This window comes from Meles meles, chromosome 2 (assembly GCF_922984935.1).
Source record: "Meles meles chromosome 2, mMelMel3.1 paternal haplotype, whole genome shotgun sequence".
Lineage (NCBI taxonomy): Eukaryota > Metazoa > Chordata > Mammalia > Carnivora > Mustelidae > Meles > Meles meles.
The window spans coordinates 98,954,535-99,026,623 of NC_060067.1; the positions used below are offsets into that span (position 1 = coordinate 98,954,535).

A 72,089-nucleotide genomic window follows, 5' to 3' on the forward strand; every position below is an offset into this window, starting at 1 on the left:
AGGCGATTGTGATGATAGGGTAGCTGGGCAAGGAGCTCTCAAGAAATGTTTCTTACAACTTGAAAAAGGGAGAAATGCCTGGGGAGACCTGTATTTGGCCAGCATCAGCTCTATCTGAGCATCTTATTAAAATATCCGAAAGCATAAATTGACAGGTAAGGAAAATGTGGGAGAACCAGTTTTGAAATGCAGTAAGAGATGGCACTAAAGATATGCCACAGCTTATTATAAAACATTCATGTCTGTAAACATCTGATTTGAGGAACTTCCACTTTTCAGGTAGGGAGGATTGTTGGAAAGAAAAGGAAATAAGATAGAGGAATGGAGGATAGAACAATGTAAATGAAGACTTGTTAAAACAAAGTTTACTTAAGCTCATACTATGCTTTTAGCATGTTTTCACAGACTAAAAAGATAAGACTTTATGAACATATTAATATTCCTATAAGCATTACATGTTAATAGTATTCTAGCTCATTCTATATAGCTGTACACAGAATGTATCCATGTGTATTAGTAGGTACAGGATTTTTTTGTTAGAGTATTAATATATAATTATATTTATCTCAGTGAAACATTTCTAGTGTGTATTGATAAATACCATAATGTAACAGACCAACAAATTAGTCTCAAATTTTGCTTTGAAATCAAAGCAAGATAATATTTGTGATTCTATAAACATAGCTTAATATTCTTGGCCTAATGCAATTGGAGTAAAACAGAAAAGTATTTTTGGAATTGATTTCATTTTGTGACTTGTTCACATGCACAGCCGAATTGCCCATGCATTGGTGAGTGTAATTGTGCACCTAGGTTTATTAAGGCAAAGGAGCAATGGAAAATGCATGGCATTGTAGTAAGTAGATGTTTAAAGAAAACAACAGTATTTCATTAAAGAAGGTGTGGTTGCATAGAGCACATTTATTTCATTTCTCTTCATCAACTCTTTTAGGTTCTTCATTCCTTCTTTTTATGATCATTTTGATTCATGAAGCACTAATAGTTGACAATAATAAGAGAACTCAGAAAGATTTCAGTCATGAGGAATTGGGATCACAGCGTAGAATTTGCTTTATTTATCAGTCTTTTGCCAACAATAAAAACGATCAGGGGGGCACCTCGGTGACTCAGTGGGTTAAAGCCTCTGCCTTTCATTCAGGTCATGATCCCAGGGTCCTGGAACCGAGCCCCACATCGGGCTCTCTGCTTGGCAGGGAGCCTGCTTCCTCCTCTCTCTCTCTCTGCCTGTCTCTCGCCCTAAAAAAAAAAAAAAAAAAAAAAAAAAAAAAAAAAAAAAAAATTCAGGACTTTTATGGCTTTCAATGTACAAGCTTTCCATGGATAGTGAAAAATGTCCTCTCTTGCATGTGGCTATTTGTATTTAATAATAACGACCAGTATTTATTGAAAGCTTGCTATGTGTAAGGCACAAAAAAAGATATGCAATAATTTTTTTAAAAAGATTATTTAATTATTTATTTATTTATTTGACAGAGATCACAAGTAGGCAGAGAGGCAGGCAGAGAGAAAGGGAAGCAGGCTCCCTGCTGAGCAGAGAGCCTGATGTGGGGCTCGATCCCAGGACCCTGAGATCATGACCTGAGCTGAAGGCAGAGGCTTTAACCCACTGAGCCACCCAGGTGCCCCGATATGCAATAATTTAACTAATCATAACAGTCCCCCCATTTTAGAGATGAGGATCTTGGAGTTTAAAGAGATGTGGGTAAGACTTATACAAACTGTACACTTAGTCAATAGCAGCACCAAGTCTTAAATTCGGGTCTGACATAAAGAGATCTTTTTATCTGAAAGTTGATTTGCTTATTGCTCTAATATTTTCCTATAACCAAAGGGGGGAATATGCCTAAACACTGCTATGGTTTTAATATATACTTGGCTTACAGCCACTGTCTTGCTTGATCTTGCCACCTCCTAAGATTCCAGGGATAAAAATAGCAGCTAAAATTATACTTAGGGGCCCCCAAAATATTCTGGACCAAGACTGAAGAAAGCTCTTTTTAAGTGCCTATCAATTACCAATTCCAGTTGCTGAAAAGTTTTGTGCTAAAATTAAATAGGAAAGTCATGATTAGGACCAAATCTCCAAGTCATAAATCAGTTGCGATTGTGTGTTGGGGTTGGGGAAGATACAGTTTCTTTACAAATGAGTTCTGCTCCGCCTTTAAAAATTTTATTTTAAACATGCCCCCAAAGTTTGAGAAGTAAAACTGCTTTGGAACTTGGGAAAGAGGCCAGAAAGCACAAAGCAGACTTACGTATGTCCAGGCTTGAACATACCCAACCTAAGGATGGTTTGTCCTGATGTCTTGCGTGACCCTATCTCAGGGATTTATTAGCTTATAGTTGATCTAAGCAGGTTACATATACAAAAATCTCGTGGATTTCCTACTCCTAGTTTTAAGTAATGGGCTGTTCTGTCAATCATTTTTTTCACCTGTTCCTAGTAGCTTCAAGCCTTTGCTGAATCCTGGATATAATGTTTAGGCAACTAAAACATTATCAAAGCCGAAGACCTGAATCTCACAGTAGCAGCAGGCAATATAGAAGACTAAAGGCTCTACCACTACTTTTAAAAAAAATCCATCTTGACCAAACCAATGAGTTTATGATTTAAATTAGTCATCCTCATATTGTATTCTAAAGAGTGGGGGCTTTTGGAAGTGACTCAGGTATCATGGAGGGCAAGGTGAGAACAAGAGTCCATAGTGGATGCTGTGTTGGGCGGCTCAGCTCCTCTCCTCAGAGCCAAAGAATTTACTCTGTTAACTGCTGGGAGTGCTGCCAGATGACAAGCCCCAGCTGTCAGCTCTCTCTGGGAATTGCTTTTGGCTGAAGAGCTCCCCTGTCCCAACACAGGTCAATGCTTAAGGGCTGTCTCTGTTTGAGGGCACCCCATAGAGTTGCTGAGGCCTTGCTGTGACTGTATTGCATGCCTCCCTTTGTCTAATCCTGTTTCTTTTACTTCCTTCACAGTTGCTGATCCCAGAGCACTCCCTAATAAACTTCCTGCATCGTAATTTCTTCTGTTTCCCAGGGAACTGGACCTACTGCAAAATCAATTATAGCAGCTCTGCTTTTATTGCTGAAAAATATTGGCTATTCATGTAAGATTTCACTTAGGGCAAACCAAACTAAAAATCTTTGAAAGCCACGGATCTAATTTTAAACAAATGCTTCACCTTATATGAAAAATCATCCTTATAGTTTTGTGCAAGGCCAATTTATTTAAGTTAATCCTTCCAAACCAACAATAAGAGTGTGTTTTGCTTTTATGATTGTTTCTTCTTAGCCTTTATTTGTATGCTGCATTTACATAAATACTCCTGTGCCTATTAAAGCTGAAAATACACCAAATAATGGAATCATAAATATTTTTGATATTACATATATAAAACCAAGAAACTATACAACAGAAGCAATTTTAGCAGACCAGAGAAGGGCATTCAGTAAGTGGCTTATATACTCAAATATCGATAGGATTTTTTACATATCTCATCCCTTCCCCTCAAGGAATAACTCTTAAGATTTTGTCTTAAAACAGCTGTGGTATAAATAAGGATATTGTAATTAGAATTTTCATTCTTCTGTTAAAAAACTCACATTAAAAAATATACTGTCAACTAGCTTCTTATAATAAAGGAGTAAACCAATTAAAAAGAAGCAGGGCCTTATGATAAAATTCATTGTGTTCTGTGGTGGACTGGAAAGTTATCAAGGAGATTTCCAACTAATTAAGTTGTTGGAAGGCTAAATGATAAAATGTTAACTGCTGAACAGATAACTCAAATTTAATAAGCATATGTACGATTAAGTTCTGGATCTTAGCAGGTCCCTGCAGAGCTCATTCAATAATTCTAACTTACACAATAGTCAAGACAACAAAGGAGAAATACAATTTGGATGCAGAGGTTGATTTTGAGCTAGGTTTTCCTACTACTCTCTGGCCTGGGAAGCCATATACACATCAGGCCTTAGCTTTCTGCTGCAGCATTAGGGATGGTTGTCTTTCAGGTGTGTTGTTGCTTTGGCAATTTCTAAACTTGGTGTGGCAGCAATTAACTGATATATGGCACATGATATAGAGAGTAAGAAAAGAAACTAAAGATGCAGGGTTGTGAAAGAGTATTATTTATTGGAAAAAATAACAAAGTACTTTATATACATGTTATTTAACATATATGATCTGGGTGACTCGAACATTCTAGTAGTGGATTTATTCTGTAGCCTGAAATACCCAAGCTTAGATACTTGAGAATCCCAGATCGCAACTTCTGAGTTTTTTTTTTTTTAATCAAAATTTAGTAGATAAAAGTCTATTGAAAAATACTGGAAAAATATGAAATTTAGGTAGCATCAATGGCCACATGTATTCTAAAATATTGTTTCTGAAGAAACAGTGATTTCATCAAGTACAACACTGAAAATACATAGTCTCCTAAAAATATGCAAGTGTATGATAGTAATCCTGCATATGCAAATAGTAGCAATATTCTTCCATCAAAAGTGAATATACTTTATAAATATAATGTATACATTAATTCGCTTTCTTTATGCATTGTAAGCATACTTTTGGAGTGAAAGAACTCTAAAATACAACCAGTGCTAAATCTTTGTTAATGCATTATAGGGAGTACATGAGTAAATGAAGTTGATTTATTAATTTGCCAAATATTTTGAGCATTTATTATGTGCCAGGCACTGTGTTAGACAATGCAATTTGTGAACCAGATAGACATGCTCTCTGCCTGTGAAGTTTATTGTCTAAAGGAAGAAGGGTCAAGGCTACCTGCATGGCTTTGGTAGGTTGGGTGGTAGACCCTTGGTTTCGGCTAACACAGTGATCTTGGGTTGGAAGGATCCAGCCCTGCCTCTGGCTTGTGCTCAACATGGAGGATGCTTGGGGTTCTTTCTTTCCCTCTCCCTTTGCCCCTCCCCACTTGAGTGGGTGCATGTGCATATGTGTGCTCTCTCTCAAATAAATGAATAAATCTTTTTTAAGAAAAGGAAGGAGCTGACAAACTATTACAATATAGCACGACAAGTACTGATAGGGTAAGTGCAGGGTTCTCTGAAAGCACATGAAATAGCCCAAGTGGACTTAACAGAGAAATTTTCCTGGGGGAACTTATGTCTAAAGGTCTTAAAGCTGCGGATGTGTTGGTCAGTTTGCTGGGGGAGGGCCTAAAGAGAGAAGCTAAAGCATGTGCAGAGTTCTGGAAGTGAGTAGGCATGTCTCTCACAAGGAACTGAAAAAAGAAATTCAGTAAAGCTGAGTGTTGAAAAGGGACAGGTATAGTGCAGAGAGATTAAGTACACAAGAACCAGCTCTTGAGGGGCCTTGTAAAACATAGTAAGGAGCAAGCACTTTTTCATAATGGCAACAGGAAGCCACTGAAAAGATTTAGGTGCAGGAGATCAGAGTTATGATTTAGGAAGAGTATTCTGATTGTAGAGGGAAGAATGAAAGCAGGGGAGACCAAGTAGGATTCCGTGATAGCTATTTAGGGAGATGATAGGGTATGAACTAAGTTAGTGATACTGGGAATCAAAAGAAGTATAAAGATTAAAGATTTTTTAGGAAGCAAGATAGACAGGACACGGTGATTGGTTATAAGTGGACAGTGTAGGAAGACAACTGTCATTTGCTGAGATTGGAAACATAGGAAGAAAAAAAAACAGTTTGGGAGAAGGATGCTGAGTTCCTTTCGATTTGGATATACTGAACCTGAGGTACTAAGGCATAAGCAAGTACATATGTTGGGCAAGCAATTGAATGTATGGACTTTATATTCTGTACAGTGCTCTGAACTGGAGATACTGACTGCAGTTGTTAGTATGAAATGATAACTGAAACGTGGAGAGGACACATTGTCTGAGGCAATGTGTAGGGTAGGGAGAGAGTAGGTTGTGTCATTTTTACATTATCCTTGGTCAAGTCTATTACTAGAAGCATTAACAGGTATGAAAGTCTTATTGTTTTTCTCTTCTTTGACCTGTTGAAACCATATATTGACAAGAAAAACATTTAAAATAACCTGAAGTCAGTAAACATTAGTAAAATAACTGTTAAGTATAATCTACAAACCATACAAACAGCCCTTAATTGCTCAATATCTGGCTTTGACCATCTGAGCCTTCTTACAACAAGTCTTTACATAGGCTGGAATTTGCCTTCCATCAGTTCTGTAACTGTTTATTTCCTGATAATCTGGATCAATGGATATGCAGCTCAGTGACAGCCCAGGGAGATTTTGTCTGATCAAAACATGAGATTACGTAGGGACCTGTTGGTCAGAAGACAACCATAATTCATCATTCCCACATGGAAAAGATCCAAATACAATTTTGGATGGGTTGATGGGGATTTGCTTCAATATGCTTCCTTTTCGATCCACAGAAGTCGAAATGGGGCTGTGACCTGTAGGGTGGCTAATAGGTGGCATGCTGCTAATGTTTTAACAACTGGCGTGGCAGGTGAACAGAGCCCTGATTTGTTGTGTTTGCCAATGTTGATAGTTTGAATAGTCCCCTCATAGACAATCTCAGGCTACCAACTGATGCCACTGAAGGTGGGCTGGGGGGAAAAAGGTATACAATTAGTTTTTGCAGGTCAGTGCAAGCTGGCCCTGGCACAATACTGGACCAAGTATGATGTGACTGGTGGCCCGGAATGGGAAAATACCTTGCATATCACAGCTTAAGATATAAGAGGACTGAACTCTACAAGACACTGAGTTTCCACTTTAAGGAAAATTGACTTATTCATCTCTGGCCAGTTTATTTGTATATTTTAACATTTTCCATTTGAATTGAGAGCTGTGGTATAAATGATGTATATATTAATAATCTAATAACTTTAGTATTATAACTTCCATGTCTTTATCCATAATCACTAATGGTGTCTAAAATTGGCTTGTATCTGAAATTAAAATAATTGAGAACCATTTTCCATTTAATTCCTTATACCGTGAACCAAAGAAATGGCCAGTTTCTTTTCATTTCAGGGTACAAGTATAATCTACAGTCTAATATATTTCACAAAAGAAAATATATTATTTCCATCAAAGAATCAAAGATTGTTTTTTCCCTATCAAAGCAAACAATTTGATGGTATGTTGCTCTAACCAATTAAAAAATTCAGTAAGAATAGCAGCAAAATATCTCTTTATGTGATTTAATATATGTCCTACCAACAGCAGTGTGCAGATACATAGAATTGACGTGTGTTTTAAATAATTACTATTCAAACTTACTTTACAATTTTTTTTCAATATTAGCACTGGTGGAATTAGAGCTATTATTGTGCATACTGTATCTTTTTTATATTCCAAAGGAAAATTAAATTTCTTGGTAGCATTAGAAAAGAATGCCCTTTTTAATATTTAATGCAGATATACAAAAATCTCAAGACTTCTATTAAAAACCTCACAATTCTACTGTGCACAAATGAAGACACATTTTCAAATAACTTGCCCTAATGCCAAATTCATAAAGGTTTCTATAAAAATATTTCAAACCCAATAAAAACACAATAATATAATACAAAGTCTTTTCTTTGTCAAACTTTAAAAGGTCTGTATTTATATAAATCCACAGTACTTTTTAGTGCCCTCTGACTGGTATTTTTTTTTCAGGATTATCTGATTTTAGAAATCAAAGTTGAACACTTTTCATCAGTTTTCTGCTTCAGCATGGAAGACATTGAAAACTTACAGAATAATTTTTTTAAACAGGATTGGGTAAAAACTTTACAAAGCAGAATATTAAACACTTTATACACTTTAGTTACTGCCCTGCCAAAGATAAAAATACCCCATTGTCCCATTTCCCTCTTATTTAACTTGAATTTCTAGATAATTATTTTTAGTGCTCCTTCTTTGTCTGTATAGAGGGTCTCTGAGGTGCAAGTGTACAAATTTTAGGTTCTTTAACAAAATCCAAAATATCACTAAGCCATTTTGTTTTTAAAGTGTATTTAAAGAAATGTTTGTTTAAATATAAAACCCCAAAGTGCTGAATTAAAACACATTAATATCATGACCAGCCAGTTACTGATGTGGCTTTAGCCTCCGAGGAATATTATTAAAATTGGCTGTTAAATGTCAAATTTAAGCATTTGGTTTTATACTGTAATATTGTATTTTCCAATACAGATATCAAAGAGACCAAGCTGATTTTTTTTTTCCTTAAAGATATAGTAAAATATTTTAGCCATAATACAAATCAATTTTGGGGGGGTATTCCATGCCAAGATAGGAAATAGATTTTTTTAAGTCTTAGAATAATTGTTATAAAAGAACTATAAAATGTAAATTTCTGGAAAAAAATACATGGAAAATGTCTCTCTAGAAAAAAAATACACAACTTGTTAGATACAAGAAAATATAACATTACCATGGGGTACAGCCAGCAATGGACATGGCTTAAGAGTCTTAAAAAATTCACAAAAGGTAATTAGCACCAAAATTGTCTAAAATTTCAAATGATATACTGAAGTGATTCCAGACCCAAATGTTATACGATAAAAAAGTTACATTTAACTTTCATCAGTCATAATAAATATATCCTTTTCAATCTTTAGAAAATGTGCTAGCTTTACTGATTTTCATCACAATATTAAGGTAGTGTATAGTAATTACATTTATATTGGTTTGGGCTGAGCAGGAACATAGATACCCAAATTATTTCCCAAATAGTAAGGGGTTATTTGGTGGGTATGGGTGGGGACAATTCTCCCATTAAAACTTTGTTTTAGCTCCTTGTTCCATCCTTTTTCTTCTAAAATGTTTTATTGGAATTCCTTACAAGATCTATATTGCCTGGTTTGAATTCCATATCCTGTTATTTTCCCTGCTCACTTTTTGGTGTGTTAAGATTGACAATGGGAATAAGGTGGGGTTTTTAAGAGTGGGCACAGATCACAGTAATAAAACAAGACTTTTGAATAAGCTACCAAATGTATATCCAACCCTGTGATAATCAAGAGTTGAGTTTAGTTTTAAACAACGTCCACTTATAAATTTAATTACAAAACAGCACATAATTTGAAACAAGGCAAACTTTTTTCAGCTTTCATGTAGTGAAATATATAACTTCACCAATACATATACGGCTACCAAATGTGAAACAACAGCTTATTTGGCCATATTTTACTGTTGCACATAAATAATGACAAGGCAAACAACAGCAACTAGTCCAAGGGCTTGTAAGCCAAGGAACCACAGCATTATCCAAAAGAACATGACTATTACTGGTTCCACAATTCGTTCTCCAAAATACATCCTTGTGAAGCCCATCTTGATGAGGCTTTTGTTCAATTCACCAAAAAGTGTTCCCATCTTTTTGTAGTCATCTCCAACAGGTTCGCCAGTGAGATTTTGTGATTCTTCAATATCCTTGAAAACAAAAACAAAAACAAAAAACCAGAAAACAAAACATAAACATAAAATGAGAAATAGGTGAATGTCCGTAGAATAATGAATATCTCACTGTTCTCCCAAAATACTGGGCGTAATTCTGATAATCATACAGTAAATATTTGGGATTGTTCCTTTTGATTAACATATAGAATGACTATGTCTGTGCCCACCTTTCAAGAATTTGGAAAGCACTGATTTATTGATTTCTGTAGAAACAACAATGGACCCTCAACACTGATTTATAAGATTAAGGAAGGAGCTGATTCATTTCCATTCATTTTCTAGTTTCCTGGGATTATAAAAACAGCTGCTTAAAATGAGGAGTCATGTTTGTATTACCCTTCCTCTTTACCATTATTTCAAAAAACTTCTCTATCAACCTCCTGTTTTGAGGCGGGGACCCAGAGACTTTAATGTACCTAGCCTGAGCTGACTTGTCTTGTTGCTACTATTGAGCGTTTCTCAGCCATCACTGCTGTGATCTTTCAGTTTTAGCCCTGGCTAAGGAGACCTCAGTGTAGGTCCTTGCATAGTTTCTTGTCCAGATCCCAGAAATGTCCTAAGTGTGTCTTATTAATCTCATCAGAAGAGACAAATAGTTTACAAATAGAAATAATTTTGTACAGTAAGTCCAAAAGTCCACCTAGAAGTCAGCGCCTAAGAAAATGTCCATGTGTACCCAATATGCATACCAAATAATATTTCCAAAAAAAAGTTTACTATTTCTATTACCTCCCAGTCTTATTACAAGTAAGGCCTTTATGCCAGTTATTGAGCTACTACTGTCTCTCAGCTTGAAATCAATCCTTGGAATTCTAGAAACATTTTGGCTTGTTAGTTTTTGCCAATATAGGGACTAATGAAACATCGCACAGCTGGAGAAGGAAAGCAATTTGCTCTCGTTTGTTTCTGAAGGGTTTGTTGGTGCTGTCAGTTTTGCTCTAGCAACACTTCTTCAATCTGGTAGTAGTAATTTCTTCTAGTAGCGCCCACTGGTTTCAACTTGGGGATTTCCCAACACTTGAAGAACCAATCTCAATGTGCCTTCTTTTTTTTTTTTTTTTTTTAAAGATTTTTTTTTTTTTTTAATTTATTTGACAGAGATCACAAGTAGGCAGGGAGGCAGGTAGAGAGAGAGAGAGAGAGTGAGAGAGAGAAGGAAGCAGGCTCCCTGCTGAGCAGAGAGCCTGATGTGGGGCTCGATCCCAGGACTCTGGGATTGTGACCTGAGCTGAAGGTAGAGGCTTTAACCCACTGAGCCACTCAGGCGCCCCTCAGTGTGCCTTCTTTTTTTTTTTTTAATATTTTATTTATTTGACAGAGAAATTACAACTAGGCAGAGAGGCAGGAAGAGAGAGAGGAGGAAGCAGGCTCCCTGCGGAGCAGAGAGCCCGATGCGGGGCTCGATCCCAGGACCCTGAGATCATGACCTGAGCTGAAGGCAGAGGCTTTAACCCACTGAGCCACCCAGGTGCCCCTCAATGTGCCTTCTTAAGACTAGATCCAACCTGTGGGTGCCTATTCCTCAGCTATCTTGTTCTAGGTTCTATGGGATCCCCCTTCTGAGTGAAGAGACATCAGTACTGGGAGAGCAACGATGGGTTCTTGAAAGTCTGAGTTTCAGCTCCACAGGGCCTTTCCCCAATCTTCTCAGTTTTAGTAAGTCTACCCTTTTCTTGGCTGCCCCAGGCCAGGCCTAGGAGTAGGGGCTGCTTCCAGGTATTGTTACCTACATGAGTCTTAAATTTTAGCATACTGTGTAATCTCCCGGAGGGTTTATTACAGCACAGACTGTTGTGCCTATTACCAAGGTTTCTAATTCATAAACTGGGGCTAGGGCTTGGAGTCAGAATTTGCATTTCTAACAAGTTTCCAGTTGAAGATTATGATGCCTCTCTGGTGACCATTGTTTGAGAAATCACTGCCTTAGTGTTCTCTTTCTGCCTTTTCCGTACTTCAATGCCTAATTAACAATTTTTTAAATTAAATCATATTTGTTGGAATCATTGATATAATTTCTCCTCACTAGACCCTAATATAGCCACAAAAGAAAAACTATGTCATATAGGTGACATAGTTATCTGATCGTAATTTATTAAACCTAATTCCATTTAGGAGTCATGATTCAAATCAGTAATTATTTACCGAATACCTACTAGCAGCTTATGCAGAACACAGAGTATCATTGATGAAGTAGTAGAAAAATTAAACTTACTGGGGCATCATTGTTAAGTCTATATTTTAAGTTTAAGCCAGAAATTTTTTTTTAAAAGATTTTATTTATTTGACAGAAAGAGATCACAATTAGGCAGAGAGGCAGGCAGAGAGAGAGAGAGAGAGGAGGAGGAAGCAGGCTCCCTGCCTAGCAGAGAGCCCGATGCGGGACTTCATCCCAGGACCCTGAGATCATGACCTGAGCTGAAGGCAGAGGCTTAACCCACTGAGCCACCCAGGTGCCCCAAGCCAGAAATATTTTTGAATTATTATTTTTAAGCCAGAATTATATTTACATACAATTTAAAAATTAGTTTTGGACTTGCATTTCTATCAAAAAGAGTGGAAAAAACAAAATGCTATAGAGGGAGTTGAAATCCAGGCTCCAACACTTAAACTGAGTGACCTTGACCAAATCACTTTTATGAGCTTCAGTTTTCTTTTTTTTTTTTTTTTGAGCTTCAGTTTTCTAATCCACAAAATGGATTTACATGATTCCTTTTGATGATGATAATTTTCTCTTGAATTATAATTTACTTGTTAACCTTTCCTTAATTTTTGTGTTTCATTTCTTTTCTTTTTTTTTTTTAAGATTTTATTTATTTATTTGACAGAGAGAGATCACAAGCAGGCAGAGAGAGAGGAGGAAGCAGGCTCCCTGCCGAGCAGAGAGCCCGATGTGGGACTCGATCCCAGGACCCTGAGATCATGACCTGAGCCGAAGGCAGTGGCTTAACCCACTGAGCCACCCAGGCGCCCTCTTTTTTTTTTTTTTTTTAAGATATTACTTATTTATTTGACAGAGAGAGAGAGAGAGATCACAAGCAGGCAGAGAGGCAGGCGGGGGGTGGGGAAGAAGGCTCCCTGCTGAGCAGAGAGCCCAATATGGAGCTAGATCCCAGGACCCTGAGATCATGACCTGAGCCGAAGGCAGAGGCTCAACCCACTGAGCCACCCAGATGCCCCGTGTTTCATTTCTAAACTAGTTTATTTCTCACTGATGTGCTATGATTGGGTGAATTTTATGTTTCTCTGCTTCTCATACTTTTATGTGTTCCATGATGATATTCTACATTATAAAAGAAAAAAAAAATCTTGTTCTTGCCTGAGATCAAGCCCATTCTTCTCTTTAGGACAGAACTTGAAGACTACTTGATTTAGTTTGTAATTCTTCTGGTACCTCACTTCTCTCTATTCCACCAGTGTCTTATATTGTTGATAATCATTTCTAGCCTCCTTTTTTTTACTTTTTATTAAAGTTTTTTGTTTTCTTTTTTACTTTTTCCAGTTTCTTTTAATCTACATACTCATTGTACTTTGGGGTTTTCTGTTGTTACCGAAGATTTTTAAACTATTTTTTTCAACATTTTTGTGGTTGTAGTACAAAGAAAGTACCCTAATCTGATATGGTTCCTTCTGAAGATTCGCTTTAAATTTTTCTACAGAATGCTTGTGGGTTTTTCAGGGAAGAAGTCGGTGTTGCAAGGAAATCAAAACAATCAAAACAAGGAATTAGCTAACTCCTAGAGGCCAAGCAAGCAGGCCGCAATGGATCACATCATCTCAAATCCTGAGAATACCTGCTGGGATTGAGACCGTAAGTAGAAGACCAAGTAAGGACCGGTCTTGGCTAGATGTGGGTGCTACAGCCTGTTTTGTTTTTTAATATGAAAAATTTCAAGCAAACACGAAATTAGAGAAAAACAGTACAGTGGTCCCCTGTACACCTATAATCAGATTCAACAATTACTAGAAGTTTGCCACTTTACAGCAGCACTTCTTAATCTGGACTATCTAAAGGAGAGGAAAAAGTAGAAATCATTAGGAGAATGCTTCAAAGTGGCATATCTTCACAAATGAAGTCCTATGGAAACATCCAAAATATCCAGCAAAGAATGAGATAGGTTTCAAACAATCCTAAAGGAAAGATATTTAAGAACATGGAAAAGAAAATAGGCAGCATTTTTAAATCAGTGAGATTATAGTTAGTTTCATTACAGTATTTTCTATACCCAGAATATCCACCACAAATACATTATTCTAAAAGGTACAAACATTGGTGCACTGCTAAATGTTTAGCAGTAGGCTTTGTCTAGGGTGGGAGTTGGGTGGATCTCTGACTGGAATTGTTTGCCAGTTGCTTAGTTTTTTGCAGTTTCTGTAGCTGGTCCTCCCGCTGTGGTCAATTTCAAGCTTCTGACACCTAGCTTGCAAGTTTCCTGAAAATTTAACAATTGGCTCTTGAGGTCTGGTAGGAGCTGCCATCAGTACTCCACTGTAAGTACAGTAGTTGAGATAAAGACCCACATGGTTATAATTGATTAGTTTGATTGCTCCCTTCTTTCCATCAATTAGTGCATTTAATGCAAATTTAAGTTTACAAAGTTGCTAGGCTAGGATAGTTAAATAGAATTACTGCAATACAACGTATTGAAATTAGGAAAATTGTATTAAATGTATTATGATTTGAGTAGTAGATAGGGTAGATAAAATGAAATACATGTAATGCTACAAAACTACCACAATTAACAGAATTTTGCTTTTTCTGGTCTGTGTCATACTGATATCAAGAGTTCATTCAATTCAATACTTTTTATAAACTCTTATTTACAATAAAATTTAAAAAGCCTGGATGGTTTGTGAGGAAGTAGTGCTCCTTCAGTGCTCTCTGGCTGCATGAATGACACCTCCATCCATATGCCAGATCCAAGGGTCTTCATGACTCCTCCTACTTCCCTCCCCTTTACATGAAGCTCATCAACATATCCTCTTTGTTTTACTTTCTAGATATTTCCTTATTGTGTATACTGCTGTTCCATCTGCTGCTGTAATCTCAAAATAATCGGTGAACATCTCTTGTCTTGACTATTCCAGTAGTTTCCTAGCTGCTTTTGCATATATTCCTTGGCTCCCCTATAAGCTATTTACCACACTGCAGCCAAAGTGATCCTTTTAAATGCAGATCCAATCACTCCCCCCTGCTTTTAGGATAAACGCCCAAATTTTAATGTGATCTATGAGGCCCTGCTTAGTCTGGTTTCTCTCTGGGTCTCTGGCCTCATCCTGTCATGAGCCTCCCTCTGTCTTTTCCTGTTTCAGCCACACGGGGCTTTAACTTCTTGAACAGGCCATGCTTTTGCGTGCTGTTTGCACCTGCTGTTTTCTCTGCCTACCATGCTCTCCTCCTTCCCTTGCTCAGTTAATGCCTGCTCCTCATTTAGCCTCAGCCTAAGTAAGCCTCGACTCAACCTCATAGCACCTTATAATGCTCCTTCAGTGTATTCTAAATCAGTGTAGATGTATGTATGATTATTTGATGAATGTCTCTATCACTGTACATGAGGATATGGACAGTATATATTTTTGCTGACCATTTATCCTCTAATATCAGTGTATAGCAGGAGCTGTGTTGGGAATAGCAGCACATAGAAGGACCTCAATAAATATTTGTTGAATAAATGGAGAAAATTTATCATGTGTCTGGCAAGCATTAGAGCAATATCTTGATAGATTTTCCATTGCTCACTTCTTGCCAAACAAAAGATTTTTTTTTCCCGAAGTATTTTTATTATAGTAGTTTCAAAGCAAATATTTCTGTTTGGAAAATTATTAAGCATCCATTCCCTCTTTCCTTTTAGAACCTATTCCAGCCCACATTCCTCAGGTGAGGCAGACCCTACCTACAGGTCCAGAGAGGACAAGTCTTAAGAGTAATAAACTTCTCTTTACTGGAAGTCGGCTTTGGAAAGTGCATGTGATCCACTTTGGAACAATGACTTTTGTGGGTCTTCTTGGAAAAGTCTTCCTAACCCTTCTGACACAACTTTGGAAAGTGATCCTTATCTTCTTCTATTTCTCCACATATAAATAATCCTTTAAGTAAAGACAATTTATTGTATTTTTATCAGTTTTCTATTCCTGCTATAAGAAATTACTATAAATGTAGTGGCTAAAAACAACAAGAGTTATCACCTTATTGTTCTTTAGGTTAAAAGTCATGTCAGCAGGATTGCAGAGAATCTGCCTACCTTTACTAGTTCCTACTGGCTATCTATATTCCTTGGCTCCTGGCCCCCTTCCTCCATCTTCAAAGCCAGCAATGTTGCAGCTCTTCTCACCATTCTTCTGTAGTTAACTTTTCTCTCTGACCACAGCAGGCAAAGGTTCTCTGGTGTTAAGGACCTACGTGATTAGGTGTAGCCTAATGGGATAATCCAGGATAATCCCCCATCTCAAAGTCCTTAAATTTAATCCCATCTGCAAAATCTCTTTGGCCATGTAAGGTATCACATTCACAAATTCTAAGGATTAAAATATGGACATCTCTGGGGAGGCATTATTCTGTTTACCGCATTATTTTATTATAAAAATTATTTCTTTATATATCTATTTCCTGTCACTAGCTTTGATAGGAAGGGTAAGGCCATTAAGGGCAAGAAACATGTCTTATAAATTTTAACATTCGTACTTAGTATATTGCACTGTGCCTGGCCTATTGTAGGCTCATTATAAGTATTTGTTGAATGAACAGTAGTACTTTACAATAACAACATGTTAGGCAATGAAACAAAAAAAAGCCCACAAAAAATAAAAAAAAGTTACATGTAACATCAAATATTTTATTCCTCTATGAGTACAGATGTGAATTTGTTCAAATATTTATAAATAAATTCTATTAGATTACAAGTTATGGTAGCTGCTAGCTAAAATTTACATGCTTGGGGGCACCTGGGTGGCTCAGTTTGTTAAGAATCTGACTCTTAGTTTTGGCTCAGGTCAAGATCTCAGGGTTGTGAGATCAAGCCTGTCCCTCACATCCATGCTGGGCATGGAGCCTTCTTGGATTGTCTCTTCCTCTCCTTTTGCCCCTTTCCCCACCATCCACCCATATGCTCTCTCTCTAAAAAAAAAAAAAAAAAAAAAAAAAATTTAAAAAAGATTTACACGCTCAGCTCAATTTTTAAACCATTGTATTTGAACAGTGGAGAATAATATAAACAGAGGAGTTCATGAGTCCTTGACTCCTTCACATGTTTGTAATTTTCAGAGTAATAGTAATAAGTGGTGGTATTATTGATGATACAGTAGAAAAGCTAACACTGAGTGCCTACTATGTGCCAGGCACTGGCTTTACATGCTTTATCTTGTTTGCTCTTTCCACAAGCTGTGGAGGAATTATTATTTTCCCTCATTTGCAGATAAGGAAACTAAATTTCACAGGTATTAAATGTCTGGCCATTGACTTATTCTTAGCAAATGGAGTAGCTCTTACTCCAGAGACCACTCCATTAATCCCTATACTATACTCCCTCCAGTTATTATTATATAAATAATGAGCCTCTGTCTAATGCTGTTTAGTTTTCAGAGTAAATTTTACATATTTGAACTCTGCAAAAAGAAAAGCTATATAAACACATTTCCATTTGTCACAGAATGAATACATTTAACAAAGTGAAATGAACATCAGCATCTTTTTTTGTTTTATTTTATTTTTATTTTTTTTAAAGATTTTATTTATTTATTTGACAGAGAGATTTACAGCATATCAAAAGTAAGTTTACCAAGCCAAAAATTACTCAAATTTTTATTTTATTTTTAAAGATTTTATTTATTTATTTGACAGACAGAGATCACAAGTAGGCAGATAGGCAGGCAGAGAGAGAGGAGGAAGCAGGCTCCCTGCTGAGCAGAGAGCCCGATGTGGGGCTCAATCCCAGGACCCTGAGATCATGACCTGAGCCGAAGGCAGAGGCTTAAACCACTGAGCCACCCAGGCGCCCCTCAAATTTTTATTTTTATCATATATAAAAATGTAGACAAGGCAAAGCTATTTGCAACAATTTAGTGGATTTTTCATAGCCCTTTCAGTATTGACTAGAGTTTAGATTCAAGTAGGGAAGAAAAGATTACAAACAAAAATGCAAGGATATACTTGGCAGAATTGCAGTAAGGCCACAACAACAAAAACCAAAAAACCAACCATACAGAACATTTCATACATAAAGTGGCACAGCAGTGCAGAAATTCAGATGGTGCTTTTTCCTCTGTTCTAACATTAATCACTTTGTGTATTTGCCAAAGTATTTGAGGTCCTGGTGAAAGAACATTTGTCAAAAGCACAGTTTCCTTCATGATCATACAATAATGCTATGACATGTGCACTGAAGTATTCTTACCAAGATAGTGACATTATTATTTTTTCATCCATGATTAAAGACATACATAAAAACAAAGAGGTGTTAGATTGATTCAAAATCTTCTTTAAAAATACACAAAATTAGTGATGAGAAACTGAAGGTGAACGCTTACATAATCATAGGACTTTTTTAAGAGCAAAGTATCCTTAAAGATAATTAAAACAAAATCTCCTACTTTAAGAAACAAGGAATGAGAGGTTAAGTCACTCAGCCTATTAATGACAGCACAGGTTTTAGAAGCAACTAGGACAGATTCAAATGTTGCTCGGCACGCCTACAGGGCAAATTACGTAATCAATGAACCTCCATTTCCCCATGTGTTAAAGGAAAATAATAATACCTAACTCATAGAGTTGTGATACTAAAATGAAGACATGGATAAAAAGCTCTTAGAATACATACACTAATCATTCAATATATGGTAACTATTACTATTACTATATTTTTGGTAGATTTATATCTTGTGATTTTTACTTCTCTTTCTATTGTGCCATGTTGCTTGAGATAATTAATACCTTAGGGATCATCTTTGTCATAATAATTATTTTCAGTTGTATTTTTCTTCAAGTGTTATGACAATTTAATTATACAGAAGTTGAGGTGGGATATTTTCTATGGAACAGGTAAGGATAACTCCCATTAATTATTGTGGCTATATACTGCATATTGCGTTAATTATTGTGTTTTCTGTGGAATTAGGTATGGACCTATGGCACAATCCGTGCGCATTAGTATGGCAAGGGTTCTGTTTATTCACTTTATGAAGAGTGTAGGCTACATTCTATAAACAGGCTTTTGCTGAGTGGGTGACAATTTAAAATGTACTTTCAACTGTTTTCCCGTTTGCGGTACTACATTTGTATTACTGCACAGCATTACATATGCAGTACTGGAAATCTGTTTTTGCCTGTCTGATATTTATTCCACCTTTTTCTGCTAGAAGCACGCACCTTGATTTAACTTTGGAGAAACTATCCACTCCATCTTACTCCCCGTGTTTTGATTGAAGACGTTCCCATCCCCCAGTTCGAAGCCTGACCAATCAGAACATTCCATTTCCTTGGACATATGATTAGTTAAGGAATGAGCATGTAACCTAAGATAGGCCAACGAAACACCTCTACCTAAGACTTTCACTACAATTATTAAAAAAGAGACATTTTTCTTTCACTGCTATTGGTTAGCTGGTAAGATGCAGGTCATATTATTATCATGAGGGGAAAGATTGACCTAAATGAAGCCAACATAAAGTAAAGCCAAGAAATGATATAGCTGATTAGTTTCAATACCTAAAACCAGCTAGTGCTTCAACCTCTGGTCTTTTTAATTACATGAGCCAATAAATTCCTATTTTGCAAAATCTAGGGGGGGTTGAATTTTTGTCACTTGGAACCAAGAGTTCTGACTATAGATGATGATGATGATGACGATTATAAAAATAATAGCTGTTATTAACTTAATGTGTACTAATTACTGGATATTGTGTTAAGTACTTTACATTCTTTAATGGCATTTAATCTCCATTTTTTACAGTAAGTATTGTTAATTCCAAAGCCTGTGTTTTTCACTATAGTGCTCAACTACTTTCTCATTAATTGGGATTTATTGTTACTAGCAATAACTAATATGACAAATATATTCATAATATTAAAAACAACAATTAATGGGGGTTCCAATAATAATAATCCAAGTGGACATTTTTAGATATAACTTCCTAAAAGTTGTTTTAAAAAACTATGTAAGAACATGTAGATAAATTATTATTGTACCTATTCAGACAACAAAAGAAAATATAGGATAAAAACTAAAATGCTGATTTCTCCTTGCTACTTTCGGTTGTCCTTCCCTAGCTATTAAGGAGAGCCAGCCACAATAAAGCAAACCTAAGGAAATCATAACTGGGTAGATAAATTTATACATCTCAAGTATACATCTCAAGATGCATACCAAGCAAAAGGAAAATAATCTTTAAATAGCACATATTAGTCTGTGAATTGAGGTTTTTATTGAATGAATGATAGAACTAATGAATGAATGAACTCCTAAATCTTCTCACTGCAACCTTTTCTCCTTTTATCTTGTTTATTCAACTACTCCCACTGACTGTTTTTCATTCTCATTGGGCTTGTAGTCCACTGATCTCTAACTTCTCTCAATCCACTAGCTCAGTCCATTCCTTTCTTCTCTATCCTTGTTCTGCTTGAGTTCTATGGCCCAGAATTTCAATAAAGTTTTAAACTCCATTGTCTTATTGGGCAAAACCTTAATTTTAGAGGAACTTAACTATTTTTTCTGCCCACACCTGAATGGTGCTCGAGAAAGCCATAACATTGGGTGTTTTGACCATTAACCCCCACCAGATCTTCAAATATTCTGCATTCCTACTTCATTTCTCTGCTCAGCTCATTTTTTCTGCTCTCTCCAGTCTATTTCAAATCTCTTCTCTCTTTCTCTATCCCTCATCCTCCAGCAGATTACCTGAGCTTCTACTTCTCAGGGAAAAGAGAAGCAGTCAGAAAAGAGCTTCCTTAATTTTGTGATACTAAAGGTAACAACTACTTCATTTTATATCTCTCTTCCCTACCTTCTTTTTTGTTACACATAAAGAAATAAGGAAGTGTTGCCCTTCTTTGTCCCAATTCCTCTTACTTGTATGCAGAATCTTTTCCTACCTTAGATTATCCCTCTACCATTATCTTCTGTCTCATGTATATTGAATCTCTCCCTCTCAACTGGCCCCTCGTCAATATTTCTACATGCTTACATCTTCACTCTTAAATACAAGCTCCCTCCTTGCCACATCCTCTATTAGTACTGCCTTGCCTTTTCTTCTCTTTCATAGCCCAGCTGTTTGAAACATTTCACTTGGTTTGTTTCCATTTTTTTAATTTCATGGTTACCAAGAACTGTAAGAGACTGACATTTTATCCTACCTGTAAGTGAACAAATTAGCCTATCACAGTTTCATGGATGCTGGCAGAAGACATAAAGATTTTTGGGTTAGAGGCAAAAGACTATTACTTGGGCCACATAAAGCAGCATGAGTTTCATGTTGATGTTGGTTGTCCTTTCCACCTAAGTCCCATCAGATGACACAGAGTGGCACAGGTAGATGCTGCAGGCAATGGGTTTATATCACAGCTGAGGAACTCGGAACTTCGAGAACTCTAATCTTTTAATATGGGCTACATGGAAACCTTCCTGACCTTTGTCCCAGAGGGAGACATTATCTTTATTATACTGGACCACAAATAAATTTCCTCTCTGTTCCAGGACACGGTGTCTCTACCTACCAAGTCTTTTCACTTAACAACAAATACCCTTGAAAAAACAGTCTTGAACAAAAGCTCTTAGTGCAAGAGATCCATGCAGAATTACTCCATCCAATCATATCTCATCTTGTTCCAGTCTGGCTCTGTCCCCATCACACCACCAAAAAGCTCTTGAAAAGGTTGCCAGTACACTGTATATCAATAAATTAAATAGACATTTTTCAGTTCTCATTTATTCTACTCCTAAGTACATTCATGATGACCATTTTTCTCTTCTTTTGCATTTTATGATATCGCCTTTTCCTGGTTCTATTTAACCCATCTGGTTATGCCTTCTCAGTCTCCTTTGTGGCTTTATCACCCTCAACCACCATTAAATATTGGCCCTCAACCTCTGGTTCTCAGCCCTCATCTTTCATTCCACATTTTTTTCCCTTGAAAATTAGGTATATTTACTACCAATAAATCAATTATTTAAATATTATGTCCAGCTCAGGCCTCTCTTTTGCACATTAGACCCATACATTCAACCACTTTTTTGACATTTACACTTGCATATCTTGAATATACTTCAATATGCAACACATCCAAGGCCAAACCCATGATTTCCCTCCTCAAAACCAGCCTTCATTCAATGAACTGATTATCAGAAATGAAATCCATCCTTAATTTCTACAAGCCGGAACCCTGGCTTGTAGTTTGTTCATTGACAGGTTTTTACTTCCAGCACTTTGAATGTGTTGCCATATTGCTTCTGCTCTCCAATATTTCTGATGAGAAGTCAACTACTAATCTTACTGGGGTTCCCTTGTATGTGATAAGTTGTTTTCCTGTACTTCTTTCAAGATTTTCTTCTTCCCTGTCTTTCAACATTTTGACTATGATGCGTCTGGTAGTGGACTGCTTTTTGTTTAATCTATTTGGACTTCACTGAATTTCTTAGATGTGTGACTTAATGCTTTTCGTTAAATTTGAAAAAAATTCAGCCATTAGATATTAGAATACTTTTTCTCTCTCCTCTCTTTGTTATTCCCATTATTTGTACATTGGTGTGCTTAATCGTGTCCCACAATTCTCTGAAGTTTTACTCATTTTTTTCCCGTTCTTTGGATTGTATAATCTCTATTAATCTAGCTTCAAGTTTACTGATTTTTTAAAAAGATTTTATTATTTATTTATTTATTTGACAGAAAGAGAGAGAGAAAGAGAGAGCGCACAAGCAGGCAGAGCAGCAGGCAGAGAGAGAGAGGGGGAAGCAGGCTCCCTGCTGAGCAGAGAGCCTGATGCGGGGCTTGATCCCAGGACCCTGAGATCATGACCTGAGCTGAAGGCAGAGGCTTTAACCAACTGAGCCACCCAGGTGCCCCAAATTTACCGATTTTTAACTTTTGCCAGCTCAACTAATTTTTACTTGGTTTATTATAGTTTTCAACTCCACAATTTCCATTTAATTAAAAAATTTCAATGTTATGACTATTTGATGAGACACCATCATTATACTTTCCTTCATTCTTTAGGTTGGTTTCTTTTAGTTCTTTGAATGTATTTATATTAGTGTTTTAAAGCCTTTGTCCATGAAGTACCTCATCTGGGACCCATCAAAGGCATTTTCTATTTCCTTTTCTGCCCCTGTTCCTGGGTCATATTTTCCAATTTCTTTCCATGACTCGTAATTTTGTGTTGGTAATTGGGCATTGTAGATAATATATTTTAGCAACGCTAGATACTGATCCCCTACCCCTATCCTAGAGGTGGCTGCTGTTGTTTCCTTGATTGTTTATTTGCTTAGTGACTTGCTTGAACTAATTCTGCAAAGTCTTTTTCCCTGTAGCGTGCAGCCTCTGATGTTTCTACTCATATATTCTACCACTATTTTGATCTTTTAGGCTCATTATTTAGGGGTTGCTCCTCAGCACAAGCCATTGGTTAAAGATTGTGCTTATGCCTCCTTTGCCAGTCAATTTTACTCTCCATTATTGGCTGTATCTGTAGGTTAGACACTGCTATCCTAGTTCGAGGATTCTACTTGTTTATCCCACATTCAGCAGGGACTAGCAGCTTGGAGGTTCCCACTCTGACTGTTCCTGAGGGCACAGCCTTGGACATGTGCAGTTTTTCAGACTTCCAGGAGTGATCATATTATTTGTGGGAGTTACCCCTGGGTCAGAGTAACTTACTATATATAGCTAAGTGTTTGATCACAGGTTGTGTTGAAGCCCCTTGTTCCTGTGAGGCTTCTGCCCTGTGTTGATGGGTCTGTATGTAGGTTGGGGAATGCTTTCAAGTCTGCCCCACATCCTGCTCTGATTGCTCCTGAGTGGGTGCAGCCTTGCACATGCATATTACCTTCCTGATCATCACAGTTGATTATGATGCCAGGAGGGCTATTCTTGGCTAACTCTTTCCCTGGTCCTTTAAAACTTTTGGCTGCTCTGTTGGTTTGATGCATTACGGAGCTACCAGCCTCCTCTTAAAATTTTGTTTTGTTTTGTACACCCTTAGGCATGGAATTCTACCCTCCTTACAAATAAAGTTAGTCCTCTCAGATTTGTAGAGATCTTTACCCATATAAGCTGCCTTTACCTCTGGGTGGAACATCTGCACCAATGTACTGGAGTTTGGGGACAGAGACCCTTTTTTTTCCAATGACAACCCTGCTCTACAAGTATACACTGAAAGTGGGGGAGCAGCTCTGGTCTTGGCTTGCCTCTCTTCACGTGGAACCTCTACCCTATGGCGAGTTAGGACAGGGTAATTGGGCCACAGTGTTCTCAGCTTGCTCTGCTGAGAGTAGGGGCTGGTTGAAGAGAGAGTTTGTCCTCTCAATCATGTCTATGTGGAATAGAATTTCTGTAACATGGAGTTGATTTGGGGTGCAGGGTGATGAGAAACACTAGATGCCCACTCCTCTATGGTCAACCTGTAGCTCTAGATGGCCGGGGTTAGGGAGAGAGGAAACCTCATCTTCTTGGCTAATATGCTGGGGTTGAAACACTGTGAAGGGGGCGTTATGAGGGACAAGTAACGGGTTGTGTCTCAAATGCCATAAAAACTCACTGTTCTGACATATAGTAGATTTTCTTTAAGGAGTGTTTCTTGGGGAGCCTGTGTGGCTAGTCGGTTGAGCAGCTGCCTTCACTCAACTCAGGCCATGATCCCAGAGTGCTGGGATTGAGCCCTGCATCAGGCTCCCTGCACAGCAGAAGGCCTGCTTCTCCCTCTCTCTCTGCCTACCACTCTGCCTACTTGTGATTTCTCTCTCTCTCTCTCTGTCAAATAAATAAATAAAATCTTAAAAAAAAGAATGTTTCTTGATTTGCTGTATGCCCTTAGAATAATTCCCCCAAAGACTGAATAATTGTTGTTTTTGAATAATTTCCACCAGTTAAATTGTTATTTTGCTGGGGGGAAAGCCCACTGAGTTCCTTACTTCATTGTTCTAGAAGTCCTACCTTGGTTGTTTCTGGACGTTCATTGTTTTGGATGTTGAACTGATGAATTGAGGTACAGTTCCTGTAAGAGTGAATTGGATGATACTGGATGGTGGATGGCTGGGCTTTTTTGTTTGTTTGTTTTTATAAAGAGAGAGTGAAAAAAAAACCCCGAAAAAAAAAAAGCGAAAAAAAAAATAGAGAGCGAGACAGCAGGGTGGACGAGGTGAAGGAGAGGTTGGGGAGAGAAAGAGAACTATAAGCAGTCTTCATGCCCAGTATAATGCCTGACATAGGGCTTTATCTCATAATCCTAAGATCATGACCTGATGGCCCGTTTTTTTGATTCAATCCTCAGATCTTAAGCCTTTGAAGAGTATTTATTATTTTTCATATGTCCTATAATGGTCAAGTTCTGAGTATAAAAGCTCAACTTCTGAGGATTTATTTAATCAAATGGTTCTTCTACTAACACTTAAAAAAAGTCTTTATTTACTTATATTTAAAGTTTAAACAAATAAAAATCACTGGGTTTCTTTTCTTCCTTTCTCAGTTCCTCTCACACCCAACATTAAAGAAGCAATTTTCCTACTTTTCTCGGCAGAGTCTAGCAAGTACTTTAGATGATTTAACTCATTTTTTAAAGTATGCCTAAGGTAAATCAACCACAAATTAAAAGCTCAGAATAGTCCTGTTTTTTCCTTAGTTTCTATCAATACATTAAATTTCACACCCAAATCTGTTTTTAAAAACAATTTTAGCATAATTAAAATACTTTTTTCTTCAAAGATTTTATTTATTTATTTGACAGACAGAGATCACAAGTAGGCAGAGAGGCAGGCAGAGAGGGGGAAGCAGGCTCCCTGCTGAGCAGAGAGCCCAGTGCAGGGCTCGATCCCAGAACCCTGAGATCATGACCTGAGCTGAAGGCAGAGGCTTTAACCCACTGAGCCAGCCAGGTGCCCCTAAAATACTTTTTTATTAGTACTTATAACACCCAGAAAAATTTTTAAAAGATGCAGAAATGTCAGAAGTAAATCAAGAATTCTCTGAGCATCGGGGTGCTTGGGTGGCTCAGTCAAGTTAAATGTCTGACTCTTGACTTTAGCTAAGGTCATGATCTCAGGGTTGTGAGATCAGGCCCATGTCCCCACATCAGATTCCCCACTAAGCATGGAGACTGCTTAAGATACTCTCTTTCCTGGGGCGCCTGGGTGGCTCAGTGGATTAAGCCGCTGCCTTCGGCTCAGGTCATGATCTCAGGGTCTTGGGATCGAGCCCCGCATCGGGCTCTCTGCTCTGCGGGGAGCCTGCGTCCTCCTCTCTCTCTGCCTGCCTCTCTGCCTACTTGTGATCTCTCTCTCTGTCAAATAAATAAATAAAATCTTTAAAAAAAAAAAAAAAAAAAGATACTCTCTTTCCTTCTGCCTCTCCCACCGCCTCTCTCCCTAAGGGAAAAAAAAAATGCTCTGAGCATTAAAATCACTGCCTTCTTCCTACTCTCCACATTAAATCCCTGGCAGTCCAGAAAGGAAAATAATGAGTAAAGAAGAAAATATCCCCAATACATATAAGAATAAAACTACCTTAAGTTATGCATATCCAATATAACATTTATAATCATTTCACTGTAAAAACACTTTTATTTGTATAACCAATTCAATTCGACAAACATTTTTCTGGGGATGTCTGGGTGGCTCAGTTGGTTGAACATCTGACTTTTGGTTTTGGCTCAGGTCATGACCTTAGGGATTGAGTCCTGAATCAGGTTCTGCCCTCAGCAAGGAGTCTGCTTGATATTCTCTCCCTCTCCTTTTCTCCCTTCCCGCCACTTGCACGCATATGCTTTCTCTCTCAAATAAATAAATAAATCTTAAAAAAAAATCCAAAAAACAAAAAACAAACATTTTTCTGGTGCCTATATTAGATAAATGAGACTACATCCTTAACTTTAAGAAAATAAGAAATTTGGTAAGGAATTTACATACTTATTTATGTAAAAATAAGTATATTTTAAGGTTAAATATGTGTTTAAGCATTGTAAAATGCTTGGCCTTTAGTTCAAAAAAGGTTAAATTAAATTAAATCAGGAGAGTTGGCCAAAAAACTACCACCACCCAAAACAATCACTAACATAATGCTTTCAAATATTTAGTTAAATGATGTTTTAAAACAATGATATGGTGTGTTTAACTGCTTTTGTCTAGTTATATAACAGAACAGTTGTTATAGCTGATGTACTATAAACTGATTCTGTAGTTATCAAAAATATCTTCACTTCAGCATTTAATCATCGGCAAAGACTCATTTTTGCTTTTTATTCCTCTTCATTTTTAAGGCTGGTCCTATGTAGAGATGTCCTATGTAGAGGTATATAAGCCTTATAAACAACTAAATAATGTTTAAGTGAAGTTTTTAATGAATTTTGCAACATATTTATTAATTTAAAAAATCTTAATATTTACTGAATATTATATGCTGGGCAGTGTTTTAAGTACTTTGGTCTTCAGAACCTAACAGAGGGTGCCTGGATGCCTCCGTGGGTTAAGTCTCTGCCTTCAGCTCAGGTCATGATCTCAGGGTCCTGGGATCGAGCCCCGCATAGGACTCTCTGCTCAGCAGGAAGACTCCTTCCTCCTTTCTCTCTGCCTCCCTCTGTGCCTACTTGTGATCAATCTCTCTGTCAAATAAATAAATAAATAAAATCTTAAAAAAAAAAACCAAACAAACAAAACCTAATGGAAACCTAGGAAGAGAGATTGTATAATTTTGTCAAGGTCACCTAGTAACTGGTGAAGTGAAGACATATATTCAGGCATTCTGCTCTAAAGACCATGTTCTAAAGCCCTACACTATCTGCTTTCTTATAAAAAAAAAAACCAATCTGGTAATTATTCACATTCTATTTGTTTTAATATATCAGTTTTTAACAGCAGTTCAAACAGTTACACTTGTCTGGATTCATTTATATTTAGCAAAAATATTAAATTATTTATAAATGGTTTTGTGGCGTTTACCTTTGGTTCACTCTACAGTATAACCTGTGGTCTTGAATGTGATACTATTTGACCAGGATTTAAAATTTGTCTTTGTGAAAAATAAATGCCAAACCAATCTCTAATTCTTAATACCACCACTGCCTCCCCCCCAAAAGAAAAGCAACATCAACTGGCATAAAGACTAAGCATATAGAATACTTCAGAGGCAGATTTTTTGGTTTTCATTTTTCTAGCTATATTCAGTTAAAAAAGAAAAATGTATCTTATTTGGACAGAAAATAACCACCTTTTATTTCCCCCTGAAACTTGCTTGCCTTAGTAGTATGAACGATAGTACCAACATAGTAGAATGTGATCCAATTATCATAGGAAGTCTGCCTTTATAAATAACGTAACTTTGAATGAATACAATTATAATTCCCCATAAAAATGAAGGAAGAACAATGATAGAAATAAATTGGGAGTCAGTTTCACAGGCATTTTAGACTGAAAAGTCTTCCCTCACTTCCAAACACTGGAATTCTTTTTCACTCAATCCACTCCACTATCCCACCCAGCCTCTCAAATGAGGACATTTTTTTTTTAAAGATTTCATTTATTTATTTGACAGACAGAGATCACAAGTAGACAGAGAGGCAGGCAGAGAGAGAGGAGGAAGCAGGCTCCCTGCTGAGAAGAGAGCCCGATATGGGGCTGGATCCCAGCACGCTGGGATCATGACCTGAGCCAGAGGCAGAGGCTTAACCCACTGAGCCACCCAGGTGCCCCACGACATTTTTTTTTTTTTTAAAGATCTTGTTACTTTCTTTCAAAAGGACAGGAGTCTCACATTCCCAAAACACCAACAAGAGATAGTATCATATGGTGATAAACAAATACATGAAAACAAATATTAAGAAAGTAGTAATTGGAAATGGTTAAAAAAAAAAAAAAGCCCCCCTCCCAAACCAGAAAAACTTCTGGGTTAGTTACAGATTTAGCTCTTTTGGCTTTAACTTTCTCCTTGCAGTTTAGAACTCACTGCCTACTATTTTAACTATGAATTCATAGTCCCATGTTCTCTCCCACTCCCTGACTTTCAGTAGACTCCAATTTCCCTGCTCCTTTTTCTAGGCTGCTAAGTCTTAAGGTAAAAATTGTGCTCAGATGCCTTGTTATAAAACCATGTTTGTTCAGTGTCCTAGTACTCTTCCATACTCTCAACTCCTTTCAGTTACTTCTTGCTAACTGTTAATCCAATTTTTCATATTTATTGTTCCAAATCTTTCCTACTCTCCTATCTTCTCCTTCCTTAGAGGTATTGCTTTTCTTTTTAAGGTTGACCTATATTCATAATTCCAAATGCTTTCACCCATACATCTAAGTACAGAAATGAATTTTTATACTGTAACGCTTATTTTTACTCCTAAAACAAAAGAAACAACATAGAGATCCTGATTGGAATTATACCACGTACGTATTAGGCAAGCCACACTTTAAAAAAACAAAACCAAGGAGGTTGGGGGAACAGGTGGTGGGTGATGGGGAGGGCACGTTTTGCATGGAGCACTGGGTGTTGTGCAAAAAGAATGAATACTGTTACGCTGAAAAAATTAATAAAAGGGGGAAAAAAAAAAAAAAAAAAAAAAAAAAAAAAAACAAAACCAAGAAAAGCAAAGATATTACAAAATTAGGGCGCTGCTCAGTATCTAAACACCAACTAGATGAAGATGGATTATTAAAAGTACCAGGTCTATTACTGAAGGTCACTGTTCTAGTTTCTTGATTCTGTTGAGAGAATCATCAACATTTCTGACTTCGTGAACACCTCTTTTAAATTAGATTTTGAAAGAATGAAATCTTGCTATTTGCTATAATGTGGATGGAGCTAGAGGGTATTATGTTAATTAAAGTAAGTCAGTCAAGGCAGAATAAATTCCACATGATTTCACTCATATGTGGAATTTAAGGAAGAAAACAGATGAACACAGGAAAAGAAAAAAAAGGGAGAGAGGGAGGCAAACTATAAGAGATTTAAAAAAATATATTTATTTGTTTGAGAGAGCGAGTGAGCATGTGCACATTGTGGGGAGAGGCAGAGGGAGAGAGAATCTCCAGCCAACTCAGCCCTGAGCACAGAGCCCCATGTGGGGCAATCCCACAACCCTGAGATCATGACCTGAGCAGAAATCAGTAATTGAGGGCACTTGTGATGAGCACTAGATGTTACATGTAAGTGATGAATCACTAATATTCCTGAAACGAATTTTACACTATATGTTAACTAACTAGAATTTAAATAACTTGAAATGTTAGGAAAAAAATCAGAGTTTAGGACAAGAGTTTTAAGTTTGTACCTAGGCCACAAAAGTATAGCTTTATGAAAATCTGAAAATTCCACTTGTTTATGCTGTATCTTCTCCATATTATATTTGAAGAGTAAAAGGTAAACATGACTGTTATGTCTAACAGAACTATGCAAATAAATGAACCATCCCCGTTGGAATTAAGTTGCCTTTAAAGTTAACTCTTTATCATTACTTTCTAAGGTCTATAATGAGATTTTGTCTCATAGCAAAGTTAACAGTACTTATGAATATGACAATTTTTCAAAAAGCTATGAAAATGCCACATATAACAATGCTTGGGAGTTGTTTATTTTGTTTTGTACAATAATAGCTCCTTGTTTTATACAGCGCACTTTTTGTCAAATCCAGTGACTTGGGTGATACTTTTCTTTGCAGTTCTGATTTAACCATAATGGTGCAATTCTTTTGAAATGAAATGCCTACTAAATTATTAATCAACCATTCAGATGAAGTGGGGGAAAAGTTTGCTTTTTATATTCATGGTACTAAAGAATCTGTAGGAATCTGGTTTTATAAATAAGGAAAAGTATGTGGGCTTATTACATTTCTTCTGGAAAAAATACTTCAATAACAGTATCTGTACATAAAGCCACCTTATCTTACAATGAAGTATAATATTGTTTTAAAGTTATGTAAATGGTGATATAGTGAAAATGACTAGAAGTTTTCTGCCTACTGTAACAAAGTCTGTATTTACTCTAAAAAGTTAGGATCCTCTCCTCTCATCATGTTTTGCACCTGCATTTTATGCAAGATGTGTTGTGCCCTATTTGTGGCAAATCTGCACAGACCTGACTGATTTGCCAGACCGACAGCAGCTTACTTTCAGGAAACCACACTCCAGTTCTCGGTGTGTGTCATGTCCTCTCTGAGTACCACTAACCTCTGATTACTTAACTCCAACTCCCATATTTCACAATCCTTGACTTGCAGAACAGCCTGGCCTTGCAAAATAATTGCTTTAGTCAATTTCGTTAAATTCAGTAAATAATAATTGAATGCCTACTATGAGCAAGTGCTATGGAATACACAAAAGAAATTATCCATATTCTGTCTCATTAAGCTGTTTAATATATAAGGAAGGATATGTACTGAAATCACCATATTTTTTTTAAAGATTTTATTTTTTTATTTGACAGAGAGAGCTCACAAGTAGACAGAGAGGCAGGCAGAGAGAGAGAGGAGGGAGGCAGGCTCCCTGCTGAGCAGAGAGCCCGATGTGGGACTCGATCCCAGGACCCTGGGATCATGACCTGAGCTGAAAGCAGAGGCTTTAACCCACTGAGCCACCCAGGTGCCCCTCAAATGACCATATTAAATCACTGCTGTACTCTCTCTTGCTAATTAAAATGACCTGCACTTTTATAAAATGTTCATATATATATTTTTATTTTTCTGAGCATTACTTCTCAGCTCAGGCAACTCTTCAGATTTCTAGACTTGTATGCTCAACTCCATATTCAACATTTCCATGGAGATTTCTTATAGGAACCTCAAACTCAACATGCTCTGTACCAAATTCATAATCGTCTGTCCTAAAATTGGTCTTCCTCCAGGGTCTCCTATCTCCTTTCAGAGAACGGCACAACCAGAAGTGTAATCAAGAAGCCTGTTAGTTGGGCGCCTGGGTGGCTCAGTGGATTAAGCCACTGCCTTCGGGCGCAGGTCATGATCTCAGGGTCCTGGGATCAAGCCCCACGTCGGGCTCTCTGCTCTGCAGGGAGCCTGCTTCCTCCTCTCTCTCTGCCTAGTTGTGATTTCTCTCTGTTAAATAAATAAAATATTAAAAAAAAAAAAAGAAGCCTGTTAGTCACTGTAGATGTCTTCACCTCCTTTGTTCTTTCTGGTTTACTTTTATTGGCTCATTTCCCTCTGAGTTTATGTTAGAACTCCCCAGGAACTTATCTGTAGGCCATCTTCTCTTCTTACTCTATAGTCTTTCCTGTTGAAGATTTCATGCACTCTAATGATTTTATTACTGCTTACATAGCTTATATGCTAAAGACTCTCACTTTAATTACACCCTTACCAAGAGAAAACAATTAGCAAAGTATTTTTTAATCTTTTCAGGAAAAAAAAATCCCTGTAGTTTTAATTTTATTTGTCCCCAATTTTTAAATGTAATCCTCTCCCATTTTTATTTGCTTACTAGCCATTTGTTCAATAAACTTATTAAACACACACATTCCAAGCCTATAGTACTGCAAAAACATCATTAAGTGTGTTGTTAAACTTTAGAGGTCAAGTGACTTCCCCAGAATCAGACAACTAGCCAGGATTTAAAGGTAGACTTCTGAATATAAATCTGAGCACTTTCTAATAAACTGTGATGTAAACCTTTATGCAAAAGATCTGAACCAGACACTGAAAAAAAAATTTAAACAAATTCATTATAAGGTGCGATTATATGATACTCCTTAAGAAATGTATTTTTTAAGAAACAAAATTTGTAAGTCCGTAATTAATTTATTTTTCCCTCTCTTCTTCCACAAAGAGTTTGAATTTACTTACAGTAAGAACAAATGAAAAAAACAAAACAAAACAGAGTACTGGAAGGTGGGATGGGTGGGAAAGAATTGAGAATTTAGATTGGGGAAAGATAAGTTACCACAATTACTAAAACCAAACCTCAAATTTGGTTCTACCCTCCTAGGAAGTCAAAGCAAAAGAAGGGGCACAGCCAAGTAATTCTCACTTCCTTTAGTTCTCTGCTCAAATGTCACCTTAGTGAGGCCTTCCATGATCACCTCATTTAAAACAGCAACCTTACGCCATGACCACACTCCCTACCAACTCTCCTCCTTTTATTTTTTCCATAACACTTATAACCCAGTTACTTGTTAATTTATTCATTGTATCTCCCCCTACTACAATGCAAGTTTAATGAGGAAAACAATTTGGGCTTGTTTCTTTGTATCCTAGATACAAAGATACCTAGAACAGTGCCTGGAAAATAGGAGCTCAATAAAGTTTTTGAGTAAATGAATGAATAAAAAGCTATCGAGAAAGTATATGCTAAACAGAAAAATAAGGAATAGACAAATAATAGACAAATAATAATATTGTCAATAATACAATAACTATAATCAGTTGTTAAAACAATTGATGTTTAATATTAAACAAATGGATAAAGAAAATACCTTCAGGATACGGCTAGGCTGTTAAAGCAACTGAAGTCTTAATACAGTAGTTAAGTATAAAGTGTCCAAAGACAGATTTCCAAATAGTTAATCATTTAAACTCCAGGGAAAATATTATTATCCAGAAATAGCAGAGTCATTATATTCCTTTTTTTTTTTAATTTTATTTATTTGTTTGACAGATCACAAGTAGGCATAAAGGCAGGCAGAGAGAGAGAGGAGGAAGCAGGCTCCCCGCTGAGCAGGGAGCCTGATGTGGGGCTCGATCCCAGGACCCTGAGATCATGACCTGAGCCGAATGCAGAGGCTTTAACCCACTGAGCCACCCAGGCGCCCCTCATTATATTCCTTTAATTATATTACTGTTAAATAGACTATGTATACATACTGAATAATGAAGTTTGGTATTTAATTTTTTCTTCATATATTTATTCTCCAGTGTTTTATACTGGATAATTTTATTGAATCCATGGATGGTCATACTAAGTGGTTAACTCTCTATAAGAAATCACTTTGTTCTTACCCTTATTTAAATTTAAAAATGAAAACTTTTTTTTAGTATATGTGCTGCCGAAGCGAGCACTAAAAATGCAAACTAATGTACTTCTATGCTCCTGTGAAACTCTTGAGTTGAATTGTCTTTGAAACCAATAACCACTCAACACATGCTAGGATAGGAACAAGAAGTTGGAATTTGTGTGCTGAATAAAAACTCATCATAGATATGAAAGCAGCAATGTTGTTCTCATCAAAATTTTTCAGTAGTTATCTTAGTATCAGGTGAAGTCTAGCTATATAACTCAACAGAAAGAACTTCAAATATAAATCAATCCTTGCTTTCCACATACATATAAGTCATGTATTTTCATATGCATATTGAATGTGTGTGTATGTATATATATATATAAAATATTGTCAAGGGAAAAGATGAGAATAGAATTAATATTTTCTAGCAGCACGAGGCATTCTAAGAGGAGAGATCAAGTACCCTCACTATCCAACAATTAATCTATCCATGTAGCAAATTTTAGAAATTACTTTGTTTCTTTATTACTATAAAGAAATTAAGAATAAGTAAAAAAATTGTGGAAATTCTGCATTGTTTAGAATATTGCTTAGCCTTCATAGCTTTTAAGGTATTTTACATCTATAATTAGATAACCAATAGGACTGAAAAACAATTCTTATCTATAGACACACAAAAAAATTCTGTTTTAGTGGAGTTCAATTGTCTTCCCTCCCCTGCCTATGGGAAAAAGCCAGTTTTAACTCCACTTGTAAGTTTATTTCAACATTTCTTTTCCCCATATACATTTTTGACTTCTTTATTTCACCTGTGAATCAGCTGTAACATTTGCTTGGTTCCCTCATTAAGGTCGAGTTAAGTAAAATCCTTAATGTGTGATCATTTTATATTTAGTGAGCACTATACTTTTACCTCTTCTTGAAAATTATCCTTTAACAGTGCTATTATTAAAATGACTGATCTGATTTTTAATTTATGTTAGTTCTGGGTTTTATCTACTATCTTTCCTATGTCGAGCTCAAGAAAAATTAAAAATAAATTTGCAAATTTTGACCAATTACATAAGTTAATATCAGTTAGTATTTCAAAATCCTATGCTCATTACCCTTTCACCTTCTCAGTAATGGGTGGTTTTAAAATACAGCATATCAAGGAAGATAATCCTTGCCTAAATTCTTACAAGTATCTTACCAGGATCCTTAGCTCAATGCACAACTAACACTACTGGTTTCTTTTCTGTTGATTTTGACAATAGAGAATGTTCCTGTTATACACAAAGTCCTCTCTCTCTCTCTCTTTTTTTTTGATGAAGATTTTATTTATTTATTTGACAAAGATAGACACAGAAAGAGGGAACACAAGCAGGGAGAGTGGGAGAGGGAGAAGCTTCCCATTGAGCAGGGAGCCCGATGTAGGCCTTTATCCTAGGACCTTGGGATCATGACCTGAGCCAAAGGCAGCTGCCTAATGACTGAGCCACCCTGACGCTCCAAAGTCCTCTCTCTTTTGAAATTAATTTTTGTCATAATTGCTATTGGGAAGCCACATTACTTCAGCCAAAGCATCAATTGATTTTTACCAGCAGTGTTGTTTTGGATAGAAGGTTTTACAGACTATGCTACACCCCAGAGATGCTAAAATAATTGAAGCATTTCCCACAAAATATGATCTCTGCTCTCATGTTCTTCTGAGTGTGCGAGGCGGGGAGTGGAGAGTGGCAGAGAATAAATATTTTAACAAACAAATTATTAAGATAATCTCAAATAGTGAGAAAAGCTATGAAGAAACTATAACATAATAGGGGAACAGAAGAAGTTGGGTGGGTTGGAGATTCTATGTGGTAAGCAGAGCTGGGATCTGAGAGGTAACAGCTAGGTTGACGATACAAGTTCTGTCAAGGGAAGAGCTGGGGAAAAGAGTCTAGGCAAAAACCTTGAGACAGTAAGGAGCTAGTTATGATCTTGATCTTGACTTGGGATCTTGACTATGATTTACATGAAAAATATGTTTTATACTTTGAACTGGTACATATAAACTAAAGATCTAAAAAATGACACTCATACCATGTGTGATAGATTCTAAAAAATTTATCTATCCTATCCTGTTCACAATCCACTAAACTGGTTTCATGGCCCAACACTATCTTGGTGGTTAAAAACTCAGGCTTTAAGCATGGGTTTGAATCTCAATTCCACAACTTACTAGCTGTGACACTTTCAATAAATTACTTAAGCTCCCTGTACTACATTTTTTTACATCTTTAAAGTAGGGGCGAGGGGCGCCTGGGTGGCTCAGTGGGTTAAGCCGCTGCCTTCGGCTCAGGTCATGATCTCAGGGTCCTGGGATCGAGTCCCGCATCGGGCTCTCTGCTCAGCGGAGAGCCTGCTTCCCTTCCTCTCTCTCTGCCTGCCTCTCTTGTGATTTCTCTCTGTCAAATAAATAAATAAATAAGAATATATTAAAAAAAAAAAAAAAGTTAAAGTAGGGGCGATAATAGTATGTACTCATGAGGTTTGATACCAGATTTCTGAAACACTGAACCAGTTTATATTTTTAACTGGAGTATATTCTTATGTTATATAATTTCTTTAAACACATAACCACTTATCTTTTTAATCTTTAACAACTGGATGGGTGAAAAATAATTCCTAAGTTTTAATTTGCATTTCTTTTATTTCTAGTGAGGTTGTACACTTTTCCTGCTCCTTGGATATTAAATATAATCACAATTTTCGTTTCCTACAAAATGTACAAAATAATGTCAAACATAAAAAATTTACCAACCATATAAAGCTTCACCTAACTGTGGTATCATATATTATAACTTATAACATGTTTATTATTAGATTTATACTTGTTTGCCATTTCTCCATTTTTTAAAAAGATTCATTTATTTATTTTAGAGGTGGAGGAGTGGCAGAGGGAGAGGGAGAGAAGCAGACTCTCCACTGAGTGCAGAGCTCAATGTGGGGCTCAATCTCATGACCCTGAGATTATGACCTTAGCTGAAATCAAGAGCAGAAATTAAGAGCCACCCAGGTGCTCTTAGTTTGCCATTTCTAACTAAATGCAAAGTTATAGCATTTATTATTTATTTTCACTTATCTCCTGAAATTATGTAGATCCAATAAAGGAGAAAAAAACTTTTTGAGGAGAAAATCAATGAGACTATCAGCTAGTTCTTTTTTGTTTGTTTTATTTTAAGTTGGTTTGGTTTATTAAGGTATAATTTAAATACCGTTCAAGTAACCCTTTTAATATATAGTACTGTAAGTTGTTTTTTAAAAAATATTCAAGTATAAATGACACACACATTAGTTTCAGGTGTACCACGGGCTAGTTATTGAATTGGTCTGTTAAATCATTATAAACTGAAAAATACTAAAATTTGTATTCATTTCCATTTTAACCAATAGGATCCAATATTTTATTAAGTTTTAAAACTTTAAGTCCAATGTAGTTAACATACAGTGTTATATAGTGATTTAACATTTCTATTTTTTTTTAAAGGTTTTATTTATTTATTTGAAAGACAGAGATCACAAGTAGGCAGAGAGGCAGGCAGAGGGAGAGGAAGGAAAGCAGGCTCCCTGCTGAGCAGAGAGCCCAGTGCAGGGCTCGATCCCAGAACCCTGAGATCATGACCTGAGCTGAAGGCAGAGGCTTTAACCCACTGAGCCCCCCAGGTGCCCCAGTGATTTAACATTTCTATACGTTACTCACCCGTCATCATGAAAAGTGTACTCTTTAATTCCCATCACCTACCTATTCTATCCATCTCTCCCCCCACCTCCCCTCTGGTAACCATCAGTTTGTTCTCTATAGTTAAGAGTTAGGATCCAATGTGTTATATCACATTTGCAAACATACCCTATTGAAATCATCAAGTATTCAAAAAAGTAACACACAATTTTAGCCAAAGTTATTAAACATATTTAGAAAGTTGCCTATGAGGTACCTGGCTGATCAGTCAGTACAGCATGTGACTCTTGATCTCAGGATTATGAATTAAAACCCTTCCTTGAGGGTAGAGATCACTTTAAAAAAGTTACCTATTGTAGAGGAAGAGAATTGCTACATAATGAAAAAATAATTAAATAAGAAAAAAAGGGCTATGCATGAACTAATGAGAGATAGTATTAGGCCATGAAATGAAGAATATGATTAATTCAAGCTGTAGGTTAAAAATTTCCACAATTTGTACTTTTCCTAATATCTACATATTTTTAAAAACATGAATATCTTATATGTGCACTAGATGTTACTACAAGATGGGATAGCTTGTCTACTGATAGTAGTCAAAATCAAACATGTTTCCTTAAAATTGACTCCCCCCACTTTTTAAAAAGATTCATTTATTTATTTAAGAGAAAGAGAGAGAGTGTGTGTGTGCGTGTGTACACATGAGCCGTAGGAGGGGCAGAGGGAGAGAATCCCAAAGCAGACTCCTTGCTAAGCACAGAGACTGATGAAGGACTTGACGCCACAACCCATGAGATCATCCCCTGAGCTAAAACCAAGAGTCAGACGCTTAACCAACTGAGCCACCCAGGTGCCCTGACACTCTTTTTAAACTCTCAACTTAGGGAAGTGACAATAGCTTCTGTTATATGTCACTAGAAGACTTCTGAGCACCATAAATAAGGTATTCTGAATTCAATCAGATTGATGGAATTTGCCAGTTATGAGAAATCATATGTATGTTCCCTGACTCTGTAGATGGTCTACATATGTTCAAGTAAGATTTTTATCAGGAAGATTAAAAAAAAATCAGTTTTTTCAGATTAATTGAAAAAGAGAATTAAAAACTCTCAGAGATGTTAGAAAATATATCAAAGAGAATATAGTAAAAACCATAAATAGAAATTTAATTTTCATAACACTGTGTATAGATATTAAGTATTAATAATAATTTTAACCTATTTTCCCATAAAGTTCAAAACACTTACACTTTGCTTTTTCTTTGATCAGAATACCAATAAGCTATAGTTGATGCTGTAAGAAAACAGTAACAACAAATAAAGCCAATCATTTCCTCTTCCTTTGCCAAGAAAAGGTGTAGTAGCCAATGAGGTTAAATGGAAAACAACAACAACAACAACAAACAAACCCACTGCATATGAGGGAAAAATAGATCAGAAGACAGAAAATATCTTTTGCATCAAGTTAACTAGAAATTCAGTTTCTCTGCTGAAATGAAACTACTCTTTTGCTTGTCTTAATATTTTCCCTTAAATATACCCACACACACACCTCACACAAACATACAACACACTTAATGAACCAAAACATGACTAGTAAGGACTCCTAATGTTTTTGAAGCTGCTACAGCAAGATAAGATTACAACTCCAGAGAAGGCAGAAAATGAATAGTGTCCTAAGGCTTAAAGAAGGTGGGAATAAAGATAAAGAGTTTTTACTTAGGCCTCTCAGGACAAGCTAACGTCATGGTGCTTTTATTTTTTCCCTTTAACCTTGCTTTACTTCTTCTGTTGAATAGGAAATTGAGAATAACTTGTACAGAGGAAGGTTTATATTCTTTTTCCTAGGAAGGTTAAGTGACGCACAGTTGAAAAAAAAAATCCACTCAAGATCTCCACAAAACGCAACATATTTTAGGTTGGTGAGTTAATTTTTTTTAGAGAAATATTAAACAGTTAATTTTTAGATTAGTAAATCTTAATACTTTATTCAATACATAAGTAATATTTACTCTATAAACCTAAGTATTGCATATACTAAAAATACAGTTTTATGATGTGGTTAGTTGAGAGGAAAAAAAAAAAGAAGGGAACCAGAGGGAAAAATGAGAGGAAAGGTGAGGACAAAATAAGGAGCTAATATTCATTGAAGGTCTATTATATGCTAGGTATTCTGTATACATAATGTCACCAAATCCTCATAAGAACTTTAAGAAGTGGGTAGCAAAATACCAGTTACAATGAGGAAATTGAGTCTCTGAGGGATTAAGTGATTAGTAAAACAGTAAAGCCAGAATTCAAACTTAGAATTGTCATACTCCAAAACCCTTTTCATCGTTCCATAAGGCTTAGCTTTTACAGAGGAGAGGAGGTAGTAGAGAGCTGTATGGAGAAAAAGAGAAAGTAGCTGAGAGGTCAGGGAAGAATAAAAGACAGTGGGAGAATGAGACCCTCAATGGGAAGAGTGAGAAAGGAGGTGGTAGTAGGAAAGTGGGGCGGAAAAAGGATGTGAGAGAGAGAACAAAATAGAGAATGTTAAGAGAAGTTGTTACAAGATGAGATAAGAGAAATGATCAGTTGAGGGACTACCTGTTTGGCACATAGGCTTCAGAAAATAATTTTTACTATCCATTGAAATCTCAATTAACAGAGTAATTATTCTTGACAAGTCAAACTGCTGGAACCTTAATACATTCTGAGATGGGTTTCTCAAATTTGGACTTTTGACATTTGGGCCAAGTAATGCTTTATTGTAAAGGACTGTTCTGTGCATTATAGGACGTTTAGCAGTATCCCTGGGCTCCTTTTCTTAGATGCCAGTGGTATCCTGCTAGTCTTCAAAATGAAAAACGTCAGGGTGCCTGGGTGGCTCAGTGGGTTAAGCCTCTGCCTCCGGCTCAGGTCATGATCCCAGGGTGCTGAGATCGAGCCCCGCATCGGGCTCTCTGCTCCGCAGGGAGCCCGCTTCCTCCTCTCTCTCTCTCTGCCTGCCTCTCTGCCTACTTGTGATTTCTCTCTGTCAAATAAATAAAATTAAAAAAAAAAGCAAAAACAAAAAAAAAGTATGAAAGAGAAAAAAAAAGTATGAAAGAGAGATCTTGCTACTCAAAGTGCAGTCCCTTCACCAGTGGCATCAGCATCATCTGAGGGCTTGTGAGGAATGAAACACCTCTGATCTACTGAATCAGAACTTGTATTTTAACAAGAGGCACAATCATGCCCTTGGCTTTTTTTTTTTTTTCCTTTTAATGACAAGTCCTGACTCATGGCCCTGGAAATCTTGGGAAAACATCATCCATTTTCTTCAGTCCAGACCTTGGGGCTTCCTTTTCCCCAGCATCACCCGTACCCAGTTGACTGAACCACTCTCTAGAACATACCATTCAGCAAGACACCGTGGTGAGCCTTGGCTTTAAATCTTCATGACTGTGGGACTCCTGCTCAACACAAAGTTAGGGTGCACCATGGGATTCTTGGAAGATTGGAGGATGGAAGGGCAGCAGCCACTCTGTAGCTCATGTGTTGTTGCTGATTGTTGTCTCACCTGGTCAGTGCAACACAGCTTTTGGGCCTGTGACTGCTTCCCCTTTCCCCAGATCCTCCTCTAGCTTCTCCAACTCCTCATATAGATGTATGGGTTTAGCTACTTGAGAAAAGGCCCTGGCTGTAGCAGGTCATCCACACTGGCAAGCTGGGAAGCCGTGAAAGTCAAGGATCCAGTTAAGTTTTCATAGTTATGGGTTAGCACATGCTTATGAGATCTAGGCTGCTCCTGATTTAACCCATTATTTATATCCATCTTTCCTTCCTAACTGCCTGCCCAGTGAACCTCAAGCTCCAGCATCAGGCATGATTCAAGGGATTTACAGACTGCTTAACTAGTTTCCACAGTTCCTTAAGACCACATTCTTCTATTAGATAAATAATACACATATAAAAAAAATACAATGTGAAAAGAAGTAGGTATAAACAGATATCTAGTTTTGAACTACACAGTCTAAGGGAGACCAGCAGTTTTGTCAGGACTATTCTCCCATTATGTGGGAGGGCTCTTTGAGTAAATGAAAAAACACTGGCTTTAGAATTTGGAGACCTGGGATCTGGTCTTTTCCAGGACTAGTTAGTTGTAGGACCTAGAACAAATCACTGGTTTGAGGAATTACTGTTGTCTTCTTGTACCTCACCAAGAGTTCAAATATATCTTTCTAGGGAAGAGTTAAATGACTTCCTTACCTGTATTTACTATGTTGAAAGGCAAGTATGGTGAATATTATGGACTGACTTGCTTATCCTCTCTATTCCCTTGCCACTCAAAATGCAGTACATGGACATAGCAGCAGCATTGTAAGGACCTATTTAGCCAGAGCGGCCCCACCTCAGTTGAACAGCCATTTTGTTGTTTATGCAGTAAAACTTAAACTGACCCTGCTCCCCCAGGGGAACTTACTTAAAAGCAAATCGGGGAAACAAGTCCCAGGTAACAAAGCCCAAATACAAGGTTGGGTCAGGTCAGGTGGAGATAACAGCCCGAATGCAGGGATGAGTCGGGTCAGGTGGAGACATCCAATCAGTAAAGCGCTCATACTGTCTCTCTAGCTACCAAGGAGTGTTGGCCCCGCCTTTTGGGTGCCAATTCTGACCAAGGTGATAGGCTAGTTCAAATAGCTACTAAGGGGTGAATTGTAATTCAATTGGCCACCCATGTGTGACCTAGCATGACTGTGCAGCTTTCTCTGTGTGTTACAATCTCATTTGCCACCTGTGTGTGGCCAGGTCCAACCACATGGCCTTTGCTCTATAAAAGTTAGTCTGTGAGGCAGGGAGGGGTCATCACCCTCTCTGTAAGGTGCATCCCCCACCGGTCGGTTTGACGGTTGGTTTGATTCTCGATGCATGACTCGAATTAAAACTGCTTGACCTTCGCTTTGTATCAGTCTCACTCCTTTGACCATGGACCCATTATTGGGGAACCCAACAAGCATCACTTCGGTGCTTATTAGAGATGCAAAATCTTGGGCCTCACCCTGGACCAAGGAAATCACAATCTGCACCTAATAAGAGATGATTCGTATGCACACTAAAACATAGGAGCACCTTCCTCCTATGGTGACTTTCTAAATGCAGAGGCTAGGAAACTTGAAAACTCTATTTCTTAGATTTCTTTTCAGTGTGGATTCTGTCTGAAAATTAGGCCTCAAAGCTAACATTTATATGATTATTATGTGCTACGGATTGCTATAAGCACTCTATACACATTAACTCATGGAATCCTCCCAACAATCCTATAAGTTGATACAATTATTATTCCCTTTATATAGGTGAAGAAATTGAGGTCTGGAGAGGTTAATTAACTTGCCCAAAGTTATAGTTAGTGAGTCACAGAGTTAGGACTCAAATACAGGTATTCTGGATCTAGAATTTATACTATTGACCATATTTTTAATAGATCAAAGAGGAAGTTTAAGCCTTCCTTCTGCTGCAGTTTTTTTTTTTTTTAAACAGATAATCCTGTGGAACATATACTCTGGCAAGTGCTTTTATTTTATTTTTAATTACTTTATTTATTTTAGGGGAGAGAGTGCACACATATGCATGAAGGGGAGGAGAGGAGGAAGAGGGAGACAGAAAGAATTTCTCCAGGTGACTCCACGCTAAATGTGGATTCCAGAACCCTGAGATCAAGACCTGAGCTGAAACCAAGAGTCAGAAGCTCTACCAAGTGAACCACCCAAGTGTCCCAGGCAATAGGTTTTATAGAGCTTTCTTCATTTATTCATCTACATATCTGTAAATGAGCATTGATCTGAAAGTTCTAGATATCACAAAGGCAAATGAAGCATTAGCATTTGAAAGGAAACAAAATCAACCTTATCTATAGACTGGATGATTATATATCTAGAAGATGCAAAGGAATCAAGTCTAAGAGATACTGTTATTTATTAGCATTGGAATTAATAAAAGAATTCAGAAAGGTAACTAGATAAAAACTAAATATATAAAAGCCAGTAGCTAGAAACCAGCAACAAAAGGATGATTTGTGGGGAAGAAAATCCTGTTCACAATACCAACAAAAATGTAAAAGCTTAATATAGATTTTACTATTTATAACTATTATAAAGGATTGTATAAGCCAGGGAGAAAGTGGATTATCCAATCATTGGCAGAGAAAAAAAACCAATTAGCTCTATAACTCCACCCAATACATAAAGATATTCTAAAGAGACAAAACATACAGAATTTAAAAAATAATAATAAAACCATAAATACACACACACACAAGAAAATACTGGATATTTAACTGATTGTAGGGTTAGAAAGAATGCTCTGAAACAGATATAGATATGTATATGCATTATGCATGTGTATATGTGTGGTATGTGCAAATGAAACTACTAAAATAAATTCCTTTAGCAAATAAAAATTTAAAGCATTTTTAAATCAAAAATATCATTTACAAAATTATAGTCAATAGCAAGCACAGAAAATATTTATAATCAATGTGACGTAAGAGATTAACATTTTAGTGTCAAAAAAGTTCAAAGAACATGATTAAAAAGAAATGCAAATGCTCAATAAATATATGAAGTTTTAGTAAACCTCTCCAGCAATATCTTATAACATAAGATAATTTTGACCCACTAAATTGGCAAAGATTAATCTATAAGTTATACCATTCATTAGAGGCATGGATGGTTTCCAATTAGCACTCTCACACACCAATGCTGGGAGTGTACATTGGTGTGATCTTTTTTGAAAGCAATCCTTTAGAATGTTCCAAAAGGCTTCAATGAGTTTGACACATGGACCTAGTTCTTTCGTTTCTAGGAATCTATTGCAAGGTAGAACTGTGAAGATTTACAAGGAAAGATTTTCCTTATAGCATTATTTAAAAAGAAAGTTTGTACCTTCATGTGTAGTAGGAAAATGGACTATTAGGCAGCCTTAAAATAATTTTTACAAATAATTTTTCATAACACGGGAAAATGAAACAACACACTAAGTAGCTAAAACAAGAAAGCAAATTCAGTATTACATTAAAACATGTTAAGATATATGTGTGTATATATACAAGTATAGTAATATATGAGAGAGAGAGAGATGAATATAGAAATACCATTGTATGAGATATATATTTTTTAAACGTTTGGTATTTTTTAACAAAATGTTACTTGGAGTGGGATTTCAAATGCTTTTGTTTTCTTCCCTAGAGTTTTCTTTATTCCCACAGTTTCCAAAGTATATTACTTCAATAACCATAATGACCTTAGAGCTAAAGATAAAGATTCTAAAGTCAGTCTGAGGATAATAGGATCTCTGCTCTAGGAGGTACGAAGGGCCATCTTAGGTTATTTAAGTTGTGAACTGCCACATCTAAACAGATGCTATGCACATTGTAGGTATATAATAAAAGGACTAGAGATGTTTAGTCCCTTACTTATGTAGTAGATCAGAGACTCTCTTATATAAAGCCATCTGATGGTCATAGTTATGAATATCACTGAATCATCTCTCACACATACAATGAACAACACACTCGTGGGATAGTTATACCTTCTCCCTTCAATTCTTTGGGCATTTTGTCTCTTTCCCTTGGTTATCTCTCTGAGATGTCTGATGCCTACTTCAAACTTGACACAGTTCTTTCATCTAAAGGACCTGTTCTATTCTTTCAAGTCTTCCTTTCAAGTCCTCAAGGATACTTGAATTTAACTAGGCTTCCTTTGTCCATCGTCTTACCAGGAGAGACAAAGGAACCTTCGTTTTCTCTCAGATGGAGTGGCATTTAAGAACAAATAGTAAGAAAAAAAAGCAATGCTGACAATCTTAGTTATTAAGAAAATACCTATATTACTATTTCAGTATTACATGAAATAAATATCAAGCTATAGATATATTCTGAGCTGGTATTGTACCAATGAGATAAAGGTAGGTTTTTGTTTTTTTTTAAGATTTTATTTATTTATTTGACAGAAAGAAATCACAAGAGAGGCAGGCAGAGAGAGAGGAAGGGAAGCAGGCTCTCCGCTGAGCAAGAGCCCAATGTGGGACTCGATCCCAGGATCCTGAGATCATGACCTGAGCTGAAGGCAGCGGCTTAACCCACTGAGCCACCCAGGCGCCCTAAAGGTAGGTTTTGTACAGCCAAAGCTGATACAAGAGACTTCCTGGCTGAAGGAAGGGCATATGAACTTTCAGACAGGAATGGAAAGAAAAATCAGTGAAGGAAAGGATGCATGTAGAGGGATCCTTAGCCTGGGGAATAGCTAACGGAAGAAACCTGCTTCATCAAGTTATCAGGTAAGGGCAAAACTCAGTGAAGGAAATAGAAATAGAAAGATATTTAATACAAAAAATTAGGGGCTGAAAAAAAATCACCGAAAGCTGCAGGAGCAAAAGTCAGGTGTCTTCTGGAGCTACTGCATTCAAGAGCACCACCATAGCCTTGATCCAGAAATAAAAAAGAATCTGTGCTGTCTCTTGCTGCTGCCCCCACGGATGCCGCCAGTTCTCTCTCAACAACCGTGAGGCTACGACTGTGGAACACCAAGTGAGTATGCTAAGAAGAAAGGACATCAGGAAGAGGGACTCTGCCTCATTTTCAGCTAATTAGTGTTGATTTTGTTTCTGTGTCTATCATTGTTTCTGTGGAAAAAGTCACTTTAAATTCTAAAAACCAGTCTGCAAAACAAGTTTTCAAAAATATTCTCTTGTAATTTGGAGTCTGTGTGCTCTTAAAAATAACAAACAAACAGGGGCACCTGGGTGGCTCAGTAAGTTAAAGCCTCTGCCTTTGGCTCAGATCATAATCCCAGGGTCCTGGGATCGAGCCCCACATCGAGCCCCACATCGGGCTCTCTGCTCCGCGGGGAACCTGCTTCCTCCTCTCTCTCTGCCTGCCTCTCTGCCTAGTTGTGATTTCTCTCTGTCAAATAAATAAAATATTAAAAAAAAATAACAAACAAACACATACCATCCCCTAAAGAAAAACTAAATCAAACAACTCCTTAGGATATATTTTATAGTCACTGAATTCATTTACTTCTTCCTCAAACATTTTTATATCTATAGTTATCATCATTGCAAGGGAGTGCATAAAAATTTTAAATTTCCTTTGTAGGACTTGAGAAAAAAAGAAAAGAAGCCTTGGTGATAATATTATCAATGAATGATTTATCACCAAAGCTTGCTTCTTATACAAAGGGTTACACTGCCCCCATTTTTTTGTTCATTTTTGGTTTCTTTCCAATTTTAGTATATGCGCTATGGAAGCAAGCACTCATTTTTGGTTTCTTGCTAAGTTCTTCTTTGGTGCTCATTTGTGGTAAGTGCATATCTCAGGTGTAATTCTCAATTATTGTGTGTGTGGGCTTACAGTACAAAAATACATCATCAATAAAAAATAACATTTTCTGGGACACCTGGGTGGCTCAGTTGTTAGGTGTCTGCCTTCGGCTTGGGCCGAGGTCCCAGTGTCCTGGGATCAAACCCCTCATCAGGCTCCCTGTTCAGCGGGAAGCCAGCTTTTCCCTCTCTCCACTCCCTCTCCTTGTGTTCCCTCTCTCTCTGTCAAATGAGTAGATAAAATCTTAAAAATATATATATTAAAAAACATTTTTAACATTTTAAAGGAGTACAGGAAAAAAATTTTCCATGACAGGGAATGAAAGAAGTAAGTATGCAAAGTGCTGGGATATATGTTTTCTAGTATATATATTTCATTTTTTTTGTTTCATCCTTTTTCTTTGTACCATAAGCAATTTTGGTAAGACTGGAGATATTGATGATGTAAAATCCACAGAAGTGTAAATGAAATAATATTTTACATGCTCCTTTACAACATTTGAAAATTTACTTTGAGAACCTTAGTTCAAATGTATCCCCCTCACCACCACCACCACTCAGGGAGTTCCTGTTGCTGTTTTCTTCACTTTTCCAGTTGAACTAAAGCAAGAGGAGTCATTAGCTACTGAGTCATGGTATAGTTGGTATAGTTGGGAAGAAGAGTGGCATTAGGAAGGGAATCAGGAAGATCTCCTGGCAACCAATTATTTGCTTCAGTCACCAAGCCATTTCTTATATTGTCATAAGGATGAAAAATTACTCTTCTACACAGTGAGCGAGCCTAATGCTAAGGCATATTTTGTATGTCCCATGCAATGGTATTTCTGTTTTCTGAATGAAATATTGAAATCCTAGAAGTTATACTTTACCTATTAATACATTTAGTGATGATATTGGAATCTGTGAGATGTTACAAAAAGGACAGATGGAGAATAATTAAAGGAGACAGGTATCAATTCCTTGTCCCAACACTACAGGCTTCAGCAAAGGCAGAGATAATCATTTGAATTCCTGCTCCTTAATGTGATTCTGAAGATTGGCTGATCTCAGGTATTTTCGAGAGTCTAATTACTGTTTTTGCTGGTGAAGATCCGTCCTACATATAACTCAGTTTCTTTTATTAAATTTCTTGCCTACCTTTGAAGACAACTGATATGTTGTAATGCTTATTATGATACTTCATGTAGTGAGGAAAAATTCAGAGGGTTTCAAAAATTACCCAACTTCTCCTTTCCCTTACTAATACTTCTTTCCGTTTGGTACTAACAGAAAGCAATTTTCTTGCTTTTTCACTTTTAAAATGAAGTTTAGATCTCTTTTGTGTTCATGTGACGAACCTACTCTTGGAGAGTCCCTGTCAAGATATCTATTGTAATACTCGCTCCTACACATGCCTTCAGACATTGATTGCATATCTAGAGAAATACACCCACACCTTTTCAGAGGCGCTAGGTGTGTGTTCAGAAATGCCAAGATGGAGGGCAGGAAGGGAGCAACTATCCCCTAAAACACAGCACAGGGGTGTTGACTTGAAGTTGGGGGAAAAAAAAGTGTTTACACGTAAGGCTTTTAGACAAGTGACCGTTATGGAGGTACTTCCACACAGCCCTGGGTGCTGGCCTGAGCCTCCTCTGCCGCACAGCAGGAGAAGGGCTGTGCTGACCCTGCCAGACACGCGATCGCAGGGCACTCGCCACCGCGCACGCATGGCCCCGCAGCCCGGCCCAGTCTAACCGCTCCTCCCGGCAGCTTCCCCGAACGCCGCAGCGACCAGCGCCCCACGCCGAGCAGAGCACAGGCGCCGCCCGCCCGCCTACTTCCCTCCGCCGCCGGGTGGGGCTAGGGAAACCGGCCGGGCCGCGCCGCCCCTCCCCGCTCACCTGCTCGCGTTCCTCCAGCGGACGCTGCCCGCGTCGGCGCGGGCTCGCTCCGGGCTCCGGCTCTGTCCCCGCCACCGGCCACTCCGCCAGCGCGTCCCCGTCCTCGTCGCGCTCCCCACCGCTGCTGCCGCCGCCGCCGCCGCCACCAAGCAGCTCCCCGGCCGAGCACATCCCGTCGCCAACTCCCGCCGCCGGGACGGCCGCCGGAGGAGGCCGAGCGTGAAACGCGAGGCAGCGGTCGCCACCCGAGGGCCGTCCGGAGATCGGCCGCGCTGCCACAGACTGGAGCCTCCGCAGCGCGCCCCGCTGGCCAGGGTGCCAGAAGTACCAGCCCTGCCCGGCCTCTCCTGTCACTGGCTCGCCCCGCCCCGGCCTCCGGGGCGGAGCCCACCCGGGGGAGGGGCCACGGCGGGGGCGGAGCCAACGGGGGCGTGTGTGAGAGAACTGAGCGACTGTGTGTGTGTTCGCGCGTGTTTGTGAGACTGTGTGAGAATGTACATGAAGAGACTGTATGTATGTGTGTGTGAGAGATTGTGTGTGAAGAGTCTGTGTATGAGATAGTGTGTGTGTGAGACTGTTGGAGTGTGTGAGAGTGACTAGGTACATAACAGATTTTGAGATTGTATGTGTGAGAGTGTGTGTGTAAAAGTGTTAGAAAAGCAGTGTGTGCGAGAAATAAGGTGTGTATGTAAGAAAGTGTGTTTGTGAGGGAGGGAGGGGAGCATGTGTGCTGGGGTGTGTGTGTAATACACAGTTACACCCCTGCAGGGTACCACTGTTCTTTCCTGGAACGGGGGCTGTGCCTGGGTGTGCTGCTGGATGCCTGTCCTGAGTAGCCGTCCATCCTTTGCAAGTAATACACATTTCTCTCTTTTGTTCCTTTTGTCTTCTGTCTAGTATCTCTCTGAAGGTCTGTGTCTTTGTCTCTGTTAGGTGTTTCTCCAATGTGTGTTGGTTGTTGGAGCCTTGGGAGTATTTGGTAGTGTATCTGCCTTTGTGTATATTTCTGTAAATGGGCAGGGATATGTCTTTCTCTCTCAGTGGATGGTAAGGGGGCTACAACTAATTCATTAGTCTTTTCCTTACTACCTGTGATATTGTGATTTATAAGAAATATACAGTTGACCCTTGAAGATTGTAGGGGTTAGGGACACTGACCTGCACAATCAAAAACCCATGTATAACTTTTGACTCCTCAAAGAATTACTGTTAGCCTAGTGTTGACTGGAAAGAAGTCTTACCGATACCTTTCTATCTATCTATATAGTTGATTAATATATTTTGTATAGTTGATTAATATATTCTGTATGTTATAGGTATTATATACTGTATTCTTACAATAAACTACACTAGAGAAAAGAATATGCTACTAAAAAAGAAATCATAGGAAAGAGAAAATACTTAATTGTTCTATGAAAAATCCAAGTATTAGTGGACATGCACAGTTCAAACCTGTGTTGTTCAAGGGTCAACCATATATTTGGTCTTCATCCTTGTTGGAACAGAGCTCCTAAAACCTTGGAATTTCCTACTGGAGGAGAATGATAAACGTGTTTTCTGACGCTAACGAGGAAACGTTTGGAAAGCCTCTAGTTAACTAAGGATGGGGGCTAACTGCCAGGAGAATAATCCTGGTGACTAGTGGGTTAGAATTTTGAGTCCCATCCCCTGAACTCCAGGAGGGTAGAGAGGTTTTGGAAGTTGAATCAATCAAGGATGGTCAATGATTTAATCAATCATGTCTATGTAATGAAGCCCCACTGGAAGCCCAAAATGACAGAGGTTCCTAGAACTTCTGGGTTAGTGAACACATGAACATGTAAGCCACGTGATTTGCACAGAACATGGAAACTCAGTGCCCCTTCCAACACATCTTGTCCTATGTACTTCTACATCTGGCTGTTCATCTGTGTCCTTTATATTATCCTTCATAATATATAAACTAGTAAAAGTTTCTGTGAGCTGTTCCAGCAAGTTCACTGAACCTAGGATGCGGTCATGGAAACCTCCAGTTTAGAGCCAGTTGGTCAGAAGCACAGGTAACAACCTGGACCTGCAATTGGCATCAAAAGGAGGTTAGTCTGTGGTACTGAGCTCTCAAGGTGTGAGATCTGTGATCTTAGCTCCGGATAGATAGCGTCAGAACTGAGTTAACTGCTTGATGGTGTTAGAAAACACACATTAAACCACCCTACCCATTTTGTTGAAGGGAAGTTGGAGGGTATTTAAAAAAAAAAACAAACCAAAAAACTTTGTATATCTTTTACTTGTTCTTTGAGAAAATTATAGACTATTGTATAGATAAAATATCAGGCTATTTGTCAAAGGAAAATTAATATGTCTATGTATGGAGAAGAATGAATTATTTGGGATCTCCTATAAAAATGTCTTCAGGCCCAGAGAAGTAAAATAGAAACTTAGAGAATTATTCTATTTATTTATTTTTTTAAAGAGATTTTTTTTTTTAATTGACAAAGAAAGGGAGCACTCAAGCAGGGGAGTGGCAGATAGAGGGAGAGGGAGAAGCAGGCTCCCTGCTCTGGGCTCCATCCCAGGACCCTGGGATCATGATCTGAGCCGAAGGCAGAGACTTAACTGACTGAGCCACCCAGACATCCTTTAAAGACTTATTTTAAAACCTGTTTCCTGTTTTTGGTAATTAGGACTATAGAAACTAGAAAATATGCCTTTGGATATCACAAATTAGAAAGAAAATTAATCTGGTTTATTTCCTTTCTTAAAAACCTTTTAAGACCTGGAGGAAAGTAATTAGTATTATATATATAATGAGAAACATATGTCACCATGGGAAGCCAAAAATTATACCTGATGGGCCTCTTTGCTTTGCTCTAATGAACAACATTTTCATTCTTAAAATTTTGCTTTGGCTCTTAGTAGTATTTCTTATAAATAATGGCCTATAAATATTTTACAAAAAGCTTTATGATTATATATTGTGGCACAGAGAACATCAGCCTTTTACTGCCAACTCTGTGGAGCTTAACACACATTTTAAAGTTCCCCCTCTTTTGGCCTGTGTCTGACAACTTGATAAGTCAAGCAGCTATGCACTCTTTAGTCAGGTTACAGAGTGAACAGAAATTCCTTTTATATATGAGGATTCAGAAGTCGTAGAATAGATATAGTAGGGCAGGTAAAAAGAGTAATATAGAGCTTAGTTTTGTTCATCTTGGGGGTCAAGTCTTACAGAAGTCCTTTGGTTCTAGAATATACTCTCTGGACTTTCAGAGATTCAGGCTTTTTCTTCAAGAATTGTATTCAGTCATTTAACATGTATTTATTGAACACCACTAGGCATTAGGCCCAGGTTTAGGTCCCTACTCGTAAGAAGGTTCCATTTTATTCTCTTTCAAATTCTGGTCTGTTTATCTGGCAAAATCCAAGAACTTCCACAAAAGAGTGGCCAAAATCTTCTGATCCTCGTCCAGGACTGATGTCACAACTTCTTCTTTTGTCTTAGTGTTGTCTACCTTTCATTTAGTGAATGAGTTTTCTCTTTGAACTGTGATTCTTTTGTTCATAAAGACTTTGGTCTTTCCTGGAGATTTAGGGAATCACTTCTTTAAAAAAATTCTAATGGTAGCATTTTGTGAAAAAAACAAAAACAAAAACAAAAAACATTATTCAGGTTACATCCCAGACAGCACACCTTCAACCACATCTTATGGGAGGGGAAGGCTGTTTTCACTGGACTGCACAATATGGATATTATATATAAAAAGCTATTATTGCAGTTATCTGTGGCAAATATATTTGCTATTACCTAGGCAAATATGACCTGTTAGTCTCAAATTGTGTGTAGTTTAGTTGTGATTTTATTAGTGTATTTACCTTGAGTTTTCACAGGAATTAGTAAGTGGCAAGAAACAGATGCCTGTTTAAGGAGTGGCCTATGTAGTGCTAATGTGTCTTGTGCAGTTGCTGTGGGAATAAGAACTTTTAATCTCTCACTTTCATACCTTTAATAACTTATTTTTAATGTTCTTCACTCTTTTTTTTTTTTTTTTCAATGTTCAGTTTCCTTTAATGACCCCCATCTCCCTGAAGGGCAGGTACAGACAACTAGGCGACAGCAAGAGATGTTCACTTGAAGATCTTGCCCTGATTGAAGATTTTGCCCACATGCTGGAAGGCCCCCTCCCAGGAAAAGTACCAGCGTCTGGGTCTCCTCGCTGCCAGGATCCAGTCTCCGCCAGGTATATGACTCCTAGTCCACCTGCCAATCTGGACTCAGTGGAAAGGCAAGCCCCTGGCCTCGGAAGACCCAGACTCCAGAAATGGAGCTGCTGTTGTTGGTTCCAAAGAGGATGACACTGGCAAAGGCATTCTTCCGCAGTTTGTCCAACCGCTGGAACATTCCAGTGATGAGGTTGCAACTCATGAAGGTCTGGGTGAGCTCTTCAGGGAAGCGGTATTCAGCGTATCACAGAGACCAGCCATCCTTACCAAAGTGCTCCCAAAAATACGGCAGCGCCACAGAGAGTGTGTCCTCATTGGAGTACTTGCGCTTAAATTCGTCCAACACAAAGGTACTCTTGGGCAAGTGAGCGAAGGGGTCCTTGGCTTTCGGCTCATCAGCCAATGCCTGTTCGTTCACATTCATCCATCTCCTCCTCGGGAGCAGGGGCAGCAGCCTTTTCCTCCTCTTTCCGCTCAGCCTGGGGCTTCTGCTTCTCTTCCCGAGAACCTTTCTCTTTCCGTGGGGTGTCCTTTTTAGGCTGGCTCCCTGCAAACTTTTTAGCATCAAACTGGGCCATCTTCTCACAGAATTTCACCTCCCCCAAGACAGCCCGGAACTGGGGCTGGTTAATGCAGGTGAGGAACCAGCGGTTGGTATTGGGGAAGGCCTGGCGAAAGGAAGGCTCCAGGACCTGTTTATAGAGCCACAACAGGGTACACACAACTGTGATGTCAGCCAGTGTCACACGTTCGCCCACCAGGAAAGTCCGCGTCTTCAAGTGAGCATCCAGTAGGCCCAGAATTCGCCTCACTTCCTCCTTTGCATTCTCTGTGGCCTGCTTGTTGTGGTGCATGATGTCCAAGGTGGGGAAGACCCAGGTACTGGCTGGGGGCACTATGTCGCTATCAGCAAAGCTCACCCACTGCACCACCTGGGCTGCTGCCTCGGGAGTACTTCCCCGCAGCTCCTCATGGCTCACATAGTAGGCAATGGCATTGCTCTCGAACACACAAAATCCATCGTCACCCTCAAATGCTGGAACCTTGCCTGTAGGAAATTTCCGGAGAAATTCAGGGGTGCGGTTGGTTTGGCCAAAGTGGAAGTGGGGTGGTGCGGAGAGCACGCGGACCTGAGCCCCGCTGTACTGAGCAGCAGTGAGAGCCCTGAAGGCCCTCCAGTTTTCAGGATATGTGTACAGGGTCCCAGCCACCATGGTGATTCTGCAGAGAAAGGGGAATGTTCTTCACTCTTAGACATTTTGCCAGAGGAAAATGAACAAATCACAGTGATCTGTCCTCATTTAGTACTATAATTTTAGAAATAACAAGTGCAGTTATTTGTGGAAACTTCATTTTCAATTTGATTTTTTTCATATTACTATGATGTTAATTTATGATGTTTCCTGTGTTTTAATTTTTGCTTCCTATATGATTTTTTAATCTGTTTAGCAGATCCTTCGGTATGAGGAATTATTTTCAAGATGTTTGGAATCTGAACCAAAAATCCCAGGAAAAGGTATGGTTTATAGATTGATATATGTGAATTTAAAGGAAAAGTAACTTATGGAGACCATGCACTTTCTTTAGCCTTTGTTTAGTTTCAGGAAGCTATATCAGAGAGATGTTGAACCAATGCTTGCTCAATGTTCTCTAACCTTCCCAGAGAGACCACTCTGATTCAGAGGAGGAGACATTTGCCCTTCTTGGAATTAATTTTTAGACTTGCTGTTGCTAAAGAACAAAATTCAACTGAGGAGATTTTAAGGATCGTATTGGCTTATTCAGTGATTCATGGATTGAGCAATATCCAGTATAGCAGACAGAAAGGCGCTCCAAAGGATTGTTCAACTCAAGACCAAAGTGAGGAGGAGCAGGGAAGTTATACTGGGCATTTGCTGACTGGAGCAAAGGGAAGTTTGGAGCTGGGTTAGGTAACTTGTCTTGTGCAGGCAAGTGCTGACTGATTGAGCTAGGCCTTCATTTCCTGGGGGAACCTAATAGAGAAAATTAAGTTTTGGTTTGCTAATGTGGGGCTTAACATGAGTGGACTCCAACTAAGGCCTAATTTGGTTACTTTAACACTGTTCATTCTCTTCTTTGGTGTGACTTTATATCTACATGTGCTACTGAGTTCTTTCCCTACAGTAGGAATGCAAAGTAAGAATTGTGTTTAGCTTAAAAAAAAATGTTGAGATTGCTATTCCAATTCATTAGTAGAGGGAAAAAAAGGTAATTATAAAGTACCACTTAATATGTTACCAATTTTTATAAAATGTTGAATTGGATCTAGTATGAACAGTGCCTTGAGGAAATGTTAAACTCAGTTATTGCCAGTAGCACTGCAAAGTGCTAACATTCTTTTGGTAGTGCATATTCAGAACCATAAAAATATCCATACCCTTTGGCCTAGTAACCCCAGATGTAGGAAATAATTCAAAAGGGGAAAAGCCTGTTTGTATAAAGATGTTTACGGTAGAACTACAGTGAAGACTTCAAAGAAGCCTGAATGCCAACAGGGAAATGGCTGAGTATATCTGATACACCAACACAACTGAATGCGTAAGGTGTTAAGATGTTAACAATGGAGATTTTTGTCTCAATGTAGTACATATATTTACTATAATGCTGAATGAAGAAGTACAGGTTGGTGGTAGCAGGGCCACCCAGCTATCCTATATCCCACGAGCTGGGAAGATTAAAAGAGTAATACAAAAGTTGGCTTTGTTCCATTAGGGAATAAGTCTGATAGAAGTGAAATTATGTAACATTGATCAAATCTGAAAGAGAAAATTTTTAAATGGGGGGGGATGGTATGCTGCCTTATAAAATTAACTTTACTATTGTAATTTAAAACTAAGCATTTGTAAAGATTTGTGTCTGTTTTCCTTATAAAATGGGATAGCTGGCACCCAAAGTCTGGCGGATTCAACTCCATAGCTGAAAGTTCTATCACCTTTTGTTGAATAATTTAGTTCTTGAATGGGTTTGGATCTTTTATTCATGCTGTTCTCAATAATTTAGAATCTTAGAGTTGGAAGGAATCTAACAGTCAGTTTAGAGCAACCTCCCACCCAATATAGCGATCCCTTCTATAACATTCATGACAGATGGTCACCCTCCTTCTGCTTGAAGGCTTCCAACTATGGGAAACTCATTACTTCATAGTGCCACCTGTTCCGTTACTGGATATCTTTAATTGTTAGAAAGTTCTTCACATCTACTGAATTGAATCTGTATCCTTTTCTCCTCTGCCTATTGGTCTTTATTCTTTCCTGAAGTATAAGAAAACAGATTGGTCTTTCTTTTCCCCTTAAGATAGTTTTTTTGGGAGTTTTATAAAAAGCAATTTTTATCTTCTCTTAACCTTTATTTTTTCAACTTTTGCTTATGGATAGATGTTGTAGAATTTTTGGATTTTGCCATTTGTTATCTGTACCTACTTCTTGTGTTAACAGTAGCCCAGCTTTTTTTTTTTTAATTGATCCAACTCTCTCCCCCTCTTAGTCTGTGATTTCAATGAATATGACTTTTCCTAAGTCCAGGACTGGGGAATATAACCATTACTAAGTAAATCAAATGCATTTGACCTTGTTTTCCTCCCATGGCCACAGAGATTTGTTAAAGGATGGACACATCACGACCAAGTCAGGCTGATCAGGGTCAATAAAATTTAGTTCTGGGACTTATATTACAAGAAAAGCAAAATCTTATCTACAGGATTTGTGTGTGATGATAAGAACTCGGAATTATAGGAGAACCACCTTATAGCCTAATAATGAAGCTGACCTAGTGGGATACATGACTGAGAGATTAACATTTTTAGCCAGTTCCACTAAAAGTTAAGTGACCCCTATATGCCTTTTTCAGGCATGTTGGCCAATGAATCTATCATCATAATATTCACTGCTCCCTCACCCCTTTTCTCATAGGCCATCTTGGGATGGCTTCATCACTTAATAAAGGAATTAGAATGACACAGGCTCTAAATGAGAAACAGAAGAAAGAAGAAGAAGAAAGGAGTAGTTTGCCACTATTAGACTGCAGAAATTTGGACAGTTCATTTAAAGCCTGGTATTGAATTCTATCATCAGTTAAGTGAGCAGATTGAAGTAGACAATTTTAAAAACCTCTGTTTTAAAAATTGTATGATTTCCATATGACTTTGCCTCCAGATCTAGCCTGTGTGTCCTGGCTGCTGTCTTTTGCATTTATTCCAGTTGGTCAGGCTGTTCTTATTAGGAGATTAATTCTCAAAAACAAAAGGATAGAAACAATTTTCTTATGCTGCATATTCCTTTATCACTCAAATTGCCTAAGGTTATTTTCTGCACCTTCCTCAAATTTTTAAAAATGTTTTTATGAACATATAAATTGTCCTATTAATATTCTAAGGCATCTATAATTTTAAGACCCTTTACTCAGCAAATATTAGGTCCATAACCCTTTTGTCTCCAACTTGTTATTTTGAAAGATTTCAAACCTTCAGAGAAGTTGCAGGAATAGTATAATGAATACCAAGAGAGCTTTCTCCTTGATTGACAAGATGTTAATGTTTTGTCATAATATTTGCTTTCCTCTGTGTTTTCCTGTATATGTTTATATGTTTAAAATGTATATGTTTATACTCTCAGTATATGTTTAAAATAGTGTATAAAGGAAACTAAGGACTTTTTAAAAAACTAAGGACGGGTCACCTGGGTAACTCAGTTGGTTAAGTGACTGCCTTCAGCTCAGGTCATGATCCTGGTGATCTTGGGGTGCCAGGATCAAGTCCTGCATCAAGGCTCCCTGCTCAGTGGGGAATCTCCTTCTCCCTCTGACATTCCCCTCACCGCTCCTGCTCTCTCGTTCACACATTCTCTCTCTCTCAGATAAATAAAAGCTTTAAAAAAATAAAAAAAAATAAGGACTTTTCAGAAGAGTGCTACCCTTGTCAGGGAACATTTAGAAGGATCCAGAGATGAGATTGAGTGGAGGTGGTAGAAGGTACAAGTTAGTAATTTAAGAGTCTTGACTTTGCCTGAATTCTAATCCCGACTCTCTAATTCTCAGTTTTTGTATTTGCAATATACAGATTTTATTGGCACTCAAGTTCACAATCAAAACATACTAATTAGTATTAATGTTATGTGAGTAGAACTAATATGAGGTATGTGTGATTTTTCATTGCATATGGGAAACCTATAGTTATTTTTTCTCTATAGACGAGCTTAGACCTTGAGTTTCCTCACATAGGAAATAAATTAGTGGTTGGCCCAAAAGGGAATACAAAAAACTTTAAAAGAAATTAAAGAATATGTGTTTTTGGCTGGGCAAACAACCCCATGCTGAGAGTTTCAAACAGCATCTGCAAATATGGTGCTAGTGGAAGTAAATCCAGATTAAGGGAAGAAGATGGGTTTCATCTCATGTGCCAGTTACTCTTAATGACTGCCTGGTGTACTGCGTAAGGTGGCTTTTGAGAACTTTTTGGCAAAGAATGACTGCCATGGTAAGGGAAATATGAGCGATGGTACCAGTGCCCTGTCTTTATCATCTTTGATCTACGTATGAAAGACAAAGAAGGCAAGTTTCATCAATAGGGCATGACCTTGACAACAGGCTAATAAATACTACTAAGAGGGCACCTGGGTGGCTCAGAGGGTTAAGCCTCTGCCTTCGGCACAGGTCGTGGTCTCAGGGTTCTGGGATTGAGCCCCATGTCAGGCTCTCTGCTCAGCTTCCCCCTCTCTCTGCCTGCCTTTCTGACTGCTTGTGATCTCTCTTTCTGTCAAATAAATAAAATCTTAAAAAAAACCACTATTAAGACTGAGGGGAGAGTAAAAATCAATAGATTTAAAAAAAATATTCCAACAAGCCTGTTAGTAAACCAATAATATGTGATTATGGCTATTCTAGCATTTGTCACTTTATAGTAATTCCTTTGTTTATATATTCCTCTCTCTGAACTATATGTTTCTAGAGGGAAGATCCACTGTTAATCGTTGTGCCTCACCAAGTGCCGGGTATGTAATAGGTACATAATCAATGTTTGAGCTGATTCAGCCATATCTAAATTTTTACTAGGTTTGGGATAAAAGGCTTACTCTGTAAAACTCATCCCATATCTACGCTCATTTTGAGGCCTCTTGCTCTGCTTTGTTTCCAATTAAAAATAATCTGTGGTTCACAGACCTGTACCCCTGGGGATAAAAATACATTATATGTTTATAAAAAATAAGAAATAAAAAAATTAAAAAAAATCATCTGTGGAAAGTTCCCATCTTGTATCAAGTAAGGTAAGACCAAAAAACGTGTTTGCCAAACTTTAATCATTATAGAGAAGCAGAAGCCCCTGCTAGCTAAATTCTTTTTTAGAGTTCATGTAGGACAGAATATAAGTTGGGAGTAGACTTGGGGGACTTTAGACAAGCAAATTTTAGGCTTTCTGTGGATACTAACTAGCTCCTTTCCACCCAGGCACCCCTAGGCTCTACATTTTATTAATGATATTTAGAAAGGATTAGTTCTTGCCTTATAGTCTTACTGGTGTGTGGAGTTATTCTTGACTCCGTTTTTCTCTTTTCCAGTCCTTTTCTAACCTCCCCACCTGCCATCCTCACCAAATCAATCACCTTGTCTTTTTGTCTGTATTTTCCTCAAACTTGTATTCTTTTTTCCGTGTTAGTTTTCACTGCCTTGTATCAGACCTTCAATATCTTGTGCCTGAAATTCTTTCACCAATTACCTAAATCCTCTTTGTCCTTCCATTTCTTATCCTTCTTAAATTTATATATCACTTATCCAGCCAGAGACATCTGACGGAAATGCAGGTGTGATGGTGACACTCTTGACTTTATGTTGCAACAGCTTTCCACTGTCTGCAGGATGAACATTGAACTCTTATTCACTCCTTCCCTTCTTTCTACCATCAATTCCTGATACTATATGTGTAATTAAGGGCTGACTTGGTACATTGCCCCCTTCTCCCTTCTCATTCTCACTCCAAATTCACTTGGCTAATATCTCAACCTTGAGGATTCATCTCAGATGCCATCTCCTCCAGGAAACCCTGGCTAAGCTAAAAGATCTTTCACTATCCAGTGATTGATTTTCATGGCATCCTGTTATTGGGTTGACCCATGGTACCATAAATATGTATTTGGCTCCCCTCCTTGAATATGAACTCTTTGACAGATCATGTTTTATTCATCTTTATATACCAAAGTTCACTTTAGGTGCTCAATATTAGGACATATTAGATGCCCAGTCAATGTGACTGAATACATGAACAACTACTAGAAATAAAACTACCTGAATACTAATAGGTAAGTGTTCTTCCTTTTACACTCTGTTCATGAAACTGGCTATGAATTAGAATCACTGAGAAAGTTTTTTAAAGGCACATATTTCTGGGCTTTACTCCTGCCCTAGAAAATCAGAATCTTCTCTCTCTATATATATATATTTTAAAGATTTTATTCATTTATTTGACAGACAGAGATCACAAATAGCAGAGAGGCAGGCAGAGAGAGAAGAGGAAGCAGGCTCCCTGCTGAGCAGAGAGCCCGATGTGGGGCTTGATGCAGGGCTCGATCCCAGGAACCTGGGATCATGATCTGAGCAGAAGGCAGAGGCTTTAACTCACTGAGCCACCCAGGCACCCCATCTTCTCTCTGTATTTTCACAAGGTGACCTAAATGATTCTTATGAGTCAGTCTACCACCTGATCTCAGATTGGAGTTGCACAATCTGTGTTTTGCACAAATGTTTCTTATCATAACCTTAAAGAATAAGCCCACTTAAGAAGTCAAGGTAATGTACAATAAATTTTAGAAATATTTGCATTCAAGATGGCTAATTTTTTTTTTTTTTAAAGAGAGATAGTGAATGCACTTATGTGGTGGGAGATGGCTGGGTATGGGCAGGGGAATAGGGAGAGAGAATCTTAAGCAGGCTTCACACTGGGGTCCAATACAGGGCTCAATCTCATGACCCCGAGATCTTGACCTGTGCCGAAATCAAGAGTCAACTCACTCAACTGACTGAGCCACCCAGGCACCCTTAGATGGTTAAATTTGTTTTAAATGTGTATAAAGGATATACTTCTCCAAAAACTCTGCATACCTTAATTCATTCATTAACGATTCTGGAGAGATGAGGTTTTAATTTTTGTTCACATTACTCAATTTATTTTCTTACTGTCCTAATGCCTTTAAAGGAATTGCATTTCTCATGTTAGTTTTCTTTGTGTGACTATAGTTGACCCTTGGACAATGCAGGGATTATGGGTACCAACCCCTGTGGAATCAAAAATCTTCATATAATTTTTAACTTCCCCAGAACCTAACTACTAATTGCGTACTGTTGACTGGAGGCCTTACTGATAATATGTCAATTAACACATATTTTGTATGTTATATGTATTATATCTGTGTTCTTACAATAAAGTAACCTAGAGAAAAAAATGTTAAGAAAATTATAAGACAAAATACATTTATCATACTTCGCTGTAAAAAATCTGTGTATAAGTGGGCCTGGGCAATTAAACCCATGTTGTTCAAAGATCAACTGTACTTTAATATCTTTTGCTCCTTCCTCCATTTATAATAAGGAAAACTCCATTCCTTCATGACTCAAATCTCCTTTTCTAATAAAATGCACCTTTTCAACTTTTGCTTTTTAAAACTCTTGATGTTGGGCGCCTGAGTGGCTCAGTGGGTTAAGCCGCTGCCTTCGGCTCAGGTCATGATCTCAGGGTCCTGGGATCGAGTCCCACATCGGGCTCTCTGCTCAGCAAGGAGCCTGCTTCCCTCTCTCTCTCTGCCTGCTTCTCTGCTACTTGTGATCTCTCTCTGTCAAATAAATAAATAAAATCTTTAAAAAAAAAAAAAAAAAAAAAAACAAAAAAAACTCTTGATGTTTCATTTATCTGCTCTGGGGGTTGGTTGCGTCTCTGCATTGTAACTAAAGATTTTCATTTACCAAAGAAGTGGGTCCTGGCTTTCATCTTGCCATCACATTGAACTGATTGGTTTCTGTGGGTTGTCAGGAAGATGCTGAGGATAGGAACTGAGGTGGGTGGGAGTTTGGCTGACTCCACAGTTTTCCATATGCACTGTGTGCTCCTCATGCTTGATCAGGAAGCTGGTCTCCATGGGCAGACCTGGGATGAGGAAGACAGCCACTGTGTGGGTTGTTTTGAAGAAACCTCCCTCTATTTTTCCTGAATCCAGCTGGCTTTAAGTTTCTGGGTAGTAGTGCTATAACAACCTTCAAGTTTTGCCTTTGATTTAGTAGGAATTCTGGCCTCTGTTTAAAGATGACTTTGAATTTGGACCTATTTTTTTATACAATTTACGAGTCAGTTTATCTCCAGTTTTGGATTTCTATTAGATACATTTTGCACAAATGTTTACTATTTTTAGCTTTAATTATGTAATTTGGTATACATCCAATGACCTTCTGGGGGAAGTTTATACTACTGTCAGCATAATTGTAGGAGGAAAATAAATAGGTTATAATTTATGTTAGTATTAAGATTTATATGACCTTAAGTTATGTGCTAAATGAAAGGTACAAAACACTTAAGTCTTTTCTAAGATATTTCTTAAAAGATCACTAAGAATATAGACTAATTTAATAATTGCATCTTCTTTTTTTTTTTTTTTTAAATATTTTATTTATTTATTTGACAGAGAGAGAGATTACAAGTAGGCAGAGAGGCAGACAGAGAGAGAGGAGGAAGCAGGCTCCCCGCAGAGCAGAGAGCCCGATGCGGGGCTCGATCCCAGGACCCTGAGACCATGACCCGAGCCGAAGGCAGCGGCTTAATCCACTGAGCCACCCAGGCGCCCCTAATAATTGCATCTTCTAATTCTATTGTTATTTTTGTTATTTTGCTAGCATCACACATTTGCTTAAGAGATCTTCCATGTTGTTGAGTGCTTACAGTCTCATAGGGAATACAAAGCATTTATACAACTAAGTATAAATGTTTTAGAGCTCAGAAGATGTCAGAATGAGGCAGTGGGACATCCCTAAGGTCTTCAAAGATTTCTATTCTGAAAAAAATCTTCGTTATGCCTTGTCCCAGACCTAAATTGACTGGTTCATGTAAGGACAGGAGGGCAGTTATAGGCAGATACCCTAGAGTGGTTTATGTTTGTTAACTGTATAGTTATTGTGTAGTCCTGAGCATATAAAATGACATAGTCCTCAGCAATTTTATTTAAGTGTTGGTGAAGTGATTCATTTTCATTATTTAATGAAATGTCCTTTACCAAATTTTGCTTGTTGTTTCCCTATATCTCCAGGAAAATCTGCATTACAATCTTGCGTGTTAACTTAAAATATTAAGTTTCATGTTAAGACATGGTTTAAACATGGTTTAAAAAAACCTGTTGCTGGGGTGCCTGGGTGGCTCAGTGGGTTAAAGTCTCTGCTTTCGGCTCAGGTCATGATCTCAGGGTCTTGGGATCGAGCCCCGCTTTGGGCCCTCTGCTCAGCGGGAAGCCTGCTTCCCCCTCTCTCTCTGACTGCCTCTCTGCCTACTTGTGATCTCTCTCTCTCTGTCAAATAAAGAAATAAAATCTTTTAAAAAAATAAAATAAAACAAATCTATTGTTAAGTTTAAAAATCCACTAAGATCTATGACTTTCTTTAAGGTAGTATTTAGGTAATATAAGGTGGGGACTTTAAAATGGCATTAAACCATATGTTGTGCTAATGTAGCTTCTCAATACTGAAAGCAATTGACAATTTCACATTTAAATTATATTTTAAGATTTAAAAAAATATTTCGATAAGACTTAGTTTTAAGTACCCCATATAAAAATATAGAATGTAATTTCTAGGTTGGCATTTAATTAATTTATTTATTTTAATTTTTTTTTAAGATTTTATTTATTTATTTGACAGAGAAAGATCACATGTAGGCAGAGAGGCAGAGAGAGAGGGGGAAACAGGCTTCCTGCTGAGCAGAGGGCCCAAAGCGGGGCTCGATCCCAGGACCCTGAGATCATAACCTGGGCTGAAGGCAAAGGCTTAACCCACTGAGCCACCCAGGTGCCCCTAGGTTGGCATTTTAAAAATCCTTTGAGATGGAGCCATATCCCTCACAATTTCAGCTATTTCATATTCAAGAATGCAGTCCATTATGAATTATACTTTAGATAATTGGTTTCAACAGACTTGATATTTTTAATATGTACTAACAGTAATTGAATATGCTATGTTCTCCACCTCTAAACCAAGACAGTGGCTTTTATGATTTACTGTCTTAATAAGCAATTAAGCTATTGTGAAAGAGGTATCTTTTAAGGTACCTTGGAAATGTCGTTTTGTTTTTTTTTTGTTTTTTTAATGTCATGGCTACTGGTAGAATGACTAAGTTCAAAGCAAGGACATTACTTAGTAAATTCATTAGCCTAATTTAGCAGTGAAGTGCCCAGGCTGTGCAGTCAGACTGGGTTTTCACCTTTATTCTGTTGTTCATTAGCAGTGTAACCTCAAGTGTCTAAGTTCTGTTTTCCTTGTCTGCAGAGTGGAACTAAATTATATACCTCTTTGTGATAATTTCATGAGAAAAATACATGATGTGCTTAGTGTAGTGCTTGACATATAGTAAATATACATGTTAGTTATATGGTTATCGATAATAATACATGTTAATTTATGCTTCAAAATTAGATTTTGGTAGATTGTAAGCTATTAGTGACTTTTAATCGGTTAAAAACCTTAAGAAAGCATCTATTCCACCTATGGATTTACTGGTGGGGAGACTGAGTCCTATAGATTTAACTTACTCCAGTTGAAATATAAAAGGAAGAAAAATCCATAAATTTGGTCTTCTTTTATGGTGGTGGACATTAGTTCTTTGTGGAAAATGGAAAAAATGAGATGGTCATTTGGACAATAGAAGTCTGATGTATTTAATATTTAATGATATTTTTAATAGATCATGTTTCCGTTGTCTTAGTGTAATTATTAATGCTCCTTTCACCCTCAAAAGTATCTCATTTTAGACAATACATTACATCATCTTCCACTTTAATTGTATTTATACAGGCAAAGAGTAGCAACGATCTCGTAATTTGTGGAATGGGTAGATCCCAAAACAGATTACTTTTTTTCTCTGCTTCTAAAATTGGGAAATGGCTGGAATTACTGGACAGTTACCCAACACTTTCTTAATCTTCTGAGTGCAGTTCTCTAGAAGAGAAGGTATTAATTGATGGCTTTGTGGGGAGGGAAAGATCTATTAACCTGCTGAAACTGTAAGCAATATGGTGTGTGTGTGTGTGTGCATGTGTGTGTGTGTGGGGGTGTATTTTTCTGGGAAGCATGTCTGTATTTTCAAAAGTAAGAACCATTGACTAAGAACCATTGCTCCACCTTTATTTCATTCACAAGTAGCTGGCCTTGTTGCCCTGTTACCCTTTAAAAAAAAAAAAAGATTTGCTTATTTATTTGAGAGAGAGAATGAACAGAATGTGCAACAGAGGAGAGCAAATCCCAAGAGGGCCCTATGCTGAGTGCCACCCATGCACCCTGACCTATTATACTTTTTAAATATCAAATCTGTAAGAGATAGGGGGAAATTTCAAACAGTGCTTGAATATACTTCTATAAATTTAAAACTCTTTGGTGAAAATTATTAAATTGGCCCACATGAAATGTTGACAAAATCACTTGAATATGAAGCACCTGATAAGAGAGCCCACCTACAGGAAAAGAAAATCTAACACTGAACAGTGGGTTTCTGAAATGTATTTGGGCCAGGGTAAATAATTCTTACTAAATTTTGAGTGAAGGAAATGGCCATTTTATTTGGTTTAACTGATCATCTCACAGGTGAATTTTATTCAACCACCTGTGTTGAGAACCCCCTTCATGAAATCATGGTACAAGGAGCTATTCAAGGAATATAAATATAGAGTAGATAGTCTTCCCCACTTTAGGGAAATTTGGAGAGATTTAAATTGGGAAATGAGTAGGTTTTCTATGTTTGATGTGACTTAGTGGTATTCTGACACATTATTCAAGGAAATACAATTCTGATGGGGGAGACAGGCTTAAATATTATATTTAAGTAATATAATGCATAGCAGTATAAAATAAGCAGTAAAATGAGTCTCAAGTAACACGCCGTGGGTATGCAAAGGAAAGGCAGGGTTAATTTTGATGCAGCGATCAATGAGTAGGCAGTGATCTTTTGTGGAAAGCAGATGGACATAAGGACTCAAGAAACATGATTTGCTATGGTTTTCTCTTTCTGGTTACACTCCCTTTCTGCTCTAGATCCAATTATTTTTTTCTTAGCCTTAAGACTTTTTTTGACGAGGGGAGGATAAAATGGTTTCTAATATGACTAATAGAGGAGCATGTGTTTTAGAGTGCAAAGCACTCAGCTCCCTAGGATAAAGAGTCTAAATATATACTTAAATCCAAATATAGATAGATAGGAGAGTATCTGCTGTGTTTCAAGGGAGTACACTGACCAGTTGAAGGAGGTTTGCTTTATTTTTTGTTTTCTTTCTTTTTTTTTTTTTAAGTGCCTTGAGTTTTTTTAAATAACCATTAGAAAAAAAGACAGTACAATTGCTCAGTTTTAAATAACTGCCTAACTTGGGAACAAAGTCCCAGGAGAGGGCTGGCGGAAATAGCTCATGCTTTTTTTAGCTGACTGTATTTTAACTTTATACAGAGAAAAATGAAATCTATGTAATCAAAGTATGCATAAGTATATATAGAAATTAGAAGGCCCAAGTTGTCATGTGGATAAAGATTCCTCCAAGGAATACATAATAATTCAAATATTATAATATAACACACATGCACACAGGGTTAGAAGTATGTATTTTGGCCTAGTGATAAAGAGACACAGGCTTCATCAAGAGAAACAGAAAAGCATAATGTTTAATTCTACCTATATTTAAGTTTTTTTTATTAGAAAATAATCCTTATTACTATTTATTTAATTCATAAACATTAAAGGTCTGTGAAAATTTGATTCTGAAGTTAATTTTCTAGGGAGATGTGTGGATGCTGGAGGTCATCTCTCCCAATTTCCGTATCTCACAAGTGAGCAATTGGAAACCCCGAGAGAGACTGTGTGGCTTGCTCAATTCTTCTTCCATCTGTTATTTAAACCCATAGTCTCTTCACTGTCTCAGGGGTTTTTATGAGTTTTCAAAATTCATGACAACCAATAACTGTAATTACGTATCTTAGTAAGAGTGTCTGAAACTTGAAGTGACTGATTGTTACATCCCAATTTTCTATGTATCCTCGTTGTTCCAAGAAAAGAAAGAGAAATTTTAGGTTTTCATTACAGGTTCTTTGGCTATAACTGTACTTGGAAAGGAAAGAAGAAAATGGAAGTAAGTATTGAAATCTTAGCTCTCAAAATAAATAACAGCTTTATTGAGATATAATTCACATATCAAATTTCACTCTGAAGTGTGTGATCCAGTAGTTTTTAGTATGTGCACTATGTTATGAATATTATCACTACTACCTAATTCTAGAACATTTTCATCTCTCCCCATCATATCCATTATTATACCCCATTCTCCTTTCCCCTCCAGCCCTGACAATGACTAATTACTCTCTTTTTCTATGCATTTCTTATTCTGAACATTTATATAAATAGAATCATATGTAGACTTTTGTGTGGGACTTCTTTCACTTAGAATAATGTATATAAGGCTCACCCATGTTTACCATGTATCAATTCTTCATTCCTTTTAATTATACCATAAGTGTTCCATTACATGGATATAGCATATTTTGTTTTCATTCATCAGTTAATGGACACTTGAGTCGTTTTACTTTTTGGGTATTGTAAATATGCTGCCATAAACATTCATGTGCAAGTTTTTGTATGGGTGTAATTTTTCATTTTTTTAATATATGCTTAGGAATGGAATTCATGGTGGTATGGTAACTCTATGTTTAACATCTGAGAAACTGTGAGATTATTTTTCAAAGGGAGTGTACCATTGTACGGCCCCACCGATACATGAGAGTTCCAATTTCTCCACATATTCCCCAATACTTATCAGTGTCTTTCTGATTATTGGAGTCCTAGTAGGTATGAGGCAGTAATCATTGTGGTTTTGATAAGCATTTCCCTAATGACTATGATATTGAGCCTCCTTTCATGTCTACTGGCCATTTGTGTATCTTCTTTGGAGAAAAGTTTAAGTCGATGCTTAGTTTTAATGGTAGATTATTTGTTTTATGTTGTTGATTTATAAAAGTTCTTCATATATTCTGGATACAAGTCCCTTTTCAGATATATGATTTACAAATACTTTTTCTCATTTGGTAAGCTGTCTTTCACTTTCTTGATGATGTCCTTGAAACATATAGGTTTTGAGTTTTGATGAAATCCTATTTGTTTTTTATTTTGTCACTTGTGCTTTTGTTGTTATAGCTAAGAAACCCTTACTTAATCCAAAGTCATGAAGATTTACTCTTATCTTTTCTTCTAAGAGTTTCATAATTTTGGTTCAAACACTTAGATCTATGACCAATTTAAGGTGAATTTTTATATATGATGAGAGACAGGAGCCCAAATTCATTCTTTTGCGTGTGGATATTCATTTGTCACAGTAGCATGTATTGAAAAGATATTCTTTCCCCATTTTGAAGGGTTTTGGTGCCTCTGTCAAAAATCAATTGATCACAGATTTCATGGTGTATATCTGTAGTCTCAATTCATTTCCATTGGTCTATAGTTCCATTTTGTGCTAACTCCACATTGTCTTAGTTACTGTAGCTTCGTGATAAGTTGTGAAATCAGGAGTAAGAGTCCTTCAACTTTTTTTTTCTTCCCCAAGGGTGTTTTGGCTATTCTGGGTTCCTCACATTTCCATATGAATTTTAGGATCACCTCGTTAACTTCTGCAAAAAAAGGGGGGGCAGCTGGAAATACTTTTTTTTTTTTTAAGATTTTATTTATTTGACAGAGAGAGAGAGAGATCACAAGTAAGCAGAGAGGCAAGCAGAGAGAGAGGGGGAAGCAAGCTCCCCACTGAGCAGACAGCCTGAGGTGGGCCTTGATCCCAGGACCCTGAGATCACAACCTGAGCCAAAGGCAGAGGCTTAACCCACCGAGCCACCCAGGTGCCCTGGAAATTCTTTTTTTTTTTTTTTAAAGATTTTATTGGACAGACAGAGATCACAAGTAGGCAGAGAGGCAGGCAGAGAGAGAGGAGGAAGCAGGCTCCCCACGGAGCAGAGAGACCGACGAGGGGCTCGATCCCAGGACCCTGAGACCAAGACCTGAGCCGAAGGCAGCGGCTCAATCCACTGAGCCACCCAGGCGCCCCTGCCCTGGAAATTCTTAATATTTGCTAAGGCATAGTTTATTGTAAAAACTAGGCACCACAGAGACTACTAAAATGAAACACAGCTCTCAATCTTAAAAGAACCAAGAATCTAGGAATGATACAAATGTGTCAATTACCAACTTACTACCTCTTAGCTCCAAACTTGTTCTTTAGTATATGCTCTTTGAAATGGGCAGAATTCTTTTAAGTACCCCTTTTTATAGTAAACATAATGCCAAGCTTTCTCAATAGAGGCTGCTTGAAGGGTGTCGCCTGCTCTTTCCAGCTGGTGGAGTGTGTGAGGTCATCTGGTGGAGCTCTGCTTTAGCAACACCCCTGGAATGTGTGATCAGTAGGTGATCTTGCAGTCAGCCTAGCCTGGCAATAAGATTCCCACAGCAGCCCTGTCCTTGACATAGAGACTGGTGTCCTGAAGGCTTCCTGCCCACATCAGTGCTCTAATTCCCTGTGCAGGCCTGCCTGTGGATTGCCAGGAGTCTGGAGGATTTTCACTCTGGGAGCCATCACTCTCTCTTCCAGCCCGTGTGGACTGCCTGCTCCCAGGGCCCCCATCCCTGGTACATACCCACACCTCTGGCTGCTGATCAGCTATCATCACCCCATACTCTGGAGGAATGCCTCCTGCTTTCCATGACCCCAATTAGCTCCTGCTAGAGCAAACCAGTGAACTCCTTTTTTTACCCAGTGGGCTAAACCGTATCTTCTCTAATGAAGTCAGAACCCCAGTCATGGGGGGGGGGGGGGGAATCCTTTTCAGCTTTTTTCTTCATTGGCTACTTTCCCTCGGCCCTAAGGTACCGCATAGTTTCCTTATACTTATTCCTATATACTCAAGTATCAGAATTTAATTATTTATATTACACATTCTCTGTTTAGCGCCCTGTGTTATTGGGCCTACACTATTGCAACAAAAAACATTTGCAACTCAGAATATAGAAATAGTGTTTTAAGAGATCTGAGCACGAGATGAGGATTTGGAGCTCACAGCCTGTTGATAAGATCTGTAAAGAATTTATGAGGGAATGCAATTTGAGATGAACTTTGAAGGATGGATAAGGATTTCCTTTTGCCATTGGAGAGCTTATATTTTTAAAATGATGGTCTCAGATTTCCATTTCAAAGGTAAAGACATTTACAAATTGAATTATACCGTTTGTCCCAAACAGCTCTCCCTTACTCCTGACAAGCTCACCCTCAGTTTTATTACTGGTCCAGGTGGAGTTTCTAAGGAGGGTGTTAGAGATAAGCAGAAGAGATCCCTGGGTCTGAGTAGCTATCTGACTCCAAATAGGAAATTCTTTTTTTTTTTTTTAAAGATTTTATTTATTTATTTGACAGACAGAGATCACAAATAGGCAGAGAGGCAGGCAGAGAGAGAGGAGGAAACAGGCTCCCTGCAGAGCAGAGAGCCCGATGCGGGGCTCAATCCCAGGACCCTGGGATCATGACCTGAGCCGAAGGCAGAGGCTTTAACCCACTGAGCCACCCAGGCGCCCCCAAATAGGAAATTCTTATATGGTGTCTTCTCATTGGAATTACTTAACTAAACAAGTAAAAGAAAAGCTTTGATGGAATGTTTAGTATGGTTAGAAATGAACACCCACAACCATATGTACCAATTAATTTCCTCTCCAAATGTTTTTATACTGCCGGGTAGATGTGGCCTATGTTTTGGAAGGATTCTTTCCTTTGAAGTAGTCATTACAATGTTTTATTTCCTATATGAATGCCAACTACGCATTACTTTTTATTTCCCTTTTTGCTTGCCAAAGCCTCTTTATTTTCTTTCATCTTTTCACAATATCTAATAAACTCCCAAACGATGCTAACACTGCTGGTCCAGGGACCATGCTTTGAATAGCCCTACAAATCATAATTATACCTAATAAATAATTGTGATTTGTAGGACTATTCAAAGCATGGTCCCTGGACAGCAGTATTGGCATCGTTTGGGAGTTTATTAGAAAAGCAAATTTCTTGCCCCCCCCCCCCCCAGACTGACTGAATCTGAATCTCTGGGGGCGAGGCCCTGGGTATGTGGTTTAACCAGATCTCCAGGTGATTGTTATGCACGCTGAAGTTTAAGGAGCATCAGCTGAAATTTAGTGATTGCATTGCACTTGAGAAGCATTCTAGAATTTAAAAAGGATCTGGACTCTTAAAAGCCATCTGATCAAATCAAGAGTGTATGTCTCCTATACCCCCAACTTCTTGGCATCTAACTTCCGTTTGACATCTTTTACTGATGGGAGCTCACCACCTTACAAGGTAACATTTGGGAACAATTCTAATTATTAGAAATTTCTCTAATTACATATTTCACCCAGATTGACTTAATTGTACCTTTTGTTCATTGTTCCTAATCTTCCTCATAAGAAGCAAGAAACAAATCTGATTTTCTTTACACAGCCCAGATGTTTAGATATTTGAGACAGCTCTCCTGTGAATTTTCTTCCCGAGAGACACATTCTTGGTTCCTTTAATTTCTTCACCTGAAAATGGCTTTTGGATCCTTCCTTCTTAGAATGACTTATAATATTAATATTCTGGTTAAAATTTCACCCCCAGGATCAAATATCAAGCGCTCCATAGAATTTTCCACCTGCTGTAGAAGTAAATAAAAACACTTCCCTGGGAAGTCTTTAGAAAGCTGAATTCCAAGCCCGTTTTTGTCACTATGGACTCAGATCACTCAATTTCTGCGGATTTAGTTTTATTTGACTATAAAAATTGGGATTACTATGTGGCACTGGAACCTGGGGAAATGCTAAGTAGGCATGGAAGGTAGAGCTATTGAAAAGAATTGAAATAGAGTTGTTGCAAAGGCAGAAAGAGAGGTGATAGAATGTGCTGGCACAGATGTGTGATTCCCTGTCTTGACACGGGTGTCCTGTAGGCTCGAGTCTCAGGAGCCTGGGCTTGGCTCCAAGGCAGGGTGTTCCTTACCTGAGGGATCACAGTTCTCTGTAGGGAGCCAGTGGGTAGTTAGCAGATGCTCTGTTCTGATGGTGTGCAAGGTCAGAGCGAGCATACCGTCCAAAACTGGGTCACATAAGCCT

At 37.8% G+C, this 72,089-nt stretch overlaps 1 protein-coding gene and 1 pseudogene across 1 annotated transcript; both read right to left on the reverse strand.

Annotated features, from left to right (window-relative positions):
- Window positions 1–3,256: 3,256 nt before the first annotated feature.
- Window positions 3,257–48,827, reverse strand: FAM241A (family with sequence similarity 241 member A). Its single transcript, XM_045998226.1, has 2 exons — window positions 48,491–48,827; window positions 3,257–9,416 (listed from the first exon to the last, which is right to left on the reverse strand). Exons 1-2 carry the CDS (start codon window positions 48,659–48,661, stop codon window positions 9,171–9,173), a joined length of 417 nt encoding a protein of 138 aa, XP_045854182.1. The 5' UTR covers window positions 48,662–48,827; the 3' UTR covers window positions 3,257–9,170.
- Window positions 48,828–52,579: 3,752 nt separating this feature from the next.
- On the reverse strand, window positions 52,580–53,904 carry LOC123936752 (annotated as a pseudogene).
- Between the last annotated feature and the right edge of the window lie 18,185 nt (window positions 53,905–72,089).

What these genes read in the sequence shown, in the direction of transcription:
- FAM241A (XM_045998226.1), bottom strand. Translation starts at nt 48,661, where the DNA reads ATGTGCTCGGCCGGGGAGCTGCTTGGTGGCGGCGGCGGCGGCGGCAGC. An exon ending in CGCTGGAGGAACGCGAGCAG is followed by an intron (nt 9,417 to 48,490) that starts GTGAGCGGGGAG and finishes TTTGTTTTCAAG; the next exon opens with GATATTGAAGAATCACAAAA.